We start from the raw sequence: 72,089 nt of genomic DNA, 5'->3' as shown, positions 1-72,089 counted from the left end.
GTGTGTGTGTGTGTGAGGGCTTATTCTAAAAAGATGAGAGTGTCTAAAAAGTGTAGGAAAAAATCTGGAGCATTGGATCTTAGCAATCAACGGTTAAGATGGAAAGATTAGATAATTGAGGGTGTGTTTTATTTTAAAGGCATATAAAGATGTGTTAAAGGGCACAATCGTCTCATGTGTTATATTATATATGAAAATATTTATTAAATATTTAATTATCATATTTTCATCCAAATTTAACATGATACATACTATAAATAAACCTTGTTGAATTACCAGAAAAACACACTAGAACATCAAAAACACATAACGTAAAACGTTGCTGAATTACAGTGTGTTATAAAACATAACACCAAAGTTTAGTCCAAATACAAAAAAACACCAAGAACATCACGAACAAAAACACACTATATTATATCTATGATTATCATATTTTAATCTAAAATTAAAACAAAACACCAAGAACATCAAAATCTATTTTACAATGTGCTTAAAATACAACACCAAATTCTCATCGAAATTTAAAACACAACACCAAGAACATCAAGAACAAAAACACACTATGTTGAACATGATGTAAAAAACACAATAAACATCATACTAAAACATCAACTGTAAATACTAAAAACACACCAATAATGAACACAAAAAATATTGTTCTTGACATAACACTAATAATAAAATCACAATAATAGCGTAAAGACACTAATAAATAAGGATGAATGTTAGATAAAGAGAAACAAAAATTAATAAAATGAAATCAAAAATTGTCTACGGCCACGGTTGACTCACAAAATTTGAAGAATTGGTTTCCAAACTTTCTGGTTACCTACAACAATTTAGAATATAAAACATTGGATGTTAATCCCTCCACCCATGCTCCGATAGGATATATATTCCCAATAATATCCTCTAATTTCTTTCGCATACGTTTCTCGTTCGTTGTATATAGCTCCTCATTTGCTTCTCGTTGTAACATAATGTATCCTTAACCTCTTTTGTAACAGGAACATCCATCATAGGCTCGCTGCTCACGTGAATCTTGTTTGCGGCTCCTTGTTCATAACCAGATCTAAATATTTATTAGTTTATGTTTCTTCTTTCAAGCCATGAATCGATCGTCGGAACAATGGGTGGAAGATGGATGATGAAGCTGATCGATGAACGGGGTGATGTTGGCCGGAGACGTTGAACATGTGGTATTGAAAGGGTGTATTAAAAGAGAGAGGATACATAAATTCATTCCAAAAAATAATAAATGAATTCATTCCAAAAATAATTAAAGAATATGGACGATCATAGCCCTATTTGTTATAATTAATGGCTCAGATTTTTTCCTACACTTCTTACAAAAGTTTGGCTTTTTATTTTAACTTTCCTTTGTATGTATATACAAAACATATTAAATAGAATTTTGTTTAAAAGATTTAAAACAAAATATTCATTTATATATTACTACATATTATATTTAATTAATTACACAAAATTAATATGATTACATATTTATTTATACAATAGTATTTTATTTACTCAAATAATTATAAGTATATTTTATATAACAAAATATATTTATTTAAGTTATGTATTTATATGTCTAACTATATGATTTTTTTTATCAATTAAACGTAATGGTGATTCCATAAAATAATAAAAGTAATAATTCTTTAAATGATAACAATAATAATGGTTTGCCATAATATGTATAATAGAAAATCAATCAACCGTTCAATAAACATTCTAATCCCAAACACAACTTAATCACATTGAAATCTTAATTCATTAAATTATGTTATATCATTTATAATTAATTTATATTATTATAATCAACTAGGAATCCTTGTCGGACTACCCCGAAGGGTTCATCTCTCTCACATCATCATTTTATATTTTGTTCATCCGATCAGGTGAGTAAATCACTCCCCCTTTTAACTCATTTTTAACCGTTTTGGGGACATATGCATTCTATTTATTTTATTACTATATATTACTAAACTTGCAACTGTTGTCACTTGTGTTTAACAATTTATACCTTACTTGCTTTATATGTTTCCGCATTCGGAGAGGTTCAACATAATCTCAGTCTAGTATGATCATACAACCGTCATAGTGGCCGGCGTCCGACGCAATGACAAATGTTTCACCGACACCTCATTTTTGGTAACCAATGCCCTTTCTCATGGCAACGGTTTGGCCCTTTCTTTAAGGTTTGGTTGATTTGTTTATATGCTATGGTTAAATTGCTTATCTCACTTGTCACAGTTTGCTATCTTATTTATTATTATATAATCATGAAAATCTGGCGTTTTACTCACTCAACCTTGTGTTGACAAAACTATTTTATTTTCAACGCATATGCAGGTCATCGTATGATGTAGTTGAAGTTAGAAGATCGTTTAAGGACTTATGCTAGAAGAAATTTAAATGAGACAATTAATTTTATGAATTTGATTTGTGTTTGTTTTGAGATATTGTAATGAATAATTGTTTTATTTGAAATTATTAAATAGATATTGAAACTTATAATGTTGCATGATAGTAACCTTGTGAGCTGTGACAATCAGTTCACGCCCCGGCATTTCCGCCGTAGGTTGGGGTGTGACACATGTTTATAAGGAAACAACAAAAAAGTGGGGAACTTGAGAACTATGTCTTGACATGTAAAAAAAAATAAAAGATTCATTTTGACATGTAAAAAACATATTTTTTACCTATTCTTTTTATTTTTTGAGCTTTTACATATAAACACATGTAGAGCCGTTTTCGTTTAAAAAAAAGGTTTTACAAAAAGTCTGTTAAAAAGGGTAAAAAAAATAATACTTTTTACAAAATTAAATTTTTTTGTTGGAATGTAATCAACATGTATTTATAAACAGAAACTCCAAAATAATATATGCTAAAACTAATGTTTTACATGTGAAATCGAGTTTTATATTATTTTTTTTACATGTAGAAGGCATGGTTCCATAGTTTTTGAAATTTCACTTTGAACCCTCCCATAATTTGTACGAACCCATGCGCTTTACGTGGCTTTAGATTTATTCATAAACACAATTCTAATTATTAGAGTTTGTTAAAAAATTTTACGGAATATTAAAACTTCAATCATTCATTGCATAACCATTCAAATCTTCATTTAAACAACTGTTAAACTTGTCATTACCATTCAAACTTAAACAAAACAACACAAATTCTTTTTTCTTTAGATATCAATTTCTTTATTCTTTAATGCTATGTGTGCTCATCAAGCTAGCTGCCCCAATCTATCTTCCTATATGCATACCAAAAGTCAGCTACGTTGTGTGAGTTCTAGTTTAATAGGAAACATGTCATACATTCACATTTATTTACATACATACCTGAAGATACATATTCAATACTTAAACATGTTATTCTTTCCCATTCATACATACATACATACATACATACATACATACATACATACTTTCTTATCATACTTACTACTTACTCATTCACCGATATTAGAATGGTCTGCCACCTTAACATTCACAGATATTAGAAGGGTCTGCCAACATAACATTCGCAGATATTATAAGAGTCTTTCACCCTAACATTCACAGATATTTATAGAGTCAGCCACTCTAACATTAACGAATATTATAAGGGTATTTCACTCTAACACTCATATATATTAGAAGGGTCTGTCACCCTAATTCAAAGATATTTCTAGAGTTTGCCACTCTAACAGTTACAAGGGCCTGTCACCCTAATGTAATCATACATACATTCAACACACACGTACATCATTATATATATATATATATATATATATATATATATATATAACATTCACATACAATATATTTTGCTAATTTATGGAAGTATATTAACTTTCTTTCTTACGAGTATGCACAAAACCCCAAAACTTTAAAAGTAAAGGGGGCTAGAAACTGACCATGGTCTCTGTAACAGTCGCTCTCTCAACTTGTGTACATTGGGTATCATTAGAACGTCTTATCTAATGAATATCACAATTACATCAGTTATCTATCACATCAATCCTTTGTTTTCTAACGTGTAACATCGTGAAAACATCGAGTTGAAAATACCAAGTTCAAAAAGCTCAAGGACCGAATTTTTTTTTGTTTCCCTGTCCCATCGCGATACGCGACGGGTCAGAGGACAAGCCCATCGTGTATCTCGAAGGACTTGTTTACATACCCAATAATGGGCGGTAGTGCGATACGCGACGCCCCAAAGTACCAACGTCATCGCGTATCGTGATGACGTTGTCTGACAGGCTTTGACACGTGTCCCGACACGTTTTCACACGTGGCACACCATCCGCCATGTGTCACCACGTGGCACTGCAACTGTCAAGTGTCCCCACGTGGCAAGTCTACTAGTTGCGTCATCAAGCCTAGTCGCGATACGCGACGACTTTCCACTAGGCCCATCGCGACCCATTAAAATAATAATAAAAAGATCCGATGATCCATCGCGCTACGCGATGGGTCACCGGGTTAATGTCTATAAATAATAGGGGCTCTGGACCTCATTCTCAACACACCAAATCTCATACATCACTCTCTCTCTAAAAACATCTCTCTAGAAATCACCTCGTAAAGCGTGCCATAAATTCCCTCATAAACCGTGTCAATAAACCAACATTTCCTCGTATTTCGTGCCATTTAACCAACAATATCCTTAAATACCGACGATGTTATCTTGAAGAACGTGACGCTCAAGAGACGAGCCGACGCCCGTCTAGAAATAAGTGCTAAGTGAGATTGAAGGAAATAACGTGCATCAATTCGCGTGTCAAGAAAAGTCTTGATCAAGGAAGCTTGAGAAAAATATAAGGCGTTGAAGTGTTGCTCAAGTGTCTAGGGTTGTTATAAGCCACACAAGGTAGGCATAATGCCCGAATAAAATAATAGTAAAATAATGAAAGGCTTATAACCCTAAGTCGAGGATATACTCGATACCTCGATAATAAATAAAAGAAAATATAACAAAGAATATAAAAGAAAGAAATGAGAATATAATATGATTCTTTGTTATAATTATTATTATTCTTAGAAAATAAGTAAAAGAAAAGTATAAGTTTCTTAAAGAAGAAGAAACGTAGGGTTAAAGAAAAGTAAATAGGTTAAATTAAAGAGTTTTAACTTATAAAAGAAAACAAAGAAAGAATACCATTAAACTAAAGGTTTAAAGTAAAGAAAAGATGTTTTGAACTAAGGGTTCATAAAGAAAATATAATCGAGGTAAATATTATAAAAAGTGACTAAAGGTCTTAGCCGGATTAAAGATCCGACTAACAAAAGGTTATACTGGTACTGTAGGTGTGAGATAGCAAAGAAAGGGAAAGAGCCGGTTAGTGTATTGAAGCTGATCATTTCAAGAAAAAGGTGAATACGCCCAACTTTATAAACTTGTTTAATTGAGTCAAATAAATGAAATGAATTACATGAGATTACGTATCTCTAAAACGTTATAAACAAAAATAATCTCTAGTCCTCAGGTTGTCGTGTACGTTTGTTTGGATCCTTACATATGTGGTAAAAAGTCGGTGGGCACACTGCACCACACCTGGTCATGACTTCCGCCACGATGGGCCGGACCTATGTTACGTCCAAGTGAGACTGACCATGTGTATACATATGGTACCTAAGTAATGTCGAACGCTGTGGTGTTTGCTGGGGTGTATTGTGTGTGACTTAAGTTTATTATTGTGCTTTGTTTTAAAGATTGATTATTCCTAAGCCACGATGTGCCGGACCTAAGTTATGTCTCGAGGGGTAATCTAAGTAAAGAAAAATATTTTATGCGTCAGCTTATTAACCAGCATGTGTTGACGTATTTTCTAAACATTTGTAGGTAATCAAGAATAGGAGCTTGGAATGCTCGAAGTGCTTAGATATCCGATTGCTCGGATCTTTTGTTAATACATTAAAAATATGTAATGGCGGTTTAATATGAACAAGTAACCTTTTGTATAAACAAATAATACTTTAAACGGGTATTTTATAATCTCGTCTTTTGACTTGTAAATAGTAATATTTTAATCCACGAAAATATAACTTCCACTTTAAACACGTAACTCTGATATATTTACAAATGTGGTACCAACATATGGGTCGCACGCTTAGGACGTGGTATGGGGTGTGACATAACACGTGATTGATTTCTAACCAAACCCCAAACATCTTGATCATGTGTAACAAGATTATACCCAATCAGTATGAAGAATGAATATGTTTTTATTTAAAGTGTTCCCTTTAGGTCTAACTAAAATGGGTTGTGTCCCGTTTAATTTTGCATAAAACACAAGAACACAAGTTCTCAATATTTCATCTTCAATCTATTTATAACATCCATGTGTAGCATCCCGAAACATTATAAAAGTACAAGGACCAAAAGTGAAAATCTGAAATTCTGAACCCGTCATGCTACACGGTGGACAAAGGATACGCCCATCGTGATTTGGGAGGTGTCTCGCTACGCAACGGCCCTACCTATTGGACCATCTCAATACATTATATCCACGTTAAGCAACGAGAGACACGTGTCACAACTTGGTAGGCCACGTGTCGCCACGTTGCAGCACGTGGAGATGATGAGTCATCGCGCTACACGATGGTCACCCAAACAGGTCATCGCGATACGCGGTGGATTCCGAATTTCACGTCTAAAATGGGGCATCCGAGATCTGCCCAAAAGTATCCCAAACACACATATTACACACACAATCTCAGGAATCATGCCTAAGCCCCGAAATTCCGACGATTTGGTCTCTGATACACGACGTAGAGCAGATATTCTGTCCAACCAACCCTAGGAGTCAACCTTCAAAGTACCTGTGTAAGGTAAGGGTTCCTCTTAATTATTTTATTATTATGGCATAGACTCAAGTCGGGGATATAGCCTAAACCTTGATAAAAAATTAAGTATGCATAAGCATTTCATAAGCAAATGTTATAGTCAAAATCATGTCTTTTTTATAACTAAGAAACATTAAATTTTACATACAAGGGGAATAGTAAAATTGACGTTTCTTTTTGAATAAGAAATCACACGTAGACGTTTCTTCATGAAGTAGACACGTAACACATAATAGGTAAATGAACAAAAAGACTATAGGCCTAAGTGTTTTATACGAACAAATAATAAATTAAAGTTAAAGTTGTTCAAAACAGATTAGAGGTTTGAAGCTAGATCATTGATTTAGTTGTATAAAATTTTTTTCTCGTACTGTAAGTTCGACGTGACGCATAAGCAAAAATCAATACAGAGAGCTGATCATAAAGAACGGTGAATGCTCTCAAACTTTTACAACTCATTAAACATGTTATTTACAAAAGTTTACATGGGAGCATGAATCCTAAAAACATTATATACAAAGGTCATCGCTGTCTCTCAAGCTATTGTATGCATTTGTTGGATCCTTACATATGTGGGCAGTCAGTGGGCACATCGAACAACGCTTGGTCGTTCTTCCGCCATGACGGGCCGGGTCCAAGTTATACCCATACGGGGAATGATCTTGTGTATGTTGGTAGTTGGTAAGTACTCGAACACTGCTGTGCTGATGTGTAGGTAAAAAACACTTGTTTGTGTTGTGTAATCTCATATGTTTTAATTGTTTAAATGCATCAAACTCGCGTACTTTGAGTGTTTTCATGTTTAGAGGTGTGCAGAGCTTAATGGTGCTAATTTGGAGCGTCTAAGGATGGAGAAATGAATATAACATGAACATGAATGATCGGGAGCTTAATCAGACGATTGAGAGTTGAGAAAAATGGAATTCGACAAGTTGGACAATGAAGCAGCCGTAGGTTATGGGGTTTTGTCCGTAGCCTACGACCATATAGAGCCGTAAGGTAGCGATTAAGGGTCGTAGCCTACGGCCTAGCCGTAGGTTACAGTGACCTAGCCGTAGACGGGGAATCCGATTTTTGGAGTTTTTGTTCCATATTTAAGAGACTAAAACCCTAAGGTCGAATATCATTCATTCTTTATCACATAGGGGTTCTTGGAAGGCTATCTTGACCTTCATAACATCTCCTAATCACAATAATCACTCATGTAATCATCTTCCAACATCATAATAAAGAGATTCAAGATCGAGATACAAGGCTAGACTTCATAACCATCTCGGGGCGTAGAGTTGAGCTGTATGTTGGGTGTTTGGTATTCTAAACTTTCACATTGGATTTGGATTTGCTTAATCATTCGGTTGATCAACTCGTTACATTTGTTTGTGTGCTTAAATAGTTTTCTAGTATTTGATTGCTTAATATTTTATAAGTTAATCGATTTGAGGTCATCAACAATTAGGATTGAGTTGTTATCGTCATTAACCGGTTTATCATTAACCATAGTATTGATTTTGTATATCAAAACAAAAACCTGTAGATTTTCATTAAGTTGTGTCAATTGTTTGGATTAAGTTTTGACATTCAACATAGCAAATATTAAGTCTTTTGGTTTACATATAATAAGAATGATTTCTCCAAATAATTTTTTCAGTTGTCTACCTTGCTTCGAAACCTGATACCTAGAGATTGGTTATTTTCATATTATTGATTTACAAACTACTTTTAAACCTCTTGACATCGGTTTTCCACCAAAGTATAATAAAGTAAAAGTATTAAACTGAACGAGCACTTTCCACTAATTTCATGTGAATTCGACACCGTACTTGCCCTTGCTAGTAAAGGTATTTTATAAATGTTTTTGATTGACCTTTCGACATCGATGAGGTGTTTGTTGAGCGGTTTCGGGTTAAGTTTATATTTATAATATTAATTCAGAATTTCAGAACTCGATTGTTCTCTCTGCCATGACAGGTTGAGTCACAAGATATTCATAGATAATAATTAAGCATATAAAATAGTGTTAACGTGTTCACCAACATGTGTTGCTGACATATTTTATAAGCTGTTTTAAAGGTAATGAGTAATAGAGCTAGAGGATGGTGGTGTTGACATTAGATTATATGATGGCTCAAATGATACTTTAATAATGTAAAAAAAAAAATATAAATTAATGATTTCAAAGTTCAACACTTTTGTAACATTAATGGGAATTTAATTCCTGAAATTTTGGATATAATATTATATAAATTAAAGACTTCTGCTTTGCAACCTATATTCTGAAATATATACAAAACATGTACCAATGTTGATCACATGGCTAAGCCCATATATCAGGGTGTGATAGATTGGTATAATGACCATCGATCTTAGCGAATTATGAATTTAAACGTACCTAAGTTTTGATCAGAGACAAGTTTCAATATTTTGTTCTTATATAGGGATAAGATAGGTTGTTATTCTTTCCTATCCTTCCTCAATCTAATCTTGACAGATGTCATCAAACCCTTATATCAGTTACTATAGTCATCGATGTAAGATAACCATTCGTTAAAACCCTAATCCTTCATAGATGTCAAATGGAAGTGACAGATTTTTCACCGACTTTTGTAACTATTGGCATATAACTAATAAGATGATAGATGGCGGAGCATATGCCAATCGAACTATCAAGTGATTCCTTAACTTCAAGGTATAATCCCATATATTATACTTTGGAGGAACAGAAGGCAATGGAGGAAACCGAAAGAAAAGTGAAGCATGAACCAATCCATTTCCCGAATCACCCATTAAACATAGCAGAGTATCATCCTCAGAAGAGATGGAAGCTAAAAGTTCAAGTAAGCAGGAATCATACGGATCAAGTTGGAAGGAATGTCACTCAGACCAAAGTTAGTGGCGTTTCGGAACTCGAAAGTATACTATAATGGTGTCAAATACAGACTCAGTACCATCAAGGAGGCCTATGATGAGGGTGATGCAACAACATGAAAGGTTTATTTTCAGGTGGAAGTAAATATGAATGACATAGAAACAAACTCAGAGGAATAACTAGAAGAGGAATCAGAAGAAGAATCAGAAGGAATTTCCCTTGATCCACCATTCCACATACCACCATATACAGGGTATGTACCCACCATTTTAGAAGATTTTTCCCGTGGACCACAGGTACTATGTGGAAGCAAATGAAATTAGGCAGCAGGAAGAGGCTGCTAAAGCATTTCAGAATTTCGATTTTCAAGCAACTCCGCCACAGTCATATATGAACAATCCATACGAAATATTGATGATGGGATACCGGGATCCACCCACATAGTACGGTTATCCCAATGTCATTCTACAATCAACGGACGAGCATCTTGATCGTGCTTTGCATGAGACAATATATCAGGAAGGAAGTGATTGATGTTAAAAAGAAAAAAGATGAAAACGGGGAAGAAATTGTTACAGATTTGTAACAAGTTCAGGAAGATAATCAAGCAGTTCGTGGATGATTAGGATCTTAACCCTTCAAAACTATACCAATTTGTATATGGGTCAGTATGTAATATACTCTATCATTGTATCCATGCCCACTAAACGTCAATCGGTTGTAATATAGTCTATCAATCGGTGTATAAATAAAAGTTTTCTTGCTTTTTTATAAATCTAGTCTACTTTGATTGTAGAATGTCTGGACAATAGAATAACTCAAAACGTGATGAAGCTTCTACAAGAAGCAACAAAACCAAGACAACAACTACTCAGGAGATTACTTAGCAGTTAATCAAAATGCAATGACCCATATCAAATAAATGAAAGAAGGGTCAACATACAATCGTCCAAATTCCTCAACTCATCACGATGAAAGTGTTCTGCTATACCCACATTTTTATGCTTTTGTATAAATCGAGTTACGAAATGGAAAAATGTACCTGTTTAATTATATTTTACTTTTTAATTATAAAGACGATAAAAATTGAAGGAAACTATAGTTTTTTTACCAAACATTTAGAAAACATCTATTTTTGAATTTTGTTTAAACTTATACCGATACACGTAAATAAAACACACTAAACAACATTACTACCCACATGTGGTTTTGCACGTATCTGGTTGACTCTTTATAAAACAAATTTGTTTAAACTGATCCAAGACCTAAACACAAACGTTCCTACCACAAAACTTTATTATTGGTAATTTCACATGACGTGAATACTTATTACTTGGTTTTCTTATACCACCTCAAATAAATGCCCACTAGACATTATTATAACCACCTTGGTTTTCTTATACCGCCTCAAATAAATGCCCACTAGACATTATTATAACCACCATATTTCCTTTTTTTCCAAGACATCATCTTCATGCTCTCATTCCAAATCTGAGCCAAGATGCGGGCTTTACGACTTATAACAAAGGACCTGTCATTTTGTTTAATGTGTACTCGATCCTTTCTACTTGATTCTTGACTCAAAAACATATCTAGTTTTGTGTTTCATACGTGAAATATCATGACTTTAAACTTGTTAGTAACGCATGATAATCTAAGGTATACAATGTTTATCATTATACGTCTATAAACAAAACAAACCGTGAAAATCAGCATTCCACCGTAAATTACGTTGCGGCACCATATTTCACGTTGCACCTAACCTATAAAGTCACAGAGGGGCATCGTATTACTATAAAAAATCCACCGTAAATTATAGTGCGAGACCGTAAATGCATAGTATTTTATGGTGCACCTGATGTATAAAGTCAGTGTAAAACACAAAGGGTACTGTATTTGTATCTCACATCCATTGTAAATTACAGTGCAACACTATAAATGCACCGTAATTTACGGTGCTTAATATACAGTCCCATTCAAAGCTTTCAGACTTATCTCTGTGCTTCTCATACATGTTCTTAATCATCATAAACCCATCATTTGAATTTAAAAAACATGTAGGTAATGATCTATATCAGGTTCATCATTTGATGTTCATACAAAAAGATCACCAATTTCTTAAGTTACAAAAGAATGATTCCCCCTAACCGGCCAAAACATTATTAACTCATACAATAATCATCCTTATGTGGTTTAAAAAATAAATTCATATTAGTACTTCTATTATTTCCATCAAATTTGTCAATCGCCAAATGCTTTCAAACATTAATACTCCTAAAATTTTAATAACACAAACGAGTCAAGCACATACCAATCCTTGTAGCACATATCACAAAGCAACTTCCAACATCAAAACTACTTGTTTTACATCTACCTATCATATTGATTTTACTTCCATGAAATACTAAAGGCGTAAAATGACATTTTATGTGTGAGTGGAAAATCATTTTGACATTTCCATTCACAACCACCCATTTTATAAGTACCTTAACCCTAGAACAAGTTAACATATGTCATATTAGGATAATACGACCACAATCTTGTTGAGTATAGAACCTCTTACTTTAGCCTCAATATTGAAGAACCCTTCTTAACAATCATTAACTTAACACTTTGGATTACCAAGCAAGGAATCATTAACTTAACATTTAACCTTAGTTCTTGTTTTTGAATTTTTGAGTGTGGGTCCCGACCCGTTTATCACCTAAAGTCAACATACAAGAATATATCTCATGTCAGTTCACCACATTTGACATTCCTCTTTATAAATTAATCTCATATAATTTCTCAATTAAACTACCTTCAGCTAGGCATATTAACAATGATATATATATATATGTGTATATATATATAGGGTGGAGTTAAAATAAAAGGTGGAGTGTGTCTAAGAAGTATAAGAAGTAATCTGGTGCGTTAGATATGTTGATCTGATGGTGGATATGGAAAGTGTGTTTATTGCGCGGTGTGTTTATTTTAGTTGTAGTGTTTTTATTGTGCGATATGTTTATTAGATCTAAGGGTGAAAACACACTTTCTACACTTCTTAGGAAAAATCTACTTCCTATTGTAACCTTTTTGTATATATATATATATATATATATATATATATATATATATATATATATATATATATATATATATATATATATATATATAGGATCAGAATAATGAGAGAACTTTTTTTAAAATTGTGAACTAAGAGAACCATTTTGAACCACAAAAAACCCAAAAATAAAAAAAATCATAAAATTAAAAAAAAACACAAAAATCAAAAAAGTAAAAAACCAAAATTCTTATTTTATCATCCCGGTTTCATAAAAAAAACTCGGTTTAGCTAAATTATATACACATATGTATAGTATATACATATATGTACATTTACATATTTTTTTGTACACATGTGTATAATTTAAGATAAATAATACTATACATATGTGTATATTACGTAACTAAAGATTATATAAAACTATACATATCTGTATAATACGACGTTTTTTATTTATTATTTATTTTTTTAATGAAACCGGAATGAAATATAAGAATTTTGGTTTTTTTACTTTTTAAAAATTTTTATTATTTTTTGTTTTGTGATTTTTTAAAATATTTTTTTAAAGGTGTTTTTTGTGGTCTAAAATGGTTCTCAAAGTTCTCAATTTGCAAAGGGTTCTCTTAGGATCCTTAGCCTATGTACGTATGTATGTATGTATTGCATATTACCAAATGGCTATCTAAATTTCACATAGGTTATGTCAATTCTTTCATTAAGGCATTTTTACAAACACTTGGTGTGCATAAAGAAGTCTTAAAACACATAGTTCATATTTATATCATCTAATCCCACCTTTGACTATACCATGAAGTTCATACATTTCTAATAATATAAACATGTTAAATAATTTTCAGTTAACTCACAAACATCATAAATAGACCAATGATTTAGGTTTATGATCAAAACCTAATTCATCACTCAAAACCCTTAAATATGCAACAAAGGTATAACTTCAACAATAGTGATTTGATGTATCTAGCATGATTTTAGAGAGATGTAAGCTCTATAAAATATACTCCAAATTTGTAGATTATATTATAAATTCACACAAGTTAGTAAACATCTACATTTCATGAGTTCTAGGTTAAGAAATCACATACCAAGCTCCTTTCACAAATCAAGGATGATGATGGAATAAAGATTTAATAGTATTAAGCTCTAATTTGTGACTATCTTCATCTGTTTTCTTCTTTCCCCCTTTTTGCTTTTGTCGAACCACGCACACAAAACACACATATTACCCCAACATATCCCCTGAAAATTATAAATGAAAATATCTTGGTATGGCTAATCAAAGTGGTTTTATAAAATTAACTATATGGTCCTCTTACGTTGGATTATGTAGGTTCCTTGGACGGATCACACGAGATATCCCGATATACACAGGTGCGGAATCCCTGTGTAGATCGTTACGGACGTAGAACACAAACACACTAACACACGAATACGATACGAACAAACTCACGTTATATTAATAACTCAACACGTGATATAATCACAGTTACAGACTCTCAACCTCACGTCACTTGACTCACTGATTTACACAAACTTGAACCACTCCTAAACAATAATCCGTAACCTATATAAATACACGACAACTTCGCCTCAGGCGAAGTTGTCCATAACTTCGCTTGGTTAACAAGTTCGCCTAAGCGAACTTGTCAACAACTTCGCTTGGTTAACAAACAAATACATAAACAATATTACAGACTCGATTACAGACATTAGACATATGAACTACTGACATTTATGCACCAACAGACTCCCCCTTGGCAGTAGCTTCATATCTTGATCTTTCAGCTCTTGTCTCGTAATCCTGTATTTTCACGCGTGCACTCCTTCTCTAACACACACCGACACAACTCGTTGATACTTTCTTGCTTCGTCCTTCCAAGCTGGAATATAAAAGATTTTCTTCTCGTTAAGCACCTTCAGATCAGCTTGCGATAAGTTAACAAGATGCATCGGATCGTAAACTCTAAGGATCTCTTGTTCATCCTCATCTTTCATCACTGCCTCCGCTGTCTCACAATCAACGAACCACCACTTTAGGTCTTTGAGCACATCCTTGGGCATAAGCTTCATCGGTACTTCTTTAAGGCACCGGATTGGTTTATACTTCATAACCATCCAAGGCTTTCCATCAGCTCTCAAACCTCTATCCTTGTCTTCAACAAGTTTCCCTTTCTGTGGTTTCAACAGCTCAAACTTCTTTTCCTTTATGCTCTCTTTCCATACGATTTTCCCTATGACTCTAGCCATATTATCGTCACTTCGATTGATCAACCCCAATCTGGCTAAGTCTTTAACCTCACACTCAGGCAGTGTGTTTAACGATCTCAACATTCTTCTAAGGTACTGAATTCCATCATATCGTTTAATCACGAAGAGCCGCACCTGCTCATCATAAATCCAGCATATAATCCCTTTCTTTGCTTCAGCATAGCCCTTAATATTGTAACACTTTTTGAACATGGTAGGGACTGCCGGTTTCTTCGTTTTGACGAACCATTGAGCGTATCCTTCCTTCCACCTCGGCTGCTCTTCCCATTCAGTATCTTCAACTGCCGTCTGATCACCCATATCGGCCTTCTCAACCTCTGGAATGTCATGTTCGACATTTTCTCTACTATCTCTCCTTCCTCAATCTCATTCTCAATCTCAATCTGCTCACCAATCTTCTCAATCACATCACTCGGCAGCACATCTTCATCAAATAACACATCGTCACTGAACATATCATCGTCAAGTTCCCTCAACGCATCAATCACGTCATCATCAACCAACACCACATCATCACCACCAGAACCACCAGCCGCGTCGGCAGACTCCCCCTCAGCTGTGGAAGTACCAAGAGCTTGAGAAGTTCTTGGCAGCTCACCACCTGCATCTTTCGATGCATTGGGATCATCGTCTCGGTCATTTCTTCTTTTCGTCCTTAGCTCGTCGCCCTTACTGCTCATCTCCCCCTGAGATGCCAAGAACTCCTTCAAGGCATCTATAATTTTCCCATGCTCAACTAGGAGGGATGACTGTAGTTGATTTGCTTCTACTAGGCGTTGAATAGTCTTTGATTGCTCTGCCACGATCCGCTCTAGTGAGGCTATTCTCTCTGAGTCTGACATAGGCGTAGGCAAGACATCAGAAGCAGGCGTAACCGCAGGTGGTACCATACCTGATAACCCTGCAGTAGTGACGACCGTTGACTCTACAAATCGTGCAGCAACCACCGACTGAGTAAGCGTTGGAGGTGGTAGAGACACAATCTCCGGAGTCGACATCTGGATGGTAGTGGTAGATGGAATGCCAGCAGATGATGTAGCCACCACGGAAACATCCGCAGCGCTTGTACTTGTAACCTGTACAGAAGTAGGAACGATAGACATACCAGACAGTGCAGCCGGAGCGAAACGTACCATCCTTGAAGTCTCTCCAGCTCCCATACCTGCACCTGTCCTTTCCCGTCTTGAACGTCGTATCAGCTTATGTATATCTTCTTCCTCTTCTGATTCATCATCATCCTCCGTTCGCTTTCTCTTCCCAAACGTTCTCTCTCGAGACACCATCAACTGTCTCCCCTCATCCATGATCTCATCCAAATCTGAGTCAGCCATCGACGTAGCTGCTCTAGTAACACTCACACCCGAACCCTGTGCAGCAGAGACCTGCACCTCTTCATGTGTATCAACTTGATCCATATCGAAATAACCTTGACCTCCAAAGACAGCATCAAGATCTATATCCTCTGCAGCCGACACAACAGGCACAGCAGATGCAGCTTGAGTTGCTCTTGCCTGTCGCGGTTGAGGATCTTTGAACTAGTCCCCACCAGCAGGAACATACTCTGGGTTGATTAAAAACCCAAACAGTGGAGTATGCCTTGGACGACGTTCAGGGTTGCTCCTCGCACTCGAAGTGCGGCATTGAGCAAAGATACCTTTGCTCACAGATTCCACGTATTTGATCGGTCGTCTCTGAGGTAGATTCGGAGCCACATGGTTCAATATCATCTGGATGAAACGTGGATACATAATGAACCGCTCCCGAGCCATCGCCCTTCTCTGTCTGTCAATCTCGTAAAAGACCATCTGACTAAAACTATAGCGTTTATTGTAAGTCAGTGCAGTCATTGCGGACTGCATGGTCGCACCCATACCGTCAGTGCCCGCCTTCCTTCCTGACATGCAAACTATCATGACGTGCATAAGGAAGCGCCACTGATCAAGTAGAAAACCCTTCCGTCTCTGTGAATCGCCTAATGGACCAGAATAGCCCATTCGGAGAAACGCTCCATCACGAAACGGAGCCACAAACTCAGTTGGGTCGTCCCTCGTCTCTTCTCCAAACCGTAACGCAACCCGAATCTGTTCAGAATTGAACTGAACATGTTGATTGTTCACAGTCGCTCGCATGACCGGGGGCTCAACACGACAATCGTATTCTACCGTCTGCCAAAAGTCTTCGATATTTGGTAAGGATATCGGCAGAGTGTTCGTGATAGCATGAAAAATCCTCGAGCGTATGAGGAAAGTAATAATCTCGCGGTAATCCTCAACGCCGCTCGCTTCCGGGTCAAGGGTGATGTACATATTGTGACCCGGGAAAAATTACCGTTGGTTATCACCATCGTCTCCTCCTGCACCTCCAGCACCAGCTACTGCAGCCATATCTGCAACAAACGAACCAAGTTAGATAAACGTTAATGAATAACACAAGTTTGCTGGTTACCATGAGCTTAGTTGTGATAATCTGTTTATAGGCGAAGTTAAAGGTGGGGCGAAGTTGGGAACAACTTCGCTTCAGCCTTAAGTTCGTCTATTTAACATTCAGTAAAATTGATCTAGGCGAAGTTAATGTTAACTTCGCCTCATCACAACATCGCCTCAGGCGAAGTTAATGACAACATCGCCTCAGGCGAAGATAAGCCTCAGGCGAAGTTACGGATAACTTCGCCAAAACCTTAAGTTCGCTTGAATCTGAATCGGCGACAGTAAGGATTATGGAACAACGTGCAGTTGATGTTTTCGTGATTAAGGAATCCGAAAAACATGATGTTAAGGTTATCTAGACGATCAAAGTGGTTCTTAACACGTAAAAACAAGTTTTGAAAATCGGTTTTTAAATTCCGATGGTCCGAGGTTTCGAAATCGGTCCAAACGACCCCTGATTAGCATGAATGAACATGGAATATATGATAAATCGACATCTCGAACCTTGAATCTTAATGAAATCTGGGAAAAATAACTCGGAATCGAAATAAACAATAAGTTCGCCGGAAAATCAGTAAGTTCGCCGGAGAATAAGTTCGCTGTTTTTGAAAAGTGATGAACAGTTTGACTCTTGAACATCCTTATATAGGGTCTAGGTTATACAGGCGAAGTTACGGATAACTTCGCCTAGGCGAAGTTATTCACAACTTCGCCTGTTTAACAACATCGCCTATATTTACAAAATCAAACCTTATAATTTGAACATTTTTCAATTAACTCTTTAAAACTTCCCTTTATGAAATAAATGACATGATCAATTCTAAGTAACCAGTTAAAAAATCATAAAACTATCTAAGTACAAAAACTTTAAAAGATTTAAAGTATAAGGGATCAAATTTCAGTCTAGTTAGGGACTACCACGTTTTTAGAAAAGATCCGAACAGGAATCATACTAATTACGTGACTGTCACATAGATCCGTGTTTAGCTGTATTATAACATATAGAGACAGGTTGTAAGCAGGTATAACTTAAAGTGGTTTTCATCGTTTCTGTGATACGAGTTAGGTTCGATTAAGCCTCAAAATTTAAGTGGGCGATTTGATGCCTCCTATCTATCCTCAAAGCGTATTTGGCTTTCCCCAAGTCACCCCGAATTGACCTCGACCCATAGTGTCTGATTAAGTTGTAAGTACTCTTCATCTGTTTCCCGTTCTTCTTCTTACTCTAAGATTGAGAAGTCTTGATTTTGTCATCTCTAATAAGTTTCAATAACTCCAAATTTTTTTTTTTTTTTAATAAACATAGACTTCAGAGTAGAAATTAACTGCAAGTCCCGAATCTGGATCACTGCAGTATCTTGAGACGCTATCTTCACGGGAATCAGAACACACATGGGCTCGTGTATGACTGGGTAATCACTTTTCTGCCTATCATTCGGAAAGATATATATGAAGACATGCAAAACTCTTAAGGAGTTTCCACGTAAAATCAAGTAAATTTAGTTTGTATCACATCTACTTTTACGCACCATTAAAAAGTTACCATGACATACAATGACTGTTCTAAAGCCTTTTAAGCCTAATAACTTCACTAGTTAAGCACACAGAATCAGTATAACTATCATTTTCCAAGGTTGGATCAATTTTCTATTAAACGTAGCAAATGAACTTCTTACGAAGTAACAGACTTGAAAAATAATTTCATTTCCCATTTCTTTCAAAATTTTAACATTAATTGCCCCGACCAAAACAAAGTCTTCAGGTAAACGGCTATCCCGAAGATCCAATGGATCAGCTGGACCGACCACATACTAGTATGTGTCATTCTAACTAAGTATGATCGACTAATTTTAAGCGAAAGAATGAAAAACTCATCATAAACCGCCCCGGTCACTATCAGTAATCTGGTTAATGGCTATCCTCAAAATCTACAAGTAGAAAATGAGGACCAAAACATATCCGAAGACAAGTCGTTCAAACTGATGTAACCGACATATTTTTAAGCGATTAGTGACGTTTTTTTTTTAAATATCACAAGAAAAGCATGGTTACTCGGGATTGATCATCCCATTCAACTCAATAAGGTTTTGAAATCTCGTTTTGTCAAACACTTTAGTATAAAGATCAGCGAAATTATCAAGCGTATCCACCTTTTCAAGCACTATCAGTTTCTTCTCAGCACAATCCCGTATAAAATGATGACGTATGTCAATATGTTTAGTTTTACTATGTTTCACGGGATTGTTAGTTACTGAGATAGCAGCTGTGTTATCAATGCAAATAGGAGTAAGTAAGAAATTCAGACCATAGTCGCGCAACTGTTGTTGAATCCAAAGAACCTGAGAGCAGCAGTTGGATGCTGCCATGTAATAACTTCGCAACTCGTTATCAGGTATGGTACCACCTGCGGTTACGCCTGCTTCTGATGTCTCGCCTATGCCTATGTCAGACTCAGAGAGAATAGCTTCACTAGAGCGGATCGTGGCAGAGCAATCGAAGACTATTCAACGCCTAGTAGAAGCAAATCAACTAGTGAAGATACAGGATTATGAGAAAGTAGACCAACTAAAGAAAGTATCAACGAGTTGTGTCGGTGTGTGTTAGAGAAGGAGTGCACGCGTGAAGATACAGGATTACGAGACAAGAGCTGAAAGATCAAGATATGAAGCTACTGCCAAGGGGGAGTCTGTTGGTGCATAAATGTCAGTAGTTCATATGTCTAATATCTGTAATCGAGTCTGTAATATTTTTTATGTATTTGTTTGTTAACCAAGCGAAGTTGTTGACAAGTTCGCTTAGGCGAACTTGTTAACCAAGGGAAGTTATGGACAACTTCGCCTGAGGCGAAGTTGTCGTGTATTTATATAGGTTACGGATTATTGTTTAGGAGTGGTTCAAGTTTGTGTAAATCAGTGAGTCAAGTGACGTGAGGTTGAGAGTCTGTAACTGTGATTATATCACTTGTTGAGTTATTAATATAACGTGAGTTTGTTCGTATCGTATTCTGCTTCACAGGTTGAAATTGCGACCGAAGTCTATTTCTTGCATTGCCACGACACCAATCTGCCACCAAGAAACTGACATCCTCCTGTTGTTGACTTCCGACTCTGATTGCACCATCCATAATCAGAATCTGTGTAAGCGACCAGCTCCAAGTCTCCTCCTCTCGGGTACCACAACCCCAGCTTCGGCTTGCCCTTGAGATACCGCAGTATCCTCTTTGCACCATTCAAATGAGATTCTTTTGGATTTGCCTGAAAACGTGCACAAAGACAAACAGCAAACATTATATCAGGCCTAGATGCAGTTAAGTACATTAAAGAACCTATTATTGCCCGATATTGAGTTGGGTCCACATCTGCATCACCGTCTACTTCAGCACCCAATTTGTGATTGACGCAGATTGGAGTATCATATGGAGAACTGTCCTCCATCTTGAAGCGCTTGAGCACATCATGAACATACTTCGTCTGATGAATGAACATCCCATCCTTCTTCTGATCAACCTGCAATCCTAGAAAGAAAGTTAGTTCACCCATAGCACTCATTTCAAACCTTTTCTTCATGACGGCTTCAAACTCCTGACACATGGAGACTTTTGACGCAGCAAATATAATGTCATCCACGTAGACTTGTACCAGCAGGAAGTCGCTTCCATCTCTTTTGAAGAACAACGTGCTATCTATTTTCCCTCTTTCAAAACCATTCTCGAGCAAGTAATCCGATAAAGTTGAATACCAGGCACGAGGTGCCTGATGTAATCTATACAACGCCTTGCTCAACCTGTACACGTGTTCTGGAAAGTCTGGGCCAGGAAAACCCGGAGGTTGCTCAACATACACAACCTCATCAACTTTCCCATTCAAAAACGCACTCTTCACATCTAGCTGAAACACCTTCATCTTTTCATAAGCAGCAAACGCTAAAATAATCTTATGGCTTCTAACCTGGCGACAGGAGCGAACACTTCGTTATAATCAATCCCCTCTTGTTGATTAAAACCTTTAACGACTAGCCTCACCTTGTTTCTTATAATAATCCCCTTATCATCTCTCTTGCACTTAAACACCCATTTTGTGCCTATCGCATGCACATTCTTTGGTTTTTCAACCAAAGTCAAAACTTCCATCTTCTCGAATTGAGCCAACTCTTCTTGCATGGCTTCGACCCACGAGCTGTCCTTTAAAGCCATTTGATAATTCTTCGGTTCAATCTGGCTTATAAAGCAGGTGTACAGGCATTCATTGATTATTCCTGTCTCCTTAATGCTTGTATAAACACAGGTGTGTTCATTCAAGCTACTTCTAGTTTGTACACCGGAGGACACATCACCAATCACATTATCCAAAGGGTGATCTTTATGAATTCTCGTGGTCGGAACAGAACCGACATGCAAATTATCTTCCAAATTAGAAGAGATCTCGTCAATGGTTGTTTCTGGCTGAGAGTGAAAAGGATTGAAAAATTCTTCTTCAGTCGAGGCAGCAGGGGTACCAGTAGAGTTTGATGAGGAAGGTTGACATTTATCAATCAGCTGTCTTTGCAATAGATTTTCTTCCTCATCAAGAATCATCTTCGTCGCAACTCTTTCTTCTTCTTCAGAAATTTCCAAATCCGGTATGTTAAAAGACTTAAAAAGCTTAACATAGTCGAAAAGCTCAGCAGGTCCATTGCTTGGTTTTGGCGGTTGGTAACTTGTGATGTCGGTGTTACACACCACCTCCACCTTGCAGGTCGAAGTATTGAAGACACGTCTGTTGGGAGTACCAACAACATAACCGACTAAGATTCCTTCATCGGCTACTTCGCCAAATTTAGAATTTGTCTTCAAGATCGAACAAGGGGACCCGAATGGTTCAAGACCACTCAAGTTGGGCTTCCTTCCATGCATAAGCTCGTAACACGTTTTACCAAGTCTCTTAACAGTTAACACTCTATTCAGAACATAGCAGGCTGTAGCAACTGCTTCAGCCCAGAACATCACAGGAAGCTTCGAATCTGCCAGCATAGTTCTGGCTCCTTCAATTAAAGTTCGGTTCTTCCTTTCAGCCACTCCATTTTGTTGCGGAGTATACGGAGCGCTGTATTGGTGTTCAATTCCTTTCTGAAGACAGAAGATCTCCATCTCAAAATTCTTGAACTCCGTTCCATTGTCACTCCTGATGAACTTAACTGTTTTACCCATGACGTTCTCAACTTTGGTAATCATATTCTTCACCATTTGAGCCGTCTCATCCTTCGATTTCAGAAAATATACCCACGAATATCGCGAGTAGTCATCAGTGATCACCAAGCAGTAAGAAGTACCTCCTAGACTTTTTGCATACACGGGACCGAAGAGATCCATGTGAAGCAGTTCTAGAGTACTGGCAATAGAGTTGACCTTCTTGGTGAGATGGGATTTCTTGTGTTGCTTTCCCTTCTTGCATGCTATACATTTGTCTTCAAAGTTAAAACTTTTCAAGGGAACGCCCATCACAAGTCCATTCCTGACAATGTGGTTCATCTTCCGAAGATGAATGTGCCCCATCCTCCTTTGCCGCAGTTCGGATTCCGATTCGCTTGCTTTCGTCATTAAACATGATTCTTCCGTGGCCATTTCAGTAGACCTCATATCCATCACATAAGTATTTGTATCACGTGGAGCTTTCATCACTATCCACTCGTCTGGTATCTGAAAACCAGGCTTCAACACGATCGCCTCATTCTTCGTGAAATGAACAGTGTACTCCTTATCACAAATCTGCGACACACTCAGCAGATTGTGCTTCAACTCTTCTACAAAGTTCACATTCTCAAGAGTCATTTTTCCATTGGACACCGTTCCTCTTCCAGTAATTCTGCCTCCACTTTCACCGGCAAAGCTAACTCTCGCTCCTTGAACAGGTTTTAAGTCGTGCAACAAGTATTTGTTACCCGTCATGTGCCGGGAACAGCCGCTATCTACAATCCAAAGACTGTGGGCAGCCCTGTTCAACTGTTCCGGCACAATAAAGCAAAGGATTAGAATCTAGGGACCCAAGACCAATTGGTCTTGGATCTATACATCCCGTACTTCTGCTTTCCAAAGTTAGCATCTGGATAATTCATGTCAGTCCTATTAGGAAATCTCCTTGGAAATTGAGTGTGAGGCCTTCCAAACCTATGTATATTGAAAGTATTATATCTTGTGGTTTGGTTATTAGCATTGTTAAACTGAGGTTTGTTTCTGTGAAAACCTGAATTAGTTACATTTCGGAACTTTGAAGGGTTTTCATTTTTAGCAGTATTAAAATTACCATTAGGCTTATGCTCAGTTTTAATAGGCCTCACACCTCTGAATTTCGGCGTCAGAGGGCAATCTGCAACAAGATGTCCTAACTTATTACACCTAAAACAACACCTATGCTCCATTTTCTTTTCAAAGGTTGTTTTGGATGTCGAGGCTGTGTTACCGGCCGTTCGTCTCACATAAGGTGGGACGTACGGGTTGAGTGGAGTACTCTTTTTATAGGTTTTATCTTTTCCTCCACCAGTGGGTAACACTACCTTCTCTTTTGTCTTACCCGATTCTGACAACTTATCCGAATCTGATGAGACTGGACTCGTAACAGAAATTTTCACACTTGAAACAGGCGAACTCGTGTCGCCACTACTAACACTTGGTTCTTTACTCGTAACCTTGATTGGAACTGTTTGAGGAACTTCAAAATCAACAGATTTCTGAACACTAGGGTTAAAAGTGTAATTGTGGTTATAAGGTGGTGGAACCTCGTGATAACCAATTCCTCCCCTCTTCGCAGAGGAATCTTGACCACTAACAAGGTGATCAAGAATAGCTGAGGAATTTCTGAACTGCTCAAGTTTTCGGTTCAGTTCCACCACTTTCACCTGGTGGTCAGCAATCTGCTTTTCTCGTTCAGCAATCAGTTTAGTCTTTTCTTCTAAAACCTCATAACTTAGATCAATTACTTCAATTTTTTCAGCAAGTTTTGTTTTTAAGCTTTTAACATCTTTTTCACCCGCTTTTATTTTAACTTTGTAACTGTTTTCTCTTGCTTTCATAAAGTGATGATCTTCTTTAAGAGTTTTAAATTCAGCATCTAAACGAACATACTGATCAGTTATAGTAGCAAGTTGCTCAGACAAATTCTCACATTTAGTACAAATAGGTTTAGAACTTACCTCGGAGAGTTGATCCTTGTTATCTGCCATGAAGGCTTTTTCCTTACCAGTAGCTTTCTCTTCTCCGGTAATCTTCTCACAGTCTTCATTCTCAACCTTAGCCATATTCGCCTGCTCACTAGTTTCATTCGAATGCAGGTTCCAGTTGTATTCACCTGCTTCTCTAGACATCATGGCATTGATTTCTTTACTATTCCCAGTGTGCTGTGCAGACAGGCCTAGACCACGTTCAACTCGCTCGTTTCTGCACTCTTTGGCAAAGTGCCCGTTTTGTTGACAGTTATAGCACCTCACCTTAAACTTGTCGAACCCTGGCCTGCCACCAACAAACTTTCTCCCCGTCTTTCTCATAAACTTCTTCACTCTCCTCACTATCATGGCCATCTGCCATTGTAAATCCATTTCCTCCAGATCATCAGCATCGATCTGGTCATAGTCTTCATCCAGCATCGCTGGATCAACAACCTTTCCTTGAATATAGTTTTCATATGAAGCAATAAACGAAGCATAGAGGGCAAACTGCTCTTCAGCAGATTTGACGCTCATTGGCATCTTAGAGTAATTATTGCTTGAGGAACTTGAAGATCCACTAATCTTGCTTGCTGTCTGTTGAGTACCACTTGATCCACCCGCAACAAAGCAAACATCCCCATTTGAGTTTACTGACACATGCCCCTCCTGTGAAGACTTGGCACCCGACTCGCCCTTCGAGTAGTAGGCGGCAGAATCAGTCTTTGAACTTGAATTGGAGTTTACTTTAGCACCGTACATGCCTGGATCTTGAACCTGATCCATAGATGTTTCTTTTCTTACCATATTAAGCTCAAAAGTTCTGAGCTTGTTGACAGTGGTTTCAAGATCATAAGTAGGGAAGTCCTTGTCTTCCCTCATCAGTACAGTATACATCTCCCATTTTGGTGGGAGGGCATCGAGAAGCTTTTCCACAATCTCTTCTTCTCGGTAAGAAATGGAGTAGTTACTCAATTCAGTCATTAGATGATAATATCGAGTGATAATATCATCAAGAGATTCGTTCTTCAAGTACTTAAATACTGAAAATTGAGTTTTGAGCAACTTTATCTTTGAAGCCCGAATACCTACATTCCCCTCAAATTTGTTCTCAAGAGCTTCCCAAAGCTCTCTAGCTGATGTATACTTTCTGAACGTATGGAGGATCTCCTGTGGAAGAGCCATTGTGATTGCAGCATGAGCCTTGCTTTCGGCTTCATACATCTTTTTCTCCTCCTCTTCCATTTTACTGTATTTCTTGATTTGGTCTCGACCCTCATACTCCATGACTGGTGGAATATATCCATCTTGGATGCATACCCACATTTTCGCATCCTGGTACTTAACGTATTGTATGAACCGATCCTTCCACGCGACAAAATCGGTTCCCTTCAGCAACCTTGGGGCCTTTGTAGCTGACCCCGCTTCAACTTCCATCTTTACAAGCTCCGAAATGTTGATCGACGACATCCTTCTTGAAGACTAAGAAACCCGAAAAATTCTGAGTAGGCGAAGTTAAAAAAATTTCCTCTGAACAGTACTGTAGGCGAAGTTAAGGATAACTTCGCTTAAGTAATAACTTCGCTGGATCTTTTTTAAATTCGCGTGACTGGGCGAAGTTGAGAATAACTTCGCTTAGGGTAAGCGAACTTAGAAAGTAGGCGAACTTGAAGAGAACTTCGCTGAGTTAGGCGAACTTGAAAAAGTAGGCGAAGTTGTGAATAACTTCGCCACTCCTTATATCTTCGCCGAAACCCTACGTATCCTGACGGCAACTTCGCCTGATGAACAACAACTTCTCCTGACGAACAACACAGTTTCTGCAGATCTGTAAAACGGATTTTAACGAGGTTTTTGACGGTTTAAAGGCTTGAACACACTGGTAGGAGGCTAGAATGAGCAAAAACATCAAAAACTCGTCTCGTGAATAGTCGAAACGGGACGAATTCTACACCCGCGTGAATATCCCGAACCACACAATCGAGCAAAAGCTCTGATACCAATTGTAGGTTCCTTGGACGGATCACACGAGATATCCCGATATACACAGGTGCGGAATCCCTGTGTAGATCGTTACGGACGTAGAACACAAACACACTAACACACGAATACGATACGAACAAACTCACGTTATATTAATAACTCAACACGTGATATAATCACAGTTACAGACTCTCAACCTCACGTCACTTGACTCACTGATTTACACAAACTTGAACCACTCCTAAACAATAATCCGTAACCTATATAAATACACGACAACTTCGCCTCTGGCGAAGTTGTCCATAACTTCGCTTGGTTAACAAGTTCGCCTAAGCGAACTTGTCAACAACTTCGCTTGGTTAACAAACAAATACATAAACAATATTACAGACTCGATTACAGACATTAGACATATGAACTACTGACATTTATGCACCAACAGATTATCATCAAAATTTCCCCAAAATATTATTTTAGATAAAAAATTCAATATTTTGTGATGTTTCAACATTCCCATTTGAAAAAAGCGTTCCATTCGCAAAAATAATTCTCATTTACAAAGAGCATTCCATTGGCAAAGAGCATTCTCATTTGTAAAGACCACTCCTATTTTCAAAGCGCATTGATATTAACAAACAGAACTCCTGTTTGCAAAGAGAATTTTCATTTGTAAAGACTGTTTGATGGTCGGTTAATTTGTATATGTTTTAGTTCGTTTATTATTTAGTTTTAATTGTTTATTCTAGAACTATCGATACTTCATACGTGTATTATTGGATTTCAGGTCACAGGCGTTAAAGTACTCAATATGGACCTGTTGTGACACGGAATGAAGACCTGGGATGTCCAGCACGCGAAACGGTGAAGTGAAACGAAGTTTGGTGCAGTAGTGTCCCATCGCGGTACGCGATGGGCTTGCTGAGGTCCCCATCGCGTACCACGATGGGAGTTTAAAATGATGTTGACCAGCAGTCAATCGCGGTACGCGATCGGCTCACAGAAGGCCACGTCGTGTACCGCGACGGGTGTGCAGACGGGAAAATTTGGTTAATATCATATCTTTCATCATATGAAACCCTAACTTCGTTTTTAACGACCAAGAGGCGATTTCCAGCAGTCCTATAGGCGATTTCCACTATCCTAGCTCGTGTTAAGATCCTATATATGATTTCTATCATCCATATCGAAGATTCAATGATGTCTAGGCTCGGCTAATCTCCTAGAATCGCACCCGGGATGTATAGTTTGTAACTCTTTACAGTTTTTCTCTTGTGATTAAGAATACTTATGTTTTGATAATTGATGATTAATATATGATTATTGATGTTTGGTATTTCTGTGTGTTCGGTCGGTTTAGTTTTACGTTGGTCTCAACGATCTGTTACCAGTTGCTAGATAATTAGTCATATAACTGTTTGGTTAGATTGATTACGATAAAACGTACAATTACCCTTAACTGAGTCACACTGGCAAGGACTGTTTGATAACCAGTGTCGTGTGTAAAGTAATTGTTGACGTCTAAGGTTTTGTCTGGTTGACCAGTTTTTAGTTAATCGTTAATAATAAATCTGTTAGGTTGCTTGAGATACTGTTTGGTTGCTTACTTGAATTCCCGGGTGTGATTTGCTTTGTTAACTATTTACAACTCGCTTGTTCGTTCGTTGCTTAGTTCTATAAACTCACTTTAATTGCTTCTGTGATCAGCACTAAAACCATTTACTTCATAATATTAACTCTGTACGCGAATTGCATTGACCACATACACCTTGTGATACGATACCCTACTTGCTCTAACTATTTAGAATATTTTGTTTTTCGTGTTATTTGATTTTCGTGTTATTTGATTTTCGTGTTTTATTTAATTTTCAGTTTTTAGTTTAAATTTTATTCTACTTTATTTTATTTGTATTTTATCATTTTACGCGGGTTGTGTTAGTTGTGCAGATTACAGGTTTATGCGCACCCGCCATTCGGGCCGACATTCTCCATTAGTTTACGAGCCCGAAATCGAGAGAGTAGCTCGGCAGAACCGAGTACAAAACAGAAACTCACAAATGGAAGACCAGAACCAGAATCAAAATCAGAACCAGAACCAAAACCAAGACCCACTTCCACAGAATAACCAGTTTCACCCAGACAACATACCTGACCCACCAAATTTCAATAACCCAAATGATCAAAATCACTCATCTCGTGCTTCCAGAACCCGAAATCAAAACCGGAACCGAAACCTTAACCGAAACTTAAACCTCAACTTTGACCAAGCCAGACCATCCGCTCCAAACAATTACCCATCCATCGAGTTTGGATAATATTGACGATGTTCGATCGAGTGTTCCGACTGAAGATAAGGATGAGGGTGAAGATAATAATGGAAACAAAGGTTTTCGGGCAGCTTATGATGAGGTAGATCGATGGGTTAGCAGGAATCGGGCGGTTGAGCCCGAGAATGAGGTTGATGAACCAGAGGTTGAGGGTGATATTCAGTATGAAGAAGAAGTGGAAGAGCCGGTAATTCGAAGACGGGCTGAACCCGTTAACAGAAATGGAAGGGGTTGAGACAGGGTTAATAGGCAGAACGGCCCGAAAGAGTTCGTGGTATTCCGGTTAACCGGGGCGGTATGGGAGACCCCGGGGGGCAAAGGAGAAATTACATAGCCTCGGCTCATGGTGTTAACAGTTGGTTCAGACCGGCTATCTCAGACGGAGCATCCCCGTTAGTCCCACAAGAACGAGTGCCGGGACAACAAACTTTCAAGTCCTGACCATCTTACATCAACATCGTTCCTCATTTCAACGGGATGGCTTCGGAAGACCCGTATTCACACTTAGCCGATTTTTTGGCTATTTGCGGGTCTATTGGTGATGGTACATTTGATTAGGATGAAGTCCGGTTGCGGTTACCAGTTCTCGTTAAAAGACAAAGCGAAACTGTGGTTTAACTCGTTACCAACACACAGTATCAGAAACTGGGCTGAGATGCAACAAATCTTCCTAAATGAGTTTTAGTCACAGTCGAAAACTACCGAGGCCCGTTCAGACATTCGTCACTTTTCACAGTTATCGGGTGAGTTATTCCATGAAGCTTTTGCCAGGTATAAGGATATGATCAGAAAATTTCCACATCACCAAATCGAACTGTGGGAACTGGTAAAGTGCTTTGTTGATGGTTTGACATACGAGGACCGAAAATATCTTAAGGCCTTGTGTAATAGTCAATTGTTGAATCAGCCTGAGGAAGATGATTGGGAATATTTAGAGTTCATGTGTGAAGATTCCAAGGCAGAAGCAGAAGCTGAAAGACGAAGACGGGGTAATTCATCCAGATCGGTTAAGTCAGTCACGAGTGAGTCTGAAAGAATTGCTGAGTTAGAACGTGAACTGGCTGGGTACAGAAAGGGTAAGAAGAAAAAAGTCGGGAAAGTTGGAGTAAAATTCCCGGTTTGTGAAGATTGTGGTGAACTCGAGCACAAAGCAGAAAATTGCCCCGAGTTTTATGATGACGAGGAGGATGATACTGAGGAAGTCAGTTATGCTTACGGGGATTCCAAAGGCCAAGGGCTTAATTCTAACACATATCACCCGGGCCTGAGGAACCACCCGAATTTTCGTTATGGGAAGGCATCTTCTCAATTGAACCCGAACTTTCAGGGATCGAGTCAGAACAGATCGTAGGGTAATTACCGCCAGAGCGGTTATCAGCAGGGCTCGGGTAATCAGAATCGGGGGTATAACAGAGATGGTAACCGGGGTGAAAATTTTTCGGGTAATCATGATCAGCAGAAACAGTCCTCGGGTAATTCGGATGAGTCAGTACACTCGAAGTTGGATGCGTTATTGAAATATATGACTAATCAAAAGGCTGAGACAAAACAACAGTTCTAGTTACGGGATAAATCGTCGGAGGCAATGATGAAGCAAATTAGTCAGCTCGCTTCAGACATGGCGAAATTACAAAAGAATGCGGGCCAACTTCCGAGCGACACCACAGTCAACCCGAATCATCACAGTTCGAAAAAGCACGTCAACCAGGTAAGTATTTTACGTAATGGTAAGAAATATGATAACAAGGTTGGGGGTCCACCACCATTGGTTGATGGGGTGGTGGAAGAAGTTGATGAGACTCTCGTCAGTGACGAAGAGCTGGAACCGATTGAACTAAATAAACCTAACAAAAGTGAAACTAAAAATAACAAATCGGTTCCGAAGGATGACACCAACAACTCTAAGGATAAGGAAAAGGTGAAAACTGTTCCATATGCCGATGCTTTGTTGGCGCCAACAAAGGCGAAGATGGCATCAAAACGAGGCCCACAACAAGAAGAAATGTGGGAAACGTTTAAACAAGTCAAAGTTAACATCCCTCTTTTAGATGCCATAAAACAAATTCCCTCCTATTCTAAGTATTTAAAAGAATTGTGCACACAGAAAAGGAGTCATAAGATTCCTAAACAGATTGATTTTACCGACAATGTGAGTGCAATTATTTCGGGTGCTCTACCACCCAAGCTACAAGATCCGGGAACGCCCATTATACCCATTTAAGTGGGTGATTTTAAAATGACTTGGGCGCTTCTAGATCTTGGAGCTAGTATCAGTATTCTCCTGGGCAGTTTATACGATCAGTACGATTTTGGCCTGCTTCGCGCGGCTGCTACCACGGTTGTCTTGGCTGACCAGACACCGAAACTGCCCCGAGGAATATTGACTGACGTTATCGTCAAGGTGGAAGACTTTTACTTTCCAGTTGACTTTTTAGTCCTCGATTATGTTTCGGGTGAGAGGACTAAATAACCTACGGTTATCCTCGGTAGACCATTTTTGGCTACCGCAAATGCCAACATTAATTGTAGAAATGGTACAGTTGACATGGCATTCGGTAACCGTAAGCTGAGAATTAATGTTTTCACACGTGGAGATAACTCTCCGGTCGATGACGAGTGCTTTATGGACGATGTCATTGACGAGTGCATTCTGCTATACGACTCTGTCGTCAGTTCGGATGGCATAACGGAGACGTGTTTTTTGTTTGACAGGTTATAGGTGGAAACAGACAAGCTGCTGGAAGAGGAAGAGAAAAAAATGGAGATCGCAGCTGTGCGAGGAGACCGTCCGCCATGGTCAGTTCAGGTGAAACCGCTTTCCGAGAAGATTGATACTGGGTTGAAACCGTCAATGCGGGAAGAACCGAAAGTCGAGCTGAAAGAGCTCCTAAAGCATTTAAAATATGCTTTTCTTGGTAAGGATAATACATTACTTGTTATTATAGCTTCTAACTTATCTGTTGAACAGAAAATGCTTTGATGGAGGTGCTGGTTGTGAATAAAGAAGCAATCAGGTGGACGATAGCGGATTTGAAGGGAATTAGTCCCTCAATTGTGATGCACAAAATTTTAACCGATCTGGCTATCAAACCCGCGCACGATGCTCAGCGGAGGTTGAACCCGAACATGAGGGAAGTGGTGAAGAAGGAAGTGCTGAAGTGGTTAGATGCTGGCATTATCTTTGCCATATCAGATAGCACGTGGGTGAGCCCGATACAGACAGTACCGAAAAAGGCGGGCATCCAAGTTGTCAAGGACGACTCAGGTAACGAGGTCGCCACCCGGCCGGTAACCGGGTGGCGCATTTGTATTGATTATCGTAAACTGAACGCGGCAACATCAAAATATCACTTTCCGCTTCCGTTTATCGATCAAATTGTCGAAAAGCTATCTGGTCAAAAATTTTATTGCTTTTTAGATGGGTATTCCGGGTATAACCAGATAGCTATTCATCCTGAAGGTCAGGAAAAGACCACGTTTACGTGCCCGTATGGCACATTCGCATTTAGGCGAATGCCATTCGGGTTATGTAACGCCCCCGCCACCTTTCAGAGGTGCATGATGAGTATTTTTTAAGATATGGTGGGGAAGTTTTTGGAAATTTTCATGGATGATTTTTTGATTTTCGGCACAACTTTCGAGTCATGTTTAAACCAACTCGAAAGAGTTTTGAAAAGATGTGTAGAAACGAATTTGGTTCTTAGTTGGGAAAAGAGCCATTTCATGGTCCAAGAGGGAATTGTATTGGGCCATGTTGTTTCGAGTCGAGGGATCGAGGTAGACCGGGCTAAGGTACAAGTTATTTCCACTTTACCTTATCCCACCAATGTCAAAGGCATTAGATAATTTCTGGGGCATGTCGGGTTTTATAGACGGTTTATTAAGGGTTTTAGTGATATTACCAAACCCTTATGCAATTTATTGCTTAAGGATGCCCCGTTTGACTTTAATTATGAATGTGCTAAGGCTTTTGACATTTTGAAATTGAAATTAGTTGAAGCCCCCGATCTTGCAATCACCCGACTGGAGTTTACTTTTTGAAATAATGTGTGATGCAAGTGATTACGCGGTCGGGGCTGTTTTGGGTCAACGGGTTGACAAGAAACCTGTTGCTATATACTATGCAAGTAAAACCCTCTCGGATGCTCAATTAAATTATACCACAACCGAGAAGGAGTTACTAGCAGTATTATATGCTCTAAATAAATTCCGGTCTTATATTTGGGGTAGTAAAGTTATTATATATTCTCACCATTATACTGTCAGGTACCTCATGGATAAAAAGGATGCAAAACCGAGGCTTATCAGATGGTTTTTGTTGTTGCAGGAATTTGATCTAGAGATTCGGGACAAGAAAGGGAGTGAAAATGTTGTTGCAGATCACTTGTCCCGAATTATGGTGGAAAATGGGAACACTGATGGGCCCATTAACGAGTCCTTCCCATATGAACATATCCTGGCAGTTTCACAAAATCCTTGGTTTGCTCACATTGTTAATTTTAAAGTTGCAGGTGATTTACCAGAGCATTGGCCAAGGAAAAAGAAGAAACAGTTGATGTCTCAAGCTAAACAGTACATCTGGGACGATTCGGATTTGTTTAAAATTGGTGTAGATCAGATGATCAGACGATGCATACCCGAGGAGGATGTCAGATCAGTATTAGAACACGCGCATTCGTCTGCGTGTGGTGGTCATTTCAGTGGCCAGAAAACCGCTCGAAAAGTTTTAACGAGTGGTTTCTTTTGGCCTTCATTGTTTAAGGATGCTCACGAGTTCGCGACACACTGTTTAAAGTGTCAACAACTCAGGAGTATTTCTAAGCGGGACGAGATGCCCTTGAACCCGATCCTAGTTGTTGACATTTTTGATGTTTGGGGGATCGATTTCATGGGCCCGTTTCCGAATTCACACGGTAATTTGTATATCCTAGTGGCCGTCGATTACGTTTCTAAATGGGTTGAAGCGATAGCCACTAGGACGAATGATCACATAGTTGTTTGCAATTTTTTTCAAAGTAATATTTTCTCTAGATTTGGTGTCCCCCGAACCATCATAAGTGATGGGGGATCTCATTTTAAGAATTTTAAATTCGGGAAATTGCTTAAACGATATGGTGTTGATCATAGGATGGCAACTCTTTACCATCCACAAACGAGTGGACAAGTTGAGGTTTCCAATAGGCAAATTAAACAGATTTTACAGAAAACTGTAGCTCTGCCTGACCGGAGGTTTTATAACCAGTTCTTCTCTCTTCTTTCCTTCTTCCGTCTTTCTTTCTCCCCTCCCTGTCTTTTTCTTCTCCGACGAACACCGCCTCACCATCGCCTCCCTGCCTCCACCAACCACCCCGCCGTCTCCCACCATCCACCAGCCTCCACCACTTCCAACCACGACCATCACCATCTACCCACACCACCGCAGCGCCATCGCTGTCTAACCCTTGTAAACCACCCTCACCACCGCTGCACCATCAACCACCATCTCACCGCCGTTTCCCTTCTTCCCCAGTCACACCAGCCACCACCCCCTCACCATCCTCCCATATCCGACCATCCATCTTCTACCACTACCACCAGCCGTCCCCTATTATTATTATGTCTGTTCTGGTCCGACAACGAGGTTAGTATCTTTATTACGTTTTTAATTTAGTTTATCAAAGTGTGATCACAATGTCGGGTTTATCGGGTTATTGTCGAATTTTTATAAGGGCTGATTTGGATTTGTTGGGCCGATTGGGTTGTTGTGACATTGGTTCGGGTTGTTATTAGTTATTGTGGGATTATGGTTTACGGGTTGTTCGGGTTGGTTATTCGGTTGACTAATCGAGATTGTTCAATATGACGAGTCGGGTTTTGAGGTTCACATTTAAAAATCATTATTTTTAATTTTTTATAAAACTAATGATAGTGTTTGTTCGATTTTAAACGATTTATGTGAACGTATTTTTAAAATAAATTTTATTAATACTTCGAAACCCAACCCGACATATTACTTGTTTGCTTTGCACGTTTTTCGAGACAGTTGGTCAGTTTGTGTCTAGTATGTTAGTTTGTCTTTTGTTTTGTTTGGTTGTGTTTGGTTAATCGAGTCTCGGGGATACCTTGACAGTTTGAATTGTTAATTGATTACCCGCCCGTACTCAATCTCCATTAGGGCGGGTTAATCTGGTTTTTAGATATACGCACAGGGTGTCCCCGAATTTTTCGTCTTTATTTTTATTATTTTTTTTATTTTAATATTTTATTAATATTTTAATATTATTTTATTATATGGGACGACCGCGACCAAAATGCTATACGATCGTCGCCATATTAGCATATATAACTTGTTTGCTTGAGTTTGCAGATATGGCTGATGCACCAGCGCCTGCACGGGGCAAGAGGCAGCGGACTGACCTGCGTGTCATCCGTTACGGTAGCGATGAGGTCCAGATTGTCCCTGGCATCGATCCAGCGGATATTATGGGAGATGGACGTATACCTCATTAGGTTCTTCGATTCGACTTGACATCAGATGAGTCTACTAGATTTGAGCGGGTTCAACAGATGCAGCTGCTACGCTACCACTCGTTTGACTGGACATTGCTGCGTGCTCTGGAGATTCACGACCAGATACGTGATTTATTGACAGGTCCGTGGGCAGTTGTGCTCGCGTGTGACTCGCGTTCATATGTCGAGCTCACACGTGAGTTCTACTCGACCTTTGATTTTATGCCCACGGACATCAGTGGGCCACGTGCGGTATCATTCTGACTGGGACGACATCTGTACGAGATGTCAGTCCGAGATTTTGCCATGGGCAATGGATTTTATATGGCCGAGGAGGTTCAGGCGCCTGCGTTTATGCAGAGTATACGAGGGTACACGACACATGCTCAGGCGCACCGTGAGCACTGGCTCACGGTGACCCAGCTCGGCCAGTATTGGGAGGAGATCGCCGACGGGGTCCACCCCAGTTCTGTTGTGGAGTCGTCTATTCGGGACCCCGTCCATCGCTACATTCACAGGATCGTTGCCTGTACTCTCGTTGGCCGACATTAGGGCCACGAGAAGTGCAGCAACTTAGATCTGCTGTGTTTATATTCTATCCTTGGCCAGCGACCGGCCAATGTGGCGATGCTCCTGCTCACATCTTTCGCTCGGGGTAGCAGACTTCAGGGATCTTCGGCATGCTTACCTTTATGGCCGTATATTACGAGGATCGCCGAGAGGCTTGGGGTCTTTGAGCGTTATCCGACTAGATATTTCACGCGGGGGCCAGATACAGGTGTTTTTGGGACATCGGAGGCCCGTTAGGCCGGGATCATTGAGGAACATGATCCACTAGCTTTAGTCCCAGTTCGACAGGGCCCACAGGCACCACCACCAGCGGGATCGGATGCGGCAGTTTCTCTTCAGATGGGTATTCCGACACGCCGGCAGCGTCGTCCGACTTCACATATTGAGCGGCCTCAGCAGCAGCATCCGCTCAGATAGGTATCTGTATCATCAACTTCACAGCCGCAGCAGCCAGTCACATTGGAGATGATTTATCAGCGGCAGTTGGAGATCCAGGAGGAGCAGAGGGCCCGCTGGGCCCGATATGATGAGTATTTTCGTTTATTGTTTGTTGCTTCACAGGTACCGCTCCCTCCGTCATTGATCATTGCAGTGGACCCGCCGGTGGATCCGCATGACGAGGCAGATGATGATCCACCTGTACAGTAGCTTTTGGTTACCCTTTTTCACTTTATTTTGTTTTTATTAGTATCATGGTCTGTATTATATTATATTATATTTTGGGGGATCATGTGTGGGTAACTGGTTGGGATTATATGTTTATATATCTTTTGATTGCTGCTGTGTTTGACTTTATTTGTACATTTTGTTGTAACCGAACTTTGTGGGCGTAGTTCACTATAAACCCTCACGAGACCCCACTCGTCCTCCCGGGATACCGGGGGGTTTAGAGGGCTTGTTGCATACGCTAAATGCAATCGTGATTCCTACGAAAGTGAGTTAGGTCTTTTAACATTTTTAACTAACTTAACAGGTTTTATTATGAAACGAATTAATTTGGCTCGGTAATTGTTTTGATAAAAATATTCTTTTTCGTAACTTTTGAAAGACCTATGTCTTACACTTGTGAGAAGCTTGCTTCTACACATCTCGAGATTTTGCAGGTTCGATTGTCAGTTTGGTAATTGGATGAGACGAGAGTACACGAGTGTTTTTGAGAGTTCACGAGCCGACTGGTCCTTCTCTAGTCACGTTGATATCAGGTGATTTCAGTTTCATAATTTCATTATGTTTATTATTTTTAACGTTAAAAGTGTAATTGTATAATTGTTAGTAGAACCGCCACACATAAGCCCCGAAATTTTAAAAATTGCTTAATAGTTAAAAAGTCAATTTCAACCCCGTCCCTCAAATGTTCATTAATCGTTTTATCTATTTTAACATTGAGGACAAAGTACACCTGTCTGGGCGGCTCTATTGTTTTTATTATAGCATTTAACCGTATTTGTGAGATGTCAATCTAAAAACAGTGTCAGTCTGGGAAATTGGGTATGACTTTAAACCTTACTAGTATTAATGGCGATAATCTACATATCTATGATGGAGGTCGATGTTTGCTTTAGAGTTTTGCTTGAGGGCAAGCAAAAGATAAGTGTGGGGATGTGATGGTCGGTTAATTTGTATATGTTTTAGTTCATTTATTATTTAGTTTTAACTGTTTATTCTAGAACTATCGATACTTCATACGTGTATTATTGGATTTCAGGTCACAGGCGTTAAAGTACTCAATATGGACCTGTTGTGACACGGAATGAAGACCCGGGATGTCCAGCACGTGAAACGGTGAAGTGAAGCGAAGTTTGGTGCAGCAGTGTCCCATCGCGGTACGCGATGGGCTTGCTGAGGTCCCCATCGCGTATCGCGATGGGATTTTAAAAAGATGTTGACCAGCAGTCAATCGCGGTACGCGATCGGCTCACAGAAGGCCCCGTCGCGTACCGCGACGGGTGTTTAGACGGGAAAATTTGGCTAATATCATATCTTTCATCATATGAAACCCTAACTTGGTTTTTGACGAATAAGTGGCGATTTCCAGCAGTCCTATAGGCGATTTCCACTATCCTAGCTCGTGTCAAGATCCTATATATGATTTCTATCATCCATATCGAAGATTCAATGATGTCTAGGCTCGACTAATCTCCTAGAATCGCACCCGGGATGTATAGTTTGTAACTGTTTACAGTTTTTCTCTTGTGATTAAGAATACTTATGTTTTGATTATTGATGATTAATATATGATTATTGATGTTTGGTATTTCTGTGTGTTCGGTCGGTTTAGGTTTACGTTGGTCTGAACGATCTGTTACCAGTTGCTAGATAATTAGTCATATAACTGTTTGGTTAGATTGAATACGATAAAACGTACAATTACCCTTAACTGAGTCACACTGGCAAGGACTGTGTGATAACCAGTGTCGTGTGTAAAGTAATTGTTGACGTCTAAGGTTTTGTCTGGGCCAGTTTTTAGTTAATCATTAATAATAAATCTGTTAGGTTGCATGAGATACTGTTTGGTTGCTTACTTGAATTCCCGGGTGTGATTTGCTTTTTTAACTGTTTACAACTCGCTTGTTCGTTCGTTGCTTAGTTCTATAAACTCACTTTAATTGCTTGTGTGATCAGCACTAAAACCATTTACTTCATAATATTAAGTCATAATATTAGCACGAATTGCATTGACCACATACTCCTTGTGATACGATACCATACTTGCTCTAACTATTTAGAATAATTAGGTTTTTGATTGACTCAAACGACGGTCATCACTGTTCGCATTTGCAAAGAGCATTCCTACATACAAATAGCATTCTTATTTACAAGGAGTATTCCCATTTTCAAAGACCATTCCCATTTGCAAAGAGTATCCTTAGTTGCAAAGAGCATTCCCATTTGCAAAAAGCATCCCCATTTTCAAATGAGTATTCCCATTCTTCTGATGAACCAACCTTACTCGCTTAACACGAACTAGTCCGAATATCTTGTTGATTATAAATTTCGAGACTTTAACAAGCATTCCACCCCGATGTAAAGGCATACTAAATTTCGTGTACGTAAAACCGATTTGGTTTACCCGTCCTTTTTACAAATCGAACTTTACTATTTAACATGAACCAAACCAACTAACTCGTTTGTTATCAAGTTAGTTACTTTATCATTAATAGTGACCCGATCTATTATCCTTCCCACCTTTAAGACAAATCGACATTAAATGAACCTCTTTTTTATACAAAACGTATATTTTGATATTGTTTTTGAAAACCCTCGAATAGTACAAAGTTGTATCAAATGAGATCTGGTTTAGGTGATTCATGCGGCCACGGAACCGTATCACTAATATCTATGAACCGTCGTGCTCTCCGTCGCTAGAACCCCCCCACCCCCCTTCGTCTAAAGAAACCCCAAAAAAGTCACTGGGTTTTTCATTTTAGAGTTGTTACATTTCTAACCTTGAAACCTAACTTCCATGCTCTAACTTAAGATCTGAACGGCGGAAGTTATCATTTATATGTTGTGAACATGCTTTTTAATTTGACAAATATCCGACAGTTAGATCTCGTTTTCAAACTAAGAAGTTGTGGAAATGACACATTCAACCCACGCAATTTTTAAAGAGATAAAAACAAGCCTCGTCAATTCTTTTATCTCCAAGGTGAATTGAATTTGGGATGTTACAAGTCTACCCATGTTATAAGTGGTTTCTTCCTCAAAACCTGCTTACACAAGATCTTGCGTGAACCGTTCAATACTCCCATTGGTGACACACACTACACCGTGTGCGGAATCCCCGGTGCGTGACAAAGTGATTTATAATGAGTTAGAAGGAAATAAAGATACCCACAAGTTATTACTAAATAAGTTGAAACATTTAGAGGTTACATTAGTTCATAAAGAACAAAACATTAAATGTTTTCCAAACACAAAATATAATAGACAGATTCTTGATTTAGTTTCTAGGCCATACGATGTTTTCCTTGTCTTGACCTAAGCATGGTTGCCTAAAACATGTAATAAAATGGGTCAACTATAAAGTTGGTGAGATCATAGGTTTGTGAAAACGATTATGGAAATGTTACATGTTTCTCCATATCAAGATAGCACATTATAAATGTGCGAAATTTGATGATAAACATGGATTAAGCATACCAATCAATCCCATTGATTATCATAATAAATGAGGCACTATCCACACATGACGTCCTAAGCTTGAGGTCCAACCCAAAAGGTTCCTAATGTTGACGTTTGCCAACCTATGGCGATATTTGTATTAGTGGAGTCTTGAATAAAACAAGTTAATGATTGTATACACATAATGATTATGATTCCCAGCTATAATATAATAAAATGATAGCGGGAATAAGATAAAACAATTTTATGATTACATGTTTCACCCAAAAGTATAAAAAAATGGGCTATGAATCTCACCTTGGATAGGAGATTGTACGCTTAAGTAAGCTTAAGTACTCACGAGCCATTGTTGACTCCCTAGATATTTTAAGATACTTACATCAGGGTAGGTTGATGTTATTAGAATGCTAGTTTTTAACGAGATGCTAATAGGCGAAAGTTAGAATGTAAAAGTATTGGTAAAGTTGTTTTCTATTTTGGACAGATTCTGGCCCGAGCGTTCACAATTTCTTTCAAAAAATCAAACGTTGACAAAAAGATATGAAATTTTCTACTTTACTAGAATATTTTTTTGTGAACAACTTTTGTTTATAAAAGTTTTTAATTTCGATCTTCAAAATATGAGAAAAACGCCCATCTTTCAGAAGTGTTTAGCTCTGTGCACATGTTGTGAGCTGACATTTAGAGGTCCTAACGGATGTGTTTCTCAATGTTGTTTATATCGTGGAATTCTTCTTTTGACGAACTAAGTTAGAATCGAGATTCAGCTTTTTTAGATTTATTATGAATAAGTTATGTATGAAACTAAATCGGATCAGAAAGGTGTTAAGACTAGAGCTGCATTTTGGTTCACCTTAGCTATATTTTAGGCAATTTCGAGTTAAATATGATAATTGCAGGTATGTAAACATGTTTTAGTGCGGATTCACACAATGTGGAGGTATTTCTATCCTGGAAAACTGGATCCATGATTAAGTTAATACGAATTCACGGAATGCGGAGACATTTCCATCCTTGCAAACAGGATCCTAAGTGTGGATTCATGGAATGCGAAGGTTTTTACATCCTTTCAAACTGTATACTTCTATTAACTTAATACGGATTCAAAGAATGCGGAGGTATTTCCATCCTAGCAAACAGGATCCTTTAATTATGTTAGCGTGATGTTAGTTTGTTTATAGTTCAAATTTAAGATGATGAAAGCAGAATGAAAGTAAGAAAGAGCGGGGTTTATACCCTTGAAGATTCGAATGGTTCTAGATGATTTTGGGTCTCGGATGAGTTTCTTGTGGTGTGAATCACAAATAAATACTTCAACTCCTAGCCATTCGTGAGATTGGATGCATGTTTTAAACTTGAATCTTATGTAAATATAATGGAAAAATGGTGGTGTTTTGGTATTTGAGTGTGGCAGCCGATGGTGGTGTGGTGGGGAGGGTGGTCGGTTAAGGTGGTAGGGAAATGAGAAGAAGAAATTGAAGATGTGATATGATGCTAATGAAAGAGTGTGGAGGTGGGTGTATTTATAGAGTTTTAGGTATGATGGTTTTACACAAAAACATGGGTTTTGTTTGATAGTTTTAAGAATAATTACGATGGGGTAAATGGGTTGTGGTTGATGGTTTTAGGTGGGTATTTGTTGGGTGTCACATTTTCCCTCTGTAAAGGGAATTTCATCCTCGAAATTGAACTAATAGAAGTTTGGATATGACATATATTGACTAGGGCTAGTTCTTAGTCCGATTCCTAGTCCCATTTCAAATAAATCGTAAGTGTTTATATATAGGGTATACCGCAGCTAACCCACCACACTCTTGATACATCGAAAACATATTAGTTACCAACAGAGATTATCCTAACATTGGAATACGAAGTTAAGAGTTTTGGAATTTTGTTTTAGATGGGGATTTACACAACGACATTCCATTTCACACCAACGCACCTGTAAATTTGCGTTTACGTTCTGGACTGAAATCCTTAATTTAATTACTTTGGGTTCCATGTCCTTCCAGTATGTATTTAAAATATTTATAATAGCGTAACCATATGTTATGAATGTTAAGGGTGGTTTATGGAACATGTAAGTTTCGTGATTAAATAGATGTTATAAGTACAAACATTTGATAAAATATAGCGTGACATTCACGTATGACAATCAACAAGATGAACTTGTAAAATTGCTTTATTATGACATTCCATACATAGTGTAAGTTTATAAACAACAAGATTTGAAAGGATCAAAACAAGGAACATGGTTATCATTGTCTCCTCTTATCAACGGAGATTAATCCTTTAATTTTTCTTAGTAGAGGCTGGTCCTTTTGGAAAAAGACGAGAGTACTTGAGCCTCATTTGATCTTCACGTTCCCATGTGAATTTAGGTTCAAATGGACTTTCATAATACAAATACGGCTACACTTGAGTTTCTTGATTCCAGAATCCATGATTTATATAGGTTCTTCCACATAGTGTAAGGATTTATTGATACAAACTTCCTCGAGAGGAATATGGTGGTCTTCTTTGGCTAGGTAGTTTTTGAGATTCGACATATGAGAAATGTCATGAATGGCACGAAGCTCGGATGGCAACTTAAGTCTGTAGGCACCGGACCAACCCTTTGCAAGATTTCGAATGGTCTGAAAAATCTATGTGCAAGTTTTCCTTTTAATCTGAAACAGGCAACTCTTTTCCAATGGGAAACTTTGAGTATCACTTTGTCACCAACTTGAAATTCTAATGGTTTTCTACGATAATCGGCGTAACTCGTTTGACGATCACGAGAGGCTACGATTCGTTCTAGAATTTGAGCAATTCCATTGGAGGTCTATTGAATAAGCTCGGGGCCAGTAATTTGAGAATTATCGACTTCGTTCCAACATATGGGAGTTTGACACTTTCAACTATACAAAGCCTCGAATGTGGGGCATTTTATTATCGTGTGACAGCTATTAATATATGAGAACTCGACGAGAGGTAGGTGGCGATCCCAACTCCCACAAAAATGCATCACATAAGCTCGAAACATGTCTTCGAGGGTTCGAATGGTTGGCTCGGTTTTTCCATCCGCTTGAGAATGATATGTTGTACATAGGTTGACTTGAGTCCCAAGTGCCTTTTGCAAAGACTTCAAAAAATGGGAGGTGAAACTACTATCACAATCGGATATGATGGATAATGGAACAACAAGACGAGTTATAATTCTGTTGATATAAACCTTAGATAATTGCACCATTTTGAAGTCTTTGTGAATTGAAAGGAAATGAGCAGACTTGGTTAATCGGTCAATGATGACCCAAATAGTGTAATTACCCTTAGAGGTATTTGGAAGCTTGGTTATGAAGTCCATGGAAATTTAATCCCAATTATAAAGGGTAATTTCTGGTAGTTGGAGTAGGCCTAAAGGTTTATGATATTCAGTATTGACCTTGGAACAAGTAAGACCTTTCCTACGTATGGGGCTATGTCCTTTTTCATTCTAGGCCATAATTAGAACTCCCTTAGGTCTTGATACATCTTATAAGATCCTGGGTGAATTAAGAATGAGTTTTGTGGGCTTCGTCAAGAATAAGATTTCAGAGCTCTTCTGATTTAGGAATCATATAGGTATCATGAACTACATAAACCCAGCCGACTTACTTTCCAATTTATTTCAAAACCACAATCTAGTTCGGTCATCAGATTTCTTGTGCAACGACTTGGGTTTGAGCTTTAAGGATTTGGGCTTTAAGGCATGTATGCACAGTTAAGCCCAAGGCTCAAACAGGGTAAGGTTTAATTCGTTCCTTTCGGCTGGGGGAATTAGCTACCACATTCGCTTTCCTGCGGTGGTAGAAAATTTCGCAATCATGGTCGTTGAGTAATTCAACCCAACGCCTTTTCCTCATGTTGAGTTGTTTTTTGTTTAGAATGTGTGGTAAGCTCTTATGATCGGTGAATACTATGAACTTGACACCATAAAAATAGTGTCTCCAGATTGTAAGAGCAAAGACTACCGCACCTAGTTCGAGGTCATGGGTGGTGTAGTTATTATCGTGGATTTTGATTTGGAGGGAGGAATAAGCGATGACTTTGTCTCGTTGAAATAAACAACATCCGAGACCTTCATTTGAGGCGTCCAAATGGATGGCGAAGCCATTGGTACCCGCGTGGAGGCTAAGAATAAGAGCACTGCAAAGTTTTTGTGTAAGTATTTGAAAAGCGTCTTCTTTCTTTTTCTCCTAACGAAAGGGTTTGTCCTTTTGGGTTAACATGGTAAGATGTAAGGCCATGCTAGTGAATTTTGGAATGAATCGTCGATAATAACCGGTAAGAACCAAGAAGGAACGAATTTCTGAAAGGGTTTTTGGTTGGACCCAATTTCTAATGGCCATGGTTTTTGTGGGATCCACAAGTATACCTTTGTAGGTGATGACATGGACCAAAAAGTGGACTTCACTTAGCCAAAAATCACTTTTTGAGAACTTAGCATAGAGTTGTTCCTTTTTTAAGAGGTCTAAATTTGGGCGAAGGTGGATTTCATGTTCTTCTTTGGTACATGAATAGATCAATATGTTGTCTATGAAGACGATGAAGCATCGATCCAATAATGGTTTGTAAACTCAGTTCATAAAGTTCATGAATACCACGGGTGCATTTTTTAGCCCAAAAGGCATAACCATGAACTCATAATGTCCGTAATGGGGTCGGAATAAGGTTTTTAGAATGTATTCCTCAAACACTCTAAGTTGGTGGTATTCATATTTAAGGTCAATTTTGTTAAACATGTGGCTACTTGGAGTTGGTCGAAAAGGTCATCGATGCGGGGAAGAGGATAATGAATTTTGAAGGTTAGCTTGTTAAGGTTCACGGTAATCTATGCACACACGGAGAGACCCATCCTTCTTTTTGAAGTATATAACCGGAGCTCCCCAAGATGAATAGCTCGGTTTAATGAATCATTTTTCAAGAAGTTCTTGCAGTTCGCTTGAAAGCTTTTGCAGTTAAGGTGGGGCAAGACGTAAAGGAGCTTTGGGAGCTTTGTTAACTTGTATGGCATCATAAGCATGGACTAGTTAGTCCGGTGCCATATCGTGGCGAAATGGATCTAGTTAGTTGCACCAATGGTGGCTCAATACCAAATCGTGCGAAAACTACTTAGTCCAGTGCATATATCTCATCTAGTAGCTTGGATGCTCATGTAGGAATCGACCTAAACGTGTCCGGGCAAGAAGATCAGCTACAAGTCCTACGTTGACCACCCGGAAGGACCGGGGAAAAAGATCAACCACAAGTACCAAGGTCGATCCGGCATTTGTCCAAGACGTACACAAAATATCGACTAGTATCGAGGCGGCGGCCGGGGTGACGATTTCAAAAGACAGATTTAGGAAGTTAAACTTTCTTACCAAAGACTATAGCAACCTCAACCCCATGCGCCGAGAGATATTCGAACAAGAACAAGCGCTTGTTCTTGAGGAAATCAAAGTAGATCAAGAACGAAGACGAAGAGCTGGAGGTGGCGGAGATCGGGAATAATTTATTTTTATTTTTAAATTTGTAATTTTTTTTATATTTATAGGATACTTATTTTTTTTAGTTTGTATTTTTTGATGTTATTAGGATGTTTAATGTTTTTTTATTATATAAATTAGTTTTTTAGTTATATTATTATGTTATGTTAAAAAAAGTAGAAAATCAGATAATTCGCTGAAGCGATCGCTCGCTTGGACCACAACAAGCTCAGGCGCCTTCAGCAGTGACTTAAGCGAGTGTTCAGTTAGCATCCAGTCAACACTGCATGGGATAATATTATTGGATGAATTCGGAACCCAACTTTAACTACAACACACAGTCTAACAAGTATTCAATTAAGAAAAGCTCCTCGAATCATATTCTGACATAGTGGTCGGTAATTTGTCAATAATACATGTTAATGATTCCTAGTTATTTGTTATTATTATTATTATTATTATTATTATTTTAAATTCAATAGTTCCGTTAAGTTTTCCTATAGAGTGTCATCAACAGATTGCCAACATATATCACCATTCCGAGGGATTTCTGATAAATATGTCTTTCCCTAAAAACCCTCTATGTTGTGGTGGATTTAAAACAACAAAGAACAATGGTACGTAGACAAGGACAGAAATATTATTGGATGAACATATTTGCGAACCTGAGAGTTTATAGTTCATGAATCTGTCGACTTAACCTTGCATGCCTTTAGTCGTACGTTGGGGCCGATTTTGATGATATTTTCATCATATATCTATTGTTTGTGTGAAGCACATGAGAACCTGATTTTATATTATGAATCTATCTGCCATTATTTCGGGCAATAAATAATGCTGACAAGGATTGCATAGTCTATGCCTTTAATTTCATCACCATCAATAAAGCATCCAATAACGGCTTCTCCTTTGTTTTTCTCCTTTTCTTGATCTTGATGTGTGCTACATCATACATACAACGTGCCTCACGTTATAGTGAAAAATAGTAAAATACTACATGAAATAATTTATATTTAAAATTAATTCTAAAGATATATTTAATTAACGAAAATTTGGTAATAACCAATGTTATTAAGAAGTGGAGAGTATCTCATTAGTTCTATTAACACTGACTAAGTTTTTTAATGGCTTTAATGCAACCGGTTGTCGGGGACTTCGAAAGACTTTCCACCCACATACAACTCACATTTCGCGAGTTTGCATAATACCAAACGGATAATCTGTTTGATTGGTTTCATAGTTTTAAACCAAACCTTCAACCCCATAATTTGGTAATGCATAATTCCCCCACCAAAAAGTATAAGATATAATATAATAAGGCTTCACTTAAAACGACAAAAAAAGGAGTGCCTACAAGTAGTAATGCCACTAAAATAGACTCACTGGCTTCTCAAAATGGAGAGAACAAAGTCTATAGTACAACCACCAGCTAAAGGAGAACTCATCACAGTTCTTAGCATCGATGGTGGCGGAATTAGAGGTCTCATCCCGGCTATTATTCTCGACTTTCTTGAAACTCAGCTTAAGGTATAACAATGTTCTGTCATTTCTATCTGTTTACTTTCACAGTAGGTCGATTTAGAATTCTAACTGTATGGTTTACGGCATATACTCAAAACCGGACGAAGAAAACTAAAACAAACGGTAGGATTTTCGGATATGTAACTGTTTTATATTTTACTCAAGCTTTCATCTTTTAAGTTGGATTATATAAGAGAGAGTCAGTCTTCTAACCTTTCACTATTGAAACAATATTACGCCTTTATTTTGAGCGTTTTAACCATTTTTTTGTCATAATTCATAAATATCTAATTAACCCAGATCGTGAAGCTAAATCGTACTCAAACTACTCTAGTTTGGTTTGATCGTTCTTAATTAATTTTCAACGAATTAGTTTTGATTTACAATGGTCGGAAGCTGCTACTAACGATTTCACTTGCTTGTTTGACTTAAAAATTGTTAAAATCAGACCATGAACATCCCTAATTTGAACTTCTGTTCAGGAATTAGAAGGGGATGATAATGTAAGAATAGCAGATTATTTTGATGTAATTGCTGGGACGAGTACTGGTGGTTTGATCACAGCCATGTTAACGGCTCCAGATGAAAACAGACGCCCTTTGTTTGCGGCTAAAGAGATCAAAGATTTCTACCTTCAGAAGAGCCACAAGATCTTCCATCAAAATTGGTAATTAATATATGAGTTTAGTTAATTTGAATATATTCAATATAATCCTTTTAATCTTAATGATTCAAATCTTTTTAAATCTTTAAAAAAGAAATGTTTTGATAGATGACTAGAGAATTAGCTATTCTGACGGCACCCGTCGCAACTGGTTCACATGGCCAAAAAATCGCCATATACTCATATGAGTCTGTCAGGATTTTTATATTATCGTACTACTAAAAAGCATTTTTCACAGGGGATCACCGACTCCGTGCCACAAGGGTGGCTAGGTCCGCCCCTAAATTTCCATTTTAAGTTCTTTGAATATATAGTACCACCTCAAACATACATATACAACGTATGTATTCTATTTTTTTATTAGGAATACATGTTTGTTTTATAAATTCATTCTCAACGTTCAAATATAAACTTTATAAAATATACCAAGTGTGCCTACGATAACGGTGCCGGTACATTGGACACCGACATCAATACTTGTTTTTATATTTATCATTCTATGTAAAACATATGTCGATATCCTTTACTATATATGTACCGGTGTCTGAAGTACTAGGACCAGTATTGGTATCTTTTTAATTATGGTTTTTGATAAATTTAAACTCCGCTGCAATGCGCAGATACAATTACTAGTTTATCTTTATTGAACAAGTGCAGGCTGGTCACAAAGCTAGTAAAAACCATATGTGGGCCATTGTATGATGGAAAGTACCTTCGTAGTTCCATAAGGAAGAAGCTAAAAGACACCAGATTAGGAGACACATTAACTGATGTTGTGATTCCTACCTTTGACATCAGGAGACTCCAGCCAGTCATCTTTTCCAGCTTTGAGGTTTCTCTCTATTTCTTTTGTTTTATAATTGTGATTGCATAACTTAACAATCTTAATTTCCATTTTGCTAGGTTAACGAAAAACCATACATGAACGCCTTGTTGTCGGATATTTGCATTGCAACATCAGCAGCACCAACTTATCTTCCACCGCATTACTTTGAAACCAGTCGCGATAAAAAGCCGCATAAATTTAACCTCATTGACGGTGGTGTCGTCGCAAATAATCCGGTAACAATATTTATCCATGTTTAGTTTAGACTCAAATGCATTCCACTGCTATAACACAAAGTTCTACTGAATAATACGTTAAAAAAGAATTTTTAGTTGTGTTCCACCTTCACCGCAAGTGATCACCGACGAATATGGTTGTTGCTTAAAACTATCTGTTTGTTGTAATACGAGTGCAAGCTCTTTTTGTTGTTTTCATTTTGTATGATTTCTTATTGTTTAACAGACTCTAATTGCAATGGGGGAAATTGCCAAACAACTTATTCACAAAAATCAAAACTTTGCTGAGCCTAAATCCCTCGATTATCAAAGATATATGGTCATATCTATTGGAACCGGCGAATGCAAACCGGCAACAAAATATACCGCATACAAGGCTTCAAGGTGGGGCTTGTTTGGATGGTGGTTAAATGCTGGTGGTTCAGCTCCCTTAGTTGATATTTTCACTCAAGCTAGCAGTGACATGGTTGATTTCCATCTTTCTGTTGTCTTCAAAGGTCTTGATATCCAAACACATTACCTACGCATCCAGGTTTGTGTGTAAACTCACTATTACACTTCAACTAAATTGCAACTAGTTAAAATCATTTATATTTGTGTATATTTATCCAACATTCTAACATGATTCTTAAAATACATTATATCTTGAAACATATGTAGCATTATTGACTTATTGTAATCACATTCATGTACTAATATATATGTTTATGTAATTTGTTACTTGAGAGAGATGATGTCACGGTTTGTAGAAGTTTGTTGTTTTAAAAATAGAAAATCTTCCCTGGTGCTTATGTTTTTCACGTGTTCAGTTAATATAAAAATTTCTTTTATTAAAGTCTCTCAACTTTTTCATCTTGTTTTCCATGTTGTAACATTTTTCATAAACTTAACTGCTTTTATATGAAACACGTATAAATCCTAGTACGTTATTCTTTACTGATTTTTTTTTCAATTTGACTTATGAATATATAATTAATTATGTAACTTGTTATTTAGAAATTTTTTTTCATTATTATTTGCTACTTCAAGCTAATAAAAAATAATAACCAGGAGTCACTTATTTATAAAAAAATTAACTTAACAAAAACATTTACAATATTAGCACAACTAATAGTTAAGTAACATTAAAAAAACAAACGAGTTTGATTGATTTTAATATTTTAATAGAACACTTGACAAATTTGGTTACTACTTTGTGAAGATTTTTACTTTTTTCTTTTTAACAATAAATTCACACATCCATAAATTTACACCATATTCTCATAATGGGACTTAAACCTCACTTTAAACTCTTTTTGTAATACCTTAACATCAATGTGCTACAAACCCTTTGGTTATTTTGTGAAGTTTTCCTTTCTAATATTATCATGTAGATTGCACATAATTATTTGTGGTTCTGCATTAAAACACAGGAGAACAGCTTAGAAAGAACATTGGCTTCATTGGACATCGCTACTAAGAAAAATCTGAATTACTTGAGTAAAGCCGGTGAATACTTACTGAAGAAGAAGGTTTCGACTGTCGACTTGGAAAAAGGAGAATTCGTCCCCTACAGGGAAGAAACTAACGAAGAAGTTCTCATAGAGTACGTATCTTTATAAACTAGTATTAGATGAACCCTAGAGATCGAAACATATATTTCTAGCTTGTATATTACATTAACGGATTATTTTTCTTTCGGTAGATTTGCCAAGACACTTATTAACGAGAAGCGAGTTCGTGCCGGTTTGCCTCCACGCGTCTTCGAAGAGACAAAACCGGGAACTTGAAAATTAAGCATTGCATGAAGGACACGCATACTTAATATCTTGTGATAAAGTTAAATAAAGTTATGTCTAAGAGTGCCTAATTAGACTTGTCAACTTTATGCTTTCAAAAAGTTGTGTTTGTTAATTACATGTTGCCACTATTGTGTGAAGAAACTTAAGATATCTTATCGGTAAGGGTTGTTAAAATGTAACTGAAAGCAATGTTATCTTATCCGATCACTTTCAACTAAATAACGTCTTATGAAGTATTTTTTGTCTTTTTGTGCGGATATACAATTTTGAAAAAATTACAAATTTTGTCCTTTTAATATAACGTATTATGGTTTGGGTCCTTTTTTAAAATGATTTTAATTTTTTATCCTTTATTTGGATTTTCGTCTCGATTTTATTCCTTTACACTAACGACCATCCAAAAACTCATTTAGGTGGTGTTTGTTTTTTCAGATGTAAGATGTCTGCAGTCTGCGGACCATATCTGCAAACATCTGTAGCATAAGACGTGGACCAAACCTCTGCAGTCTGCAACAAGAACACTGTTTGTTTTTTAACGTGTGCAGACTGCTAAAATAAATTAAAATTTAAATAAACTAAACTATAAATAAACTGAAACTTAAATAAAAAAAGGTCTTCAACATCGAAATTTAAATAATATTCAACGACACTGAAATAATATTCATAAAACCACAACAACAGTTTTTAAATCATTTGTTCCGTGCTTTACATTAAATGCTCAGCAATTTCATTTTGTAAATGAGTCATATATTCCCGATCTGATTTAGTGCCAAGTGCTTCAACCTCATCTTCATCAGCATCAATGTGCCCACGACTATTTCCAAACGACACATCAGCTTGATCATATTGTGTAAACAACTCATCATCCAAATCATGTTTCCTAATAAAATTATGTCGCGCGAAACATACAAAGGTAGCGTTCCCTTGTGTTTCCAATGGAAATGGTGTCATCCTCTTCAATATAGAGAATCTTGCTTTCAAGACACCAAAAGCACGCTTAATGACGTTATGAAGTTTTGCATGTGCATGATTAAATTTTTTTTATTGGTTAATGCACGTCTCCGACGAAAATCTCCAAGCCAATACCTCACATTATGATATAGAGCCATAAATCCTCGTATGTCTGCATACGCAGCATCACGAAGATAATAATTTTTTGTAAATATTTACAATTAATTACAATATTAAACTAACATAGAAATAATTAATAAACAATAAACATACTTGGTGGTGGAAATGGGAATGACGCATGTAGATCTAATAATGCATATGATAATATTCTAGAATCATGTGCTACCCCTTCCCATCCGGCCACAAGAAACAAAAAAATCATGTTAAAATCACAAATTGCTAATACGTTTTGGTAACAATCCCCCTTCCCCTTCCTCTATATAAATATTGTTGCCTAGTAGGAACAACGACATGTATCAAGGTTCAATCTAGTGCACCAACTGCTCCATTAAAAACCCCTCGTAGCCTCTTGTTATGTCCCGAAATGTTTGGATTCGGATTGAAAGAAATTTGTACTATCATATCTTTGACGAAAAACATCATTTTATCCAACACTTCATAAAAACTTTATGAATTGTTTAGTTTGAGTGTTGAAATCTACGCTTGATAACCACACAACGTTGATTATGGCCGATTATCATAGAAAACATAGCCATTTTCTCTTCAACTGAAACATGTTTACTATCCTTTAACGATTAATTTGTTTTAAAATGTGCACATAGTCGGAAAGATGATTCACGGAACATATTCAATGCATTGTTTGGGGTTTCCTTGCAATAACTCTAATGTGTATTTGTGTCCCGTCATTTCCGAATCATTATCTCGCTTTCGTTTTAAACCCCTATTCCAAAAAAAACGGACATACAAGTACATAAGAACTACTAGAAGTATTTTCTCATCATTATTCATTATGAATATGTTAATAAAACATAAACAACCATTAAACATAGCCATATAAAACAACAATTAACATAGCAAAAAAACCATACAATGTGTTCAACATAACCAAAAAGCATACAATGTTTTCAACATAACTAAAAATAAATAATGTTTTCAAAAAAAAAACATACACCAATAGCAAATAATGTTTTCAACAAAACCCATGTTCTTCACTACTACATAAGTCGTAAATTTTTAGTTGTCATCTCGATCCGCCCTTTTAACACGTCGGGAATACTTGCCAATGCCATCCACGCCTCTCTCATGTCTGAGAACACTCCAAAAATATGAAAAGAAACTAAAAATAGAGGGTCTCTCGGCTCTAACCCAAACAAATTTAACTTCTCAGAACATTCAATAACTGTTGTAACTGTTGGGCGTTTTTTTGGAGGTTTTTCTCTAGTCAAATGTCGCAAAGCATTTTGCATTTCAAGTGCTAAATCCCCAAGAGTGACAGATGATGATGATTTTGTGGTTTTAGCCCTTTTGGGGGTAGACTCAGGATTAGGCTCGGGGAGTTTGCTCGGTAGTAAGCTTGATGGTAGGATTAGTGCTGGCATCATCTTCTGTGTCGCGAAAAATGTTGTCCATAATCGTAAGTGGTTGGACCGGTTTGAGTCGATGACAAAAGGATGATCCCACCACTGATGTTTGGGTTGAGGTCCACTTGCGATTCTCAGTGGCAGTATTACCATCAGACAGTTGTGCACAAAGTTCTGGAAATTCTAATGGAACCGTTTTTAATGATGCAACTTTCGGATGCCCCTAAAAAAATCATTGTAGATGCTAAAAAATAAACTAGGGGTGGCCCTTAAGGTAGAGGCATATGCTATAAAATAAAAGTATATGAACATAACTTCTTAAATTCTTCCCATTCCTCGTTCGTTAAGGTAAAGGTATTTATTTGAGGATTGTATATGTTGCCGGTTTTGTTTTTCAAATATGCACATCCTACGTATTTGGCTTTAAGATTATCATAAGTGTTTTTAAAATGTTTTTGTAACATCATAAAATATTATAATATTAAATAAAGGAAGATTTTGTTAAGTTGTCGAGCGTTAAATATTATTAGCTAGTGTTTAATAAAGAAAAAGGGTCTTGGACTTGGAGTAATTAAGATGGATAAAAAAAGAGTAATGGGCCTTATGTCCATGGGCTTTAAGGGATATAAATACCCCTTAAACCATCCTAAAACCCTAAATCCTCATTCTTACCATCTTATTCTCTAACACACTCATAACACACACACACACCCTACACCACCTTACGGCCGAGAGAAAGAGGGAAAGCGAGGTCGAGCGAACATTCGTTTTGGTGGATCTTTACTATTCGAGCCATACACGAGATTTATAGTTCATAAACAAGCTAGCATAGGCCAAACGAAACGTAAAGGTATGATTTCGATCTTAAAGTTTATGTTTTTATAGACGGTTAGCCTTGAAACTTGAGTCTAAAATAGATCGGGTATGAATGAAACGTAAAGTTGTAAACTTGATGTTAGAGATGAACTTAACGAACTTACGGCTGCTATGGCTCGTTAGAAATAAACCTTTAAACCTAGTATTGAACGTTTTAATCTAAAGGTCCAAGCTTTACGCACTTTTGGGTCGTGATTTACCCAAAAACGGCTAAAGGAATGTTTGCGAGAACTATTAACATCTTATCGATATATTACACCTTGAAAACCGACTGATTACAGAGGTTTTGGGATGAGCCGTAGCTGCTGCTGGGTAACTTCGCCCACAGCAAGTTCGCGCAGCAAGTTCGCTAAGCATACAAGTTCGCCTACTGTGAACTTCGCCATGTATAAGTTCGCTAAGCATGCAAGTTGGCCTACTGTGAACTTCGCCTAGTATAAGTTCGCTTGTATAAGTTTGCCAAAGCCAAGTTCGCCGAACACTAACCTCGCCGAATGTTAAGTTCGCCGAATATTAAGTTCGCCAAAAGTTAAGTTCGTTTAGAAAATAAATTAAAATCCTAGTGAAAAATGTGTTAAGACAGTTAATGTAAATAAAATTTTTCCAAGCTGACCTGGCAGCTCGACCCCAGCTAGGGGCTCTGCCCCTTGGACCCTGCTAGAGGCTACCGCCCCTAGAACCCCGCTGCCAGGGGCGCTGCCCCCGGACTCCCGTTCGTTGTGGGATTACAATAGACTAGAAACACGATATGGGTAGTGATAGTTAATTAATACGTGTAATTATTATACAGTTAGTCGTGCAGAGCTCAGGAAAGGGATAACGATTAATGGTGAACGCAACAGGATCCAGGTGAGTTCTAGCCCCATTTATGTGTTATGTTTTCGGGGCTGTGTGCATACTCAATATGTTTGTTAATACGCTTATCCTAAGAGATAAGTGTATGCCTTATGTGAATAATGTGAATGTATGAATGATTACTTGATGGTACGTGAACGATCTTCGGATATTGCACGTACTGTCAGGTTGTAACGCTATGTATAAGGTAAGTATGATATGTATGCTTATGTGTATGAACGTGATAAATTTAATAAAAGAAGGAAAGGATGGTTGTATGGTTGTATGGTTACGAAAAGGGTACCGAGCCCTAATAATACTCGAGGTATGATGTATGGTTGTATGGTAACTAAGAGGGAATCAAACCCTACTAATATTCGAGAACTAGGGAACCGAACCCTACTAATATTCGAGGAAAGAGGGTACCGAGCCCTAATAATACTCGAGGAACGAGGGTACCGAGCCCTAATAATACTTGAGGAAGGAGGGTACCGAGCCCTAATAATACTCGAGGAATGTAGGGCGTAATGCTCTTTATAACGTAAGATATGAAAGCAGGTTAGTACAAAAGAAAGTATGAAAGTGTGAATGAAAGAATATAAGTTTGTGTGTATTGTATAATGTATGATTAACTAGAACTCACTCAGCGTAGCTGACTTTTAGTATGCTCGCATGTGAGTTGGATGAGGCAGCTCGCTTTAGGGGACACGTGGCGTTGAATAAGAGACTGGCATCAGAAGGCTCAAGACGTGATATGTTTTAATTACTTTATTTTTGAAAGACAAGTTGTTTGTTTAAGACAAGTTTTGGATTGTTACGAAATGTTTTATGAAAGTTTTTAATGTTCCGCGAATGTTTTAATTAACTATGATATTTAGAACTGCGTTTATGAGTAAATCCAACACGAAAGTAGGGCTACTGGTAACGGGGCCTTACAAGTTGGTATCAGAGCAAAGTTCGAGAGATTTAAGCATCCTACATGCTTAGACTCAAACAGAGAATGGGATTTAAGTAAGAAAAGAAAGAAGATGCCAGTTCAAGATAGCCATGTGTCGCTCAAGCAAGCTCAGCAAAGGTAAGGTGCATAATTAAATGATGTATGTTAAATGATAGAGAAAGGATATATGAACGATAGGGATAGGATTAATTGATTGCTTTGATTGACTAACTGTTTAAAGTAGAACCAGCACAAATAGACTCATAAAGGGAAGTGTATAGGACACGGAAAGTAACGTGATCAGCTAATCACGGCTGGCCACTGTTATTACCTGTTAGCCTTACTATTCTTGTACTAAATAGTTCCTTGAGTGATAACGTTTGTGTTTTCCCTTTTTTAGAATACGATGGCTGGAACGGGAGGCGATGCAGGATCTGGAGTGATTGCGAGAACTGAGGGCCCCGCTAGACGTCGTGGCAGGCCTCTTCGTGCCCAACAACCTTCGGTTGAGACCGCTTCCAACACCGGAGATGAAGGAAGCGCAGCTAGAAGAGACCCGAACAACAACGAAGGGTTTCAACTGGATCTTGCAATTCAGGCAGCTATTGTCCAAGCTGTAGCCATTGCTGTGAAGAATATTACCCCTGAAGGGTCTGCTGGAAGTCGTGAAAGAACTGCTAGAGGGGAAGGAGGTGAGGGTAGGAGAGATGAGGAAGAAGAGAGGGAGGCATCGAGTGTGGTTAAGTCTGGGAAAGCTGTTGACAGGAAGAGAGGCCGAGGTGGGTGCAACTATAAGTCCTTTAAGGGATGCGACCCACCGAAGCTGACTGGTTTGGGAGACGCAATCGCTACTCTTCAGTGGATAACCGCCATGCATAAAATTATCCGCATTAGCGAGTGCCGTCCCGATCAAGCTGTCGGTTATGCCACCCAATTGTTTGAAGATGAGGCAATGTATTGGTGGGAATCGGTTGAGCAGAGAAGGAGTTGAGAGGAAATCAAGGCTATGAGGTGGGAGGATCTGAAAAAACTGGTTAGAAGAAATTTTGTGCTGACGCCGAGATTAAGAGGGCGGAGATGAAGTTCCTGAATTTGAAGGCTGGGACAATGACACATCGTGAGTATACCACCGAGTTCAACCGAATTTCGAGGTTGGTACCCGATATGGTCAACACTGAGGCTAAGAGGATCAAATGTTATGTGAGGGGATTGCCACAGAAAGTCCGCACGCTAGTCAGGATAAGTAAACCTGTTACCTTTGACTCTGCTGTCGAACTTGCAGAGATGGTTTATGCAGACTTGGCTGCAGATGATGTGGTGGTGGGAGACGAGAAGAAAGAGAAGAAATGGGTCGCTCCTGTTAAACGACCCGGTACCCAAATGTGGAACCCTAAGAACAAGCAGCCGAGAGTTTGGGAGAACAGGTCGTGCAAGACTTGTGGCAAGGCACACAGTGGTGAGTGTAGGTGGGGAAAGGGTTCGGATACATGTCATAAGTGTGGAAAGATGCATGCTGGAGAGTGTAGAGTTGGGTCGAATGTTTGCCACAAGTGTGGGAAGGCAGGTCATTATTCTCATGAGTGTAGTGCTAAACCTGCATGCTACAAGTGTGGTAAGACAGGTCACTTTGCTAGGGAGTGAACCGAGGGTGAAGCTGGAGGGAGTGGGAAGAAGGAAACTGAGCAAGCTAGGCCAAGAACCAGAGCCTACATGCTGACCCAGGAGCAAGTTAAGCAGATCCCAGATGTCGTCACAGGTACGTTTCTAGTAAACGGTATATTCGCTTCAGTATTGTTTGATTCAGGTGCGAACAAGAGTTTTGTAGCCACGCCATTTAGTAAACTAGCTAAAATGAAATGTTGCCGAGTGTCCGAAACTCTTATAGTAGAAACCGCTAGCGACACTTCGGTTGAAATAATAAAAATGGTTAAGAACGCTAAGATAGAATTAGAGGGACATGAGTTCCCTGTTACCTTGTACGTTATGACCTTGGGAGGGTTCGATGTGGTTTTCGGTATGGATTGGTTGTCTGAGTTTGAGGCTCAGATAGTATGTAAGAGTAGGATAATAAGGTTAAAGTCCTTGGATGGTAGTGAGGTGACGGTTTATGGTGATAAGGAAAGTTATGGGCTTAATGCCATTTCGATGATAAAAGCCGAGGGTTTGTTAAGGCAAGGGTGCGGTGCCTACTTGGCGTATGTTGTCAATGCTACGGCCGAGACGAAATAAATGAAAGATGTTCCTATTGTGCGCGACTACCCAGAAGTATTCCCTGAGGATCTTCCAGGGTTACCACCAGAGCGAGAGATAGAATTTCAGATAGATTTAGTATCAGGAGCCCAACCTGTCGCGAAAGCGCCTTACCGTCTAGCACCGTCCGAGATGAAAGAATTTATTTCCCAACTGCAAGAACTCCTCGACAAGGGTTTTATCAGACCGAGTGTTTCTCCGTGGGGCGCACCGGTTTTGTTTGTGAAGAAAAAGGATGGGAGTATGAGAATGTGCATAGACTATCGCGAGTTGAATAAGATTACGGTAAAGAATAGATATCCTTTGCCAAGGATTGATGATCTGTTTGACCAACTGCAAGGTTCAAATTGGTTCTCACGAATAGATCTCAGATCAGGCTATCACCAGCTAAAGGTGAAAGAGGTAGACATCCCTAAAACAGCGTTTCAAACGCGGTATGGACACTACGAGTTCCTCGTAATGTCATTCGGTCTAACGAATGCTCCTGCAGCATTTATGGACATGATGAATAGGGTGTGTCGGCCGATGTTGGATAAGTCAGTTATCGTCTTCATCGATGACATACTGATTTATTCAAAGAACGAGACTGATCATGCTGAGCATTTGAGAGAGGCATTAGAAGTTCTGAAGAAAGAGAAGTTGTACTCTATGTTTTCAAAATGCGCATTCTGGTTGCGAGAAGTGCAATTTCTAGGTCACGTGATCAATTCTGAAGGGATTACCGTGGACCCAGCTAAGATTGAAGCGATAACAAATTGGAAGACTCCACAGAATCCGACTGATATACGAAGCTTCCTAGGGTTAGCTGGCTACTATAGGAGATTCATCGAAGGTTTCTCCAAGATAGCCGCACCATTGACCGGTATGACCCGAAAGTCGGTAGTATTCAATTGGGGTAAGTTTCAGGAAGAAGCTTTTGAGGAGTTGAAGAAAAGACTCACGCAAGCTCCAATCCTTACTCTACCCGATGGTGTTGAGGATTTGGTTGTTTGTGTAGATGCCTCGCATCAAGGGTTAGGTTGCGTGTTGATGCAACGAGGAAAGGTGATAGCTTACGCGTCTAGACAGTTGAAAGTCCATGAGAGTACTTATCCGACACATGATTTAGAGTTAGCAACTCTAGTGCATGCTCTTAAGATATGGAGGCATTATCTGTACGGTACTAAGTGTACTATCTATACAGATCATAAGAGTTTAAAGTACTTCTTCGAGCAGAAAGAATTGAACATGAAGCAGAGAAGATGGTTGGAGTTGATTAAGGATTATGACTGCGACATTAAGCACTTTCCCGGTAAAGCTAATGTGGTCGCTGACGCGTTAAGTCGTAAGAATGAGGAAGTCCTTGTAACGGTAAAGTCATACCAGTTGATCATAACCCAAGTCTTTTTGAAGTAATCATCAAGGTGCAGTCAGAGGTGTTAGTAAATGAAGGGTTAGTAAAGAAAGAAAGGATTTATGGCCAGCAAGATGAGTTGATGGAAAACACTCATGGAGTTAAGACTAGGTTCGACCGTATGTGGATCCCACGCCATGGTGATCTTAGAAGTCGAATCTTAGATGAAGCTCATAAGTCAAGGTACTCAATCCATCCTGGAGCTACAAAGATGTACCAAGACTTGAAAAGAGATTACTGGTAGCCTGGAATGAAGAATGATGTAGTAGATTATGTCAGTAAGTGCTTAACTTGCTTACAAGTCAAAGCCGAACATCAGAAGCCATATGGGAAGATGCAACCGCTAGAGATACCTGAGTGGAAATGGGAACACATCACCATGGATTTCATAACTAAGCTACCTCGTACAGCTAAGCATCATGATACATTTGGGTGATAGTGGACCGTTTGACCAAAAGTGCTCACTTTCTGCCTACACGAGAGGCCATCTCGTCAGAAACGTTAGCAAGTTTGTTCATTAAGGAGGTTGTATCTAAGCATGGAGTGCCACTGTCGATTGTGTCTGATAGAGATACTCGATTCACTTCGAGGTTCTGGAAGAAATTCCATGAAGCTATGGGAACGAGGTTGAACATCAGTACGGCGTATCATCCTCAAACAGATGGACAGTCTGAAAGGACGATCCAGACCCTTGAGGATATGCTACGTGCTTGTGTTTTGGACTTTGGAGGAAGTTAGGACGATCATCTGCACCTAGCAGAGTTCTCCTATAACAACAGCTACCATTCAAGCATTGGTATGCCACCGTTTGAGATGCTTTACGGTAGACGATGTAGAACCCCGGTGTGTTGGGGAGAGATTGGTCAGAAAGAGATGGGAAGTTTGGAAGTCGTGCAAGAAACATCTACAAAGTTTGATCAGATCAATGCAAGAATGAAAGCCGCTCAAGACAGACAGAAGTCGTATACTGATAAGCGGCGACGACCGATTGAGTTTAACTTGGTGACAATGTGATGCTCAAGTTCTCGCCTTGGAAGGGAATTATTCGTTTTAGAAAGAGGGGGAAGTTGAGTCCAAGGTACATTGGACCATTTAAGATCTTAGATCGTGTGGGTGAAGTAGCTTATAAGCTGGATTTACCCGATGAGTTAGAAGGAATTCATTCAACCTTCCATGTTTCTCATCTGAGGAAGTGTCTAGCTGATGACACGTCTCACGTGCCATTAATGGACATCGAGTTTGATGAACAACTGAACTACGTCGAGCAACCGATAGAGATTGTTGATCGCAAGGAGAAGCAGCTTCGTCACAAGATTATACCTTCGGTAAAAGTGATATGGAAACATCGCAAGGGATCAGATGCTACTTGGGAGGCCAAGGATGAGATGCGCAAGTTTTACCCTAGTCTGTTTATGTAATAGTTAGGTTTCGGGGACGAAACCTCTTTAAGGAGGGAAGACTTGTAACATCCTAAAATATTATAATAATAAATAAAGGAAGATTTCGTTAAGTTGTCAAGCGTTAAATATTATTAGCTAGTGTTTAATAAAGAAAAAGGGTCTTGGACTTGGAGTAATTAAGATGGATAAAAAAAGAGTAATGGGCCTTATGTCCATGGGCTTTAAGGGATATAAATACCCCTTAAACCATCCTAAAACCCTAAATCCTCATTCTTACCATCTTATTCTCTAACACACTCACAACACACACACACACACCCTACACCACCTTACGGCCGAGAGAGAAAGAGGGAAAGCGAGGTCGATCGAACATTAGTTTTGGTGGATCTTTACTATTCAAGCCATACACGAGATTTATAGTTCATAAACAAGCTAGCCTAGGCCAAACGAAACGTAAAGGTATGATTTTGATCTTAAAGTTTATGTTTTTATAGACGGTTAGCCTTGAAACTTGAGTCTAGAATAGATCGGGTATGAATGAAACGTAAAGTTGTAAACTTGATGTTAGAGATGAACTTAACGAACTTACGACTGCTATGGCTCGTTAGAAATAAACCTTTAAACCTAGTATTGAACGTTTTAATCTAAAGGTCCAAGCTTTACGCACTTTCGAGTCGTGTTTTACCCAAAAACGGCTAAAGGAATGTTTGCGAGAATTATTAACATCTTATCGATATATTACACCTTGAAAACCGACTGATTACAAAGGTTTTGGGATGACCCGTAGCTGCTGCTGGGTAACTTCGCCCACAGCAAGTTCGCCCAGCAAGTTCGCTAAGCATACAAGTTCGCCTACTGTGAACTTCGCCTGGTATAAGTTCGCTAAGCATGCAAGTTGGCCTACTGTGAACTTCGCCTAGTATAAGTTTGCTTGTATAAGTTCGCCAAAGCCAAGTTCGCCGAACACTAACCTCGCCGAATGTTAAGTTCGCCGAATATTAAGTTCGCCAAAAGTTAAGTTCGTTTTGAAAATAAATTAAAATCCTAATGAAAAATGTGTTAAGACAGTTAATGTAAATAAAATTTTTCCAAGCTGACCTTACAGCTCGACCCTAGCTAGGGGCTCTGCCCCTTGGACCCTGCTAGAGGCTGCCGCCCCTAGAACCCCGCTGCCAGGGGCGCTGCCCCCGGACTCTCGTTCGTTGTGGGATTACAATAGACTAGAAACACGATATGGGTAGTGATAGTTAATTAATACATGTAATTATTATACAGTTAGTCGTGCACAGCTCAGGAAAGGGATAACGATTAATGGTGAACGCAACAGGATCCAGGTGAGTTCTAGCCCCATTTATGTGTCATGTTTTCGGGGCTGTGTGTATACTCAATATGTTTGCTAATACGCTTATCCTAAGAGATAAGTGTATGCCTTATGTGAATAATGTGAAATGTATGAATGATTACTTGATGGTACGTGAACGATCTTCGGATATTGCACGTACTGTCAGGTTGTAACGCTATGTATAAGGTAATTATGATATGTATGCTTATGTGTATGAACGTGATAAAGTTAATAAAAGAAGGAAAGGATGGTTGTATGGTTACGAAAAGGGTACCGAGCCCTAATAATACTCGAGGTACGATGTATGGTTGTATGGTAACGAAGAGGGAATCGAACCCTACTAATATTCGAGAACTAGGGAACCGAACCCTACTAATATTCAAGGAAAGAGAGTACCGAGCCCTAATAATACTCGAGTAAGGAGGGTACCGAGCCCTAATAATACTCGAGGAATGTAGGGCGTAATGCTCTTTATAACGTAAGATTTGAAAGCAAGTTAGTACAAAAGAAAGTATGAAAGTATGAAAGTATGAATGAAAGAATATAAGTTTGTGTGTATTGTATAATGTATGATTAACTAGAACTCACTCAGCGTAGCTGACTTTTAGTATGCACGCAGGTGAGTAGGATGAGGCAGCTCGCTTGGGGGGACACGTGGCATTGAATAAGAGACTGGCATCAGAAGGCTCAAGACGTGATATGTTTTAATTACTTTGTTTTTGAAAGACAAGTTGTTTGTTTAAGACAAGTTTTGGATTGTTATGAAATGTTTTATGAAAGTTTTTAATGTTCCGCGAATGTTTTAATTAACTCTGATATTTAGAACTGCGTTTATGAGTAAATCCAACATGAAAGTAGGGCTACCGGTAACGGGGTCTTACAGTTTTTGAGTCAAAACCAAACCAAACTTTTTCTTATGAACACTTCCCAACTTAATCCATGAGTCTTTGTGCAAACTCAACCCTTTTCTACCCACGGTGTTTATCTCTTCAGTGCAAGTTTGTAATAAGCATTTTAGATGCTCATTCGATCATTGTTGTTTCTCTCCCATTTCTATAATCAACTAACAAGAAACAACAGTTCTATTAAAACAACAATTCATCAAACCTAAACTTTCTACAAACCTTTTTCAACTACAAACTACTAACAATAATTCATCAAACCTAAGCTTTCTATAAACTAATAACAATCAAATGAAATTAACAAAAACTACACATTTATTTCAACAACAAACTAATAACATTATTTATCAAACATAAACTTTCTACAAACTTTTTTCAACTACAAACTAATAACAATAATTTATCAAACCTAAATTTTCTACAAACTAATAGCAATATAACGAAATTAACAAAAAACTTTAACAATAAGAGTATATCGAAATATGATACTAAGATTAAGCACAATATAAAAACTCCTAGAATTGCATCCTACAAAAATTAATAATAGCAGCAGCATCTCAATATCAAATTTGAGAAATGAACACAATACATCATGTTTCGCATCCTTAAGCAAACAAATCCACATCATATTATAACGCTAAGAAACGTATTATTCAATAAATAGTGGATTGACATAGTACATTCAGTTATAAGTTGTAACAAACTTAATAATAGTATTCTTCAATAGAGTAAATAAATAAGAGAAAGTGAAATTAGATTTAACGGACCGATGGATTAAGTTGGCGGCCAGGGGAGGTGGCGGTGGCTCGGGAGGGTTGAGGAGGCGGCGGCGACCGGTGGGTGGAGGAAACATTTGATAGGCAGTGACAGCTAGCCATGTGCATGGATATAACAAACTATCCAGCTGTGTTTCTCCGATTGGCCACCTTGTCACGTGCTCTTCACGAAAGGGGAAATGTCCCTTTCAGAGAATATTTTAATTATTCTTCTAGAAGAAAGTTGGTTGTAATTGCTTTGCTGATGTCATCCTTTCTTCGTTCCGCATTTGGGATGCTTCCGAATATGTGGGAAGTCCTTTGTTCCGTAAGGAAGTTATTTGATTATATGTGTTCTATATATTATGCGGGTGAAGTGGATGATCTGCGGATACCTTATAAGGGATCCGCGGGCTTTGGGGATGACCCGTGGATGTCCTTTGTGGGTTCCTTGAGTGATCCGTAGGTATTACTTAGTGGGTATTCAGAGCTTTTTGCTACCCGACCTCTATAAGTCCCCCAGTCCATTGTTTCTTCCTCGTTATGTTTGTTATTGTAACATACCGAAATTTCAAATAATAATATTTATATTGATTTTTTATGAAGAAGAAGTTTACTTGAGTAATTAAGGGAATAATAAAATAATAAGGATAGAGAGATAAGTAGGCTAATTAGATGGAGCTAATTATGGATCAAAAAGGAAAGATGGGCCTTAGGCCCATGGGCTTAAGGGAGTATAAATACCCCTTAAACCCTAAACCTTTCCATTTCCATCCATCTTATCCTCTCTACACCTAAAGCACACTCTCCCATCTACGGCCGCAAGAGGAAGAAGAGGATCCAAGGGTCGGCCGAGCTAAATCTTAGTAAATCCTTGATATACAACAACATACAAGATTGTAGTTCATACAAGCAAAACCTTCACCTAGAAACATCAAAAGCTATCTTCTTTACGTTTAAAGGTTACGTTTTTATGAACGGTTTGCCATGAAACTTAACCCTAGAGTATATCGGATCTAGATGTTTCATAAAAATACAAACTTGATGAATATAGACTTGTGGCAATATACGACTCATAGATAAACCCTAGATCTAGCCTAAAACGTTTTAATACAATAAAGGTTTAAGCTTTATGACTAAAACGGGTTAGATCTTGTTAATGGAGGGTTAATGGGTGGAAAATGTATAAACGGTCTAGCTAATGTTATAAAAATCAGTGACAAAAACCATCAACAGCTACTTGAGCTGATAAGGGACTTCAAGCTAAGCTGAAAGCCTATGGCTAGGAGTTCTTGGTGATCAAGTTCTCGTCCATGAGGGTTCTTGGTCAACCTGAGGGTTCTCGGTCAACACACGGGTTCTCGTTCAAACCTCATGGGTTCTCTGCCAAGAGTTCTTGGCTAGTTAGTTCACAATTGACTTTGGGCATGGCCAGTTGGGCCTAGGTGCCATGATAAACAATGGGATTGACTTAACTAAGTCCACATGGTGCTAAGCCCATATCTAATTTAAAACAGACCAGCCCATTATCTTAAGCTTAACAAGCAAGCCCAACTTAGAAAATGCATCGGTTAACTAAAATACCGACTAAACTAATTATGCAGTTAATTAAGGAATATATATATATATATATATATATATATATATATATATATATATATTTGTGTGTATATATATATATATAACAGTTAGCCGTGCACAATTAAAGAAGGGGATAACGATTAACGGTGAACGCAACAGGATCCAGGTGAGTTTCTAGCCCCATTTATGTGTTATGTTTTCGGGGCTGTGTGCATACTCGATGTGACTTGTTAATACACCTATCCTGAGTGATAAGTGTATGCTATATGTGTTATGTGTGATAGGTAAGAATGATTGCTTGTCGGTTCGTGAGTGATCTTCAGATATTGCGCGTACTGTCAAGTTATAAATAAAGATATGAATGTTGCATGTAATGTATGGATAATGTATGAACGTTATGAATGAATGCTTGTCGGGGAGTGAACGATCTTCGGATATTGCACGTACCGACAAGGAGAACGATTGTTAAGTGAATTTTGTAAAGAAAGCCTAGAGTATTCTTATGGTACGACGTAATTTATCGTATATGCAAGTAAGCGTATACAGGTACATGAATGGTAAATGAGTTCTACGTCTGACATAGTAAGTTAGGATGGAAAATCCCTCTAACTCCCGTTGGACATAGACTTGGCATGTGATGGCATAGTTAAGGACTGTGGGCCTTATACGTGTTATAGATGATAGATGAGAACGTAGTTAAGGACTGTGGGCCTTATACGTACTTCGGATAGGAGCCAGCATAGGAAATGACTGCGGACCCTATACGTGCTGTAATTGTATTGTGGTAGCATAGGGGAGTACTGTGGACCTCGCACGTGCTATGAACTAGGTTACAACATAGTGAAGGACTGTGGACCTTGTACGTGTTAATGTAGGATGGTATAGGGAAGGACTGCGGACCTTGCACGTACCATAACTGGTGAACGCAGGTAAGGACTGTGGACCTTTTTTGTGTTCACGACCCTGAGTATAGGTATAGACGGCAGACTATGAACATACTCTCGGTGGACTAAGGTAAGTGATAGTATGTATGTATGTATGTATGTATGTATGTATGTATGTATGTATGTATGTATGATAGAAAGGTAACTGGTTAGGTATGTATATGTATCTTCGGATATGTAAGTATGAATGATATATGTATGTATGATATGCTGCCTGATTAACTAGAACTCACTCAGCGTAGCTGACTTTTAGTATGCACGCAGGTGAGTAGAATGAGGCAGCTAGCTTGAGCGGGCACATGGTGGACGGATAAGAGACTGTCAGCCGAAGACTCAAGATGTTTTAATGTTATTAACGGTTATTTTTAAAGAGAAGAATGTTGTTCAAAGATGATCATGAAGTAATATGTAATACTTAATGAAAGGTTTATATTCCGTGAAAGTTTTAATTAACTCTGATATTTAGAACTGTGTTTATGAGTAAATGTAACGTCCAAAGTAGGGCACCAAAGACGAGGCCTTACAAGTTGGTATCAGAGCAAAGTTCGAGAGATTTATGCATCCTACATGCTTAGACTCGAACAAAGAATGAGATTTAAGTAAGAAAAGAAGAAGATGTCTGTTCAGGAACGCCATGTGTCACTCAAGCAAGCTCAGTAAAGGTAAAGTGTATGGTTAAATAGTGTATGTTAATGTTAGATTAATTACTAAAGGAAGGACATGTGCACGTTAGGGCTAGGATTAATTGATTTTTTGATTGATTAACTGTTTAAAAGTAGAAACTAGCACAAGTGAAATCATAAAGGGAAGTATGCAAAACCTGAGGAGTAATGCAAATATTTAATTACACTTGATCAATGTCATTAACTACTTCCGTACGAATCATGTGCTAAATAATTCCTAGAGTGATGACGTTTGTGTTTTCCCTTCCAGAATACGATGGCTGGAGATAGGGTAGTTGTCAGAACAGGAGGTCGCACTGGATGTCGTGGCAGGCCTCGTCTTGTCCGAAAACCTTCGGTAGAAACAGCTTCTAACACCGGAGCTGACAGGAGCGCAACTGGATGAAACCCAGGCAAAAACAACGCGGTCCAACTGGATCCCGCTATTCAAGCAGCTATTGTTCAAGATGTAGCCACTGTTGTGAAGAACTTGACTCCGGAGAGGTCTGCTGAAGGCCGTGAAAGAACTGCAGAAAGGGCGGGAGGAGATGGTAGGAAAGATGATGAAAGGGAGAGGGAGGTCTCGAGTTTGGTTAAGTCGGTGAAGGTTGATGATAGGAGGAGGGGCCGAGGTGGGTGCAACTACAAGTAATTCAAAGGTTGTGATCCGCCGAAGGTAACTGGTTTGGAAGACGCAATCGCTACTCTTCAATGGATAACCGCCATGGATAAGATTATCCGCATTAGCTAATGCCGTCCCGACCAAGCTGTGGGTTATGCTACTTAATCATTTGGAGATGAAGCTATGTATTGGTGGGAAAGTGTGGAGCAGAGAAAGACTCGGGATGAGGTTGAGGCAATGAGATGGGATGATCTGAAAGAATTGGTGATAAAGAGGTTTTCCTGCTAAGCGATCTGGCTATATGGTGACGAAAACTGATGAGAGGAAGACTAAAGTTGGGAACAAGGATGCGTGTAAGAAGTGTGGGCAAATGCACCAGGGAGAATGTAAGACTAGGACGGACAGGTGCTATCGGTGTGGGAAGAGTGGGCATTACTCTCGAGAACCTAATTGCCCGAAATGCTTCAAATGCACCTGACCACATGGCTAGGGATTGCAAGGAAACAGAGGCGGGAGGTGCGAAAGGGTAAAGACTTAGGAAGCTGCAGAGAGGAGCGCTCTATGGAAGAATAATTGCTTACGTAATAGTTTTATTTCGTTTTAAGTATGATTGCCAAAGAACTTGTTTTGTGTTAAGGTTTAAAACTTATTCTTATCTATGACGTGTAATATATTGAGTTTGGATATGAATGATTATTTATGTCATGATAAATGTCATTATAGACAATAGTGTTAAATGGTGCAAAACGAGGTCCCTTGGAAGGACAAAACGAGACTTGAAACATCGAGGGTCTTATGGACAAGCTACCTTAAATAGCTAAAGCACATGAACACCACTCAGTGACTGCAAGTCAGGAGTAAGAAGGATAACCCAGAAAGCAAAGATGATTCAATAAAGTGCGTGAATAAAGGAAGTGTTCCTTTTGCAATGAATAAGCTAGGTTACGGGGACGAAACCTCTTTAAGGAGGAAAGACTTGTAACATCCCAAAATTTCAAATAATAATATTTTATATTGATTTGTTATGACGGAGAAGTTTACTTGAGTTATTAAGGGAATAATAAAATAATAAGGATAGAGAGACAAGTAGGCTAATTAGATGGAGCTAATTATGGACCAAAAAAGAAAGATGTGCCTTAGGTCCATGGGCTTAAGGGAATATAAATACCCCTTAAACCCTAAACCTTTCAATTTTCATCCATCTTATCCTCTCAATACCCAAATCACACTCTCTCATCTATGGCCGCAAGAGGAAGAAGAGGATCCAAGGGCCGGTCGAGCTAAATCTTAGTAAATCCTTGATATACAACAACATACAAGATTGTAGTTCATAGCCAAGCAAAACCGTAGCCTAGAAACGTCAAAAGGTATGTTCTTTACGTTTAAAGGTTACGTTTTTATGAACGGTTTGCCATGAAACTAAAACCTAGCGTAGATCGGGTCTAGATGTTTTATAAAAATACAAACTTGATGATTAAAATGAACTTAATAGATTTGTGGCAATATACGGCTCATAGATAAACCCTAGGTCTAGCCTAAAACGTTTTAATACAATAAAGGTTTAACATTTATGACTAAAACGGGTTAGATCTTGTTAATGGAGGGTTAATGGGTGGAAAATGTATAAACAGTGTAGCTAATGATATCAAAATCAGCGATAAAAACCATCAACAGCTACTTGAGCTTATAAAGGACTTCAAGCTAAGCTGAAAGCCTATGGCTAGGAGTTCTCGGTGACCAAGTTCTCGGCCATGAGGGTTCTTGGTCATGAGGGTTCTCGGTCAACCTGAGGGTTCCCGGTCAAGAACATAGGTTCTCGGTCAACACACGGGTTCTCGGTCAAACCTCATGGGTTCTCTACCAAGAGTTCTCGGCCACTTAGTTCCCTGTTGACTTTAGGCCTGGCCAGTTGGGCCCAGGTGCCGTGATAAACAATGGGCCTGACTTAACTAAGTCCACATGGTGCTAAGCCCATATCTAATTTAAAACAGACCAGCCCATTATCTTAAGCTTAACAAGAAAGCCCAACTTAGAAAATGCATTGGTTAACTTAAATACCGACTAAACTAATTATGCGGTTAATTAACAAATGTATATATATAACAGTCAGTTGTGCACAATTAAAGAAGGGGATAACGATTAATGGTGAAAGCAACAGGATGCTGGTGAGTTTCTAGCCCCATTTCTGTGTTATGTTTTCGGAATGGGAACCGGAGTTCCCAGTGGCTAAGTACACCACCGATAAACCTCCAGCCGGCAAAATGACAGTCTACACTGAATACTTTTCAACCGGGAATCTTCGGTTTCCAATAACCAATTTCTTGGGCAACGTTATCATTGGGCACGAGATTCGTCTTTCCCTGATACACCTGTTTGGCCTGATGAGAATTCATCATCTCGAGTTCTGTTGTTGGGCGAATAATATCGTACCGACTGTGTAGAAGTTCTCCATGTTCTACAAGATGAACGGGCGAGGTGGCTGGTATAGATGTTCCACCACTGCCAAGGGGGTTATTGGTTCAAAACCACCACGCAGTGCTTACGATTGGAGGACCAAATTCTTTTGTGTCCGCGAGGACGTGGTCCCCATTACCATGGTCCGTCGCCCACAAAACGAGAAACTTCCTAAATTGAGGTTTGCTCCCTATGAGGACCAGAGGTGGTTCAAGACTATGACGCGAACTCCCACACCGATGTGGGCTATAGTTGAGGAAGCCCTGGTATGGGCTGGTATGAGCCGCTTGTGGCCATATCCTGACCTCGAGCCATTCTTCTAGAATGCAGTTAAAAATAAGTATCTATGTAATTATCTTTTCATATGACTTACTTATATATCTTTTCTTCATTTTCTACTCTTGGTACTTACAGGTGAGAGTTCAGTGCTGAATGCATTTCTCGACATGGCGGTGGGTTACATGCATCGCCGGCCACGTGAATTGAAAGCCCTTCTTGTTCTTGACAGGATGAGGGACCTTTTTTTGTTCCTTCAAATACTTGCGCTCTGAACCCGTGGTGTCAGAGGCAATCTTTTCACTGGGTGAGTTATCTATAAATACTCGTCCTCTGAGCACATTCACTTCGGATGGGGTGATTGTACTATTGTCATCTAGCAACACTTCTGATCTATCGGATTTTACACGTGCTTTAGGAGACCTTAATCGCAAGAGGAAGCATCGATCCTCAAAATCAAGCGATGAGGGTGGTAGCCTTGCTGAAACCGGTGACGCCCAACCAAAGAAGAAAAAGGCAGTGGGGCCAAAGAAGGTGTAACAACTCGGACCTTTTCGTTTAAATTATCAATGTCTAATACCCGATCCGTTTTATATTCAGGGAATTTAATCCGTAAAATTACCGCGTTTATCGAGTAAACTAATTATTATAATATTATTGTTTATTTACTAATATATATATTATTGTTTATTTACTAATATATATATATATATATATATATATATATATATATATATATATATATATATATATATATATATATAACTTTCAAGATATGGAAAAGTTAACCCAACTTAAACTATTAACCAAATGTGTTTCCATCTTCATACTTCAGAGACCTTTATGTAAAACCTGTTGTATTATTATTATATTATTATCCAAACCCAAAACCATATGTCAAAGTGGGCGCGCGGACGTTTTTTTAATGAAACGTCTTCAGAAAAACAAACCCTCCGCTGAGGGCAATGTCTGCACGTGGTCTGTGCGGCGTAGACAGAAGAGGCTATGAAAAGCTTTTAAAAAAAACAAACACCACCTTAGTATCATTATGTACCATGCGCATGAGGGTAAATTTGTCCATTTACATTTCAAAAGATTATTTATGTAGTTATGTGATTAACATAATAAATTATTTTTATATAAAAATAATTAACTTTAAAACAAAGTCTTTCTCTTTATCATTTCTCTCATCCTTTCCCTTTCTAGATCTAGCCACTGCTCTTTGGTGAACGGTGGTGTATCCGCTGGGCAAATGGTAGCCAATGTGATGAAGCTTTTGTAGCAGGTCAGAATATGATATTTAGTCGGTGGGCGGAAAAGATGGTAACTGGCAGCAGGGTGGGTGGCAGCTATGGTGTCTTTCAGTCGAGAACGGTGGCAGCCGAACACAACCATCTTGTTTCTTTGTCCCAAACGCCAACTAACACCAGCCACCATGATCTACAGCTTTGAAACACACTTACAAACCCATATCTGAAACAACACGATGGTGATCAGACCTGATTTGAAACCCAATTCTGAGGATGATTGTTGTAGCAGGCCGAAGTTTAGGTTTGAGTTAGTGGTCGAAAAAGAAGGCAACCGACGACATAATCAGTGGCGGTCATAGTTTTTAGGCGAGAATGGTGACAGCCACAACCTTCTTAATTTCTTCTCAGGTGAAAAACTTGACGATGAAGATGAAGACAAGATGAACATGGTGGTGGCGGCGGCTAGCCA

The 72,089-nt window shown here is 38.5% G+C and overlaps 1 protein-coding gene across 1 annotated transcript; it reads left to right on the top strand.

The window, feature by feature from the left end:
- Positions 1-46,894: 46,894 nt before the first annotated feature.
- LOC143571494 (patatin-like protein 2) lies at positions 46,895-50,772 on the top strand. Its single transcript, XM_077056904.1, has 7 exons — positions 46,895-47,149; positions 47,626-47,810; positions 48,465-48,639; positions 48,711-48,869; positions 49,096-49,401; positions 50,282-50,454; positions 50,554-50,772. The coding sequence occupies exons 1-7, from the start codon at positions 47,018-47,020 to the stop codon at positions 50,636-50,638; spliced, it is 1,215 nt and encodes a 404-aa protein (XP_076913019.1). The 5' UTR covers positions 46,895-47,017; the 3' UTR covers positions 50,639-50,772.
- Positions 50,773-72,089: the final 21,317 nt, after the last annotated feature.

The sequence above is a fragment of the Bidens hawaiensis genome, unplaced genomic scaffold, assembly GCF_021521415.1.
Source record: "Bidens hawaiensis isolate Kalapana, Puna unplaced genomic scaffold, B.hawaiensis_p1.1 tig00025382_1, whole genome shotgun sequence".
NCBI classification, from domain to species: Eukaryota; Viridiplantae; Streptophyta; class Magnoliopsida; order Asterales; family Asteraceae; genus Bidens; species Bidens hawaiensis.
Note: the sequence above shows the minus strand (reverse complement) of the source record. Positions and strands in the feature narration are given on the sequence as shown.

Bases quoted from the DNA above. Each gene is read 5' to 3' on its own strand.
- LOC143571494 (XM_077056904.1), top strand. From the start codon at position 47,018: ATGGAGAGAACAAAGTCTATAGTACAACCACCAGCTAAAGGAGAACTC. The intron at 47,150-47,625 runs GTATAACAATGT...ACTTCTGTTCAG, and splicing joins TTCTTGAAACTCAGCTTAAG to GAATTAGAAGGGGATGATAA. The intron at 48,870-49,095 runs GTAACAATATTT...ATTGTTTAACAG, and splicing joins GTGTCGTCGCAAATAATCCG to ACTCTAATTGCAATGGGGGA.